This window comes from Osmerus mordax, chromosome 12, assembly GCF_038355195.1.
Source record: "Osmerus mordax isolate fOsmMor3 chromosome 12, fOsmMor3.pri, whole genome shotgun sequence".
Lineage (NCBI taxonomy): Eukaryota > Metazoa > Chordata > Actinopteri > Osmeriformes > Osmeridae > Osmerus > Osmerus mordax.
Window position 1 is genome coordinate 8,414,725 of NC_090061.1, and position 69,065 is coordinate 8,483,789.

The window sequence follows — 69,065 nt, forward strand, 5'->3', positions numbered from 1 at the left end:
ATCATTTACCTTGTGGGACTTATTTTGTAGGCATTGGCTGCCGCTGAAGACATGAATTTGTCACAAAGATAAAGCCTACTTTACAATATTGCGTTGATTTGTTCTCTGAAGTGGATATTAAGATCCCCACAAGACGTTCATCTGTAGTGTCTTGCTTAACTTTTTATCTCAGTTTCAACACTTCTTTACATTCTCTCACTTTCTCTTTTTCCATCTTTCTCTCTCTCCCACTCTCAGAAGCACCACTCAGACTCTAGAGGTTCTGACCGTGTGACTGAGACTCAAATGCAGGTGGACGACCTGAAAGGCATTATGGTCCGCAACATTGGTAAGATTCAGCCTCTCTAAAACTAACCGTCTATCGTGTATGTGTCAGTTATTCAAGTCAAATAACATTTTTACGATTGTAGCATTACTTCTTATTGGTGGGCTAAATCAAATAGGTTTGGTGAATGTTCCCCTCTCTGTGAAAACAGTGTCTTTGTTGGCCTCTGTTTGATGTTGTTACTGCAGTTTCCTAAAACTTGTCGTGACAACACCAGAGAAAAATATGCAGCATCAAGCTCTCCAACTACAATAGCTGTTTTTGGGATTATACATACCATTCCTGCTTTAAGCACACCCACAGCATCTCACAAGGGACTGAAATGACTCTCGTAGCAGCTGTTGTTTTCCCCTAATTTCCAGTGTTCAGGTTTAACTTGGTGTATGTTCTGATTTGTAGACCTTGTAGCTCAGAGGGGAGAGAAGCTGGAGTTGCTTATTGACAAGACAGAAAATCTGGTGGATTCGGTGAGTTTTTCATTTCTTAGATTTATCTTTTTAACTCTGTAACAATAGCACTACTGACTTCCTCTCTCCTCTCTACCAGTCGGTTACCTTCAAAACTACTAGTCGGAACTTGGCAAGAGCCATGTGTATGAAAAACCTCAAGCTGACTGTCATTGTAGTACTAGTGTGCCTGGTGAGTATGGCTTCAAATGCTGCTTCAATGCTCTGTGTGTGTGTGTGTGTGAGAATGTGGACGTGCCTTTGCATGCTACTGTTTTGATCTGAGCTGTGAGTCTCTGGCCCCTACAGGTGCTCCTCTACATCATAGTCTCTGCTGCCTGTGGGGGTCTCAGTTGGCCCAGCTGTGTGAAGAAATGAGAGACCAAGAGGAAGAGATAGAAAGAGGGAAATGGAAACGAGGAAGAGAGGCAGAAGCCCCCATTTGAACTCTCCAGCGCTCCCCACTCCGGCAGTGGACTCAAAGGGAAACATACCACTCTCCTCCTCTCCGCTGTCCTCTTCCAGCCTCCACACCCCAGGAACGTCCATCTTTGTCTTCCTCCTGCCTCCCCCTGTCCAATCTTTCCTGCTCCTCACCAAGGAGGCCAGTGGTTATGCCATGACTCTCTCCACCTGAGGAGGGCTCCCCACTCCCCATACCTTAAAGACTGCAGCTATCTGATCTGTGTGCAACACCCATCTTCTCTGGTACTGTTCTGGTGTTGGTCTGGTTCACCCACCTGGACCCATGATTTATTGTACACCAGATCTGATTTGTAACTTGTCTGACACATTAACCCTCAGAGACAAAATTACCATTGCTTTATAGCATAATGAGCCATTCAACTATAACAAATACTGTATGAACAATGGGATAGTCAGGCTTTTACTTTTGATTAGAGGGCAGGTTCTGTCAGACTGTAGAGGCTGGGGTACATGTCACGCTTTAGAAACGTGTGAGTATCTACGATAGACATAATGCTGTAGATACGACAGTGATGTGGTGTCATTTCCGGTCCATGTGAAGGTCAAGGCCTTGCAGTCTGACAGTTACAATAGCGTGTTCTCCTAATTTAACCACTTTAGATGGCCTATGTAGTATCTACCTACTACAGTAGGTTTCCCTTCAGCTGCATGGCTCTGCCACTAACCCTACTGGTCAGTGCGTTTAATGTCAAATGTTTCTAATGGAATTGCAACCAGATATCTCCCCAGTTTTTCCTGAAACAGCTTCTGTGATGTCCTGTCTGTTTTGTCATGGTCAAGGCACAGTTACAGATGTCTATATCTCTCTATCATTATAATATGAAAAAGGTTTATTGCACAAAAGAATAAGATGACAGTTACTAACTTAAAAAATTTAAATAGACTGAGTGGTTCTAATCTCAGTAAGCCAAACCTTAGCTTCTCTCCTGCACTCGAATTGGGTGCTCAACATGTCCATCTGTCTTTTTTCAACAATGCACTTTTGACATTGTATTTTTGCTTCCTGCCATCATATGGTTTATTATCATGTAATTATTAAATTATTGTACATCCAGATTTGAAATAATAAAATATTAGAGTATCTATGTCTGAATTGTCATATTCAAAAAATGTTATAATGAATGCTAAAGAACCTCTGGTTATAAAATGGACTGTCATATTGTCCTCATGCATAGATATTGATTGGCAATTGTTCAATTGTACTTAACTGACGAAGTTTGTACCTCTGTCTGGTCATGGTAGACAACGACCCATCAGGGTAAAGTTCATGTAAACAGGAGAAATGCAATCTGGCCAATATCGAGAGAACAGATTTAGATGTAGCCAATGCAAGACCTGCCTTTGTATATCATTTTAGTTTTAGCTGCTAGAGGGCAAGACAAGCTCTAATCATGAAGAGTATGACATCACTTTTCGTCCAGGTGGTTTAATCAGGTGAAGAAACACTTGGCTTTGACACAACTGAATTTCAAGCAGCCTACAGCGAATGGCACATGATTAACTCCAATGCAAGGAAATAGGGTGAGTCAGCTAGCCTACTATAGTTGTCATGGCAGTCAAACATTTAATAATGCTCGTTTTTGTTAGGAATGTAAATTGAACGTTGTTCCTCGGGGTTGGAATTCGATAACTGTTAGTTGACTTCTCTTTTTGTTTTTACTTTCGTGAACTTACGCTAGTGTTTGTTTAATGCGTTATCATTTTGAGTAAGGCCTAATAAGATTGTCAATGGGGATTCGTTTTTAAGTTTATGGTTTATCCGGTGCTGTAGCTAGTAAGTATGCCACCCAGTGGCTTACTCTAAAATTAAACTCGTTGCATTGTTTGCGGAATGAAGGTTGAGATGTAAAATCTCATAGAAGCATTATATGATCTAATGTAATACAATTGTATGTACTGATTATTCTTTACAATACTTACATTGAACTTCATGGAATTTTTGTAAATTCTGTGCTGAAAAAACTGATAACAGATGTCTACTGCATGTAGAAGAAGACCGACCTTTTTCTTAGTTTTTTCTTTACTACATGTTTATCACCCTAGTCTATTAATAGTCTTCATGGCGAGAAGAGGTCCCCAGCAACAAGTGATATGTAGCCATCAGGTGTGAGGAGGGGCCGGGTATGACCTCATGAGTAAGGGGATCTGTCTTATCCAGAGAGGAATGAGTTACTAGAAATACACCCAGCCAGGGTCCATTCATGCTATTTTCTCTGTCTTCTATAATACCCTCCATTCCTCTGACTGTAAGCAGCTTGACTGAGGACTACTGTGCTGCCCTCATAAGCTGATATGAGTTTCTAACTGGGTTAAAGTTCAGCTTTAGAATATCAACACTTTTTTTGAGGTGAATTCTAAACCTGAGGTTGTCACAGTACTGAAATGCTAGAGTCAATTCATGTTGTGTTCCTAATCTTATGGAGGTTCTCAGTGCACTCACAAACCTTGCAATCCAAATAACCAATGAAGCAGCTTCTAATTTAATTAAGGTAAAGGAGAGTGAAAGACTTAAAGTTGGTTGCTGACAGTGGCATTGCTTTTATTCGTTTTTTTCACATCATAACCAATTTTTATTGAGCATATTAAGCTAGTGCACAGTAAAGCCAAGTAATACATTGTCTACCAGGCTCACTAGTGTGTTTTTGTCCTGTCTTGTACAGTATTCTCCAGAGAAGGGTCATGTCACTCTGGCATGTAGGGTGGAATCCCCAGACTTGACCTGATGCCCTGCTGTCCTCTGGGGCTCTGGACCAGCACAGGCACTGAGCTATGGGCGGGTGTCTCTCCTCATAACCCATCTGCAGATAACACTGCCTGGCATCCCCAGTCACACATGCAGGCAGGGGACACACAGGACTGGGCCAGGACGAGGGCAGGGCATAGCAGGCTTTGTAGGGTGCCTGGGGGCTTAGGAAGTAGAGCAGCAATGTTACATTTATCTCAATCGTCCATATCTAATGTGAGGATGTTCTGAGGAGTATTATGGATACCGGAGCCATGAGGTATGTTGAGCTTAAGTATTTGTAGTGATGGAATACCAGACAGTGTTTTTATGACTAATGGAACAACATTAGGATTCATTTCTGTTTATCAGAAAAAACTCACTGACTGGTTAAACACACTGTTCCTTCAGCTGCATGTTTACCTTGAGAGCTGTAAGGCTGCAGTATGGTAAAGCTCAGATGGATGATTATCAGAATTGAGGGTAATCTTCCTAAATTTAACAGGAATTCAAAAATGGGGGCAAAAACGATTGTTTTTGTGTTCATATTGCTGGGGATTTTTGAGATAACAGCTCTTTTTCCTTAACATGCTGGTTGTCATTCCCCGCCGTTTGAAATAGTAGTGATTATCTTGTAAATGTTCCATGGGGAGTCGTTTTTGGTTCAGCACAATCATTACCACAGGATTCTGGGAACCAAAGGTGAGCTGTAATCCTATCCTATTCCCTCCTCACATAACAACAAACTGCTGGGCTCAGGTAGATGCATTCTGGCAACTACATGTAATTTATCCATATTTAGTTAAAAACCTGTATCCAACAGTCAAGTGTTGTTGCAGTACAACATTCAAACAGGTTAGGCCATTTGGTCAATTGTTTAAAAAAATGGATTGTAAAACCACTGGCCCTGGTCAGGTTTTCTTCTCTTTTCTGGCCAATTAAGTGTGTAAGGTCCTTATATGGATTAGGCAGAAATAGCCCTGGTCCGAGCCTAAGAGAGGTTTACATAGTCACCTATGTGATAATGTCAGGGTCAGGCTCTGGGACTGCTTGTTGTACAATAGCAGGCACACCCTTTGTCTGGCTGATTGATATCTCTAGAGAGTAGGTGTGAAAATACAACCTTAACTAATGACTTTGCTTAACTTCACAAATGACTATTGCAAATAAACCATTTCCAAATAATTGCTGTGTTTTGGGGCTTTCTAGCAGTAAGGTTGTGTCACAAGCAGAGTAGTTAACAGTGCGTGAACCCTTGTCCCATATTGAGGCCCCTTCTTATTTCACTCCCCTTCTCACATTTTTCTTGCCAGAAAGCTGTCTGATCTATTCCTTCATAAAAGAGACTTTGGCTGCTTAGCAACAGTGAATGGCAATTCGGCATGGCGAGCCTTGGCCACTCCCCCGCCGTCCACAGTGGGCCTCGGCAGGGATAAGGTAACCAGTTGTGCTGCCTCTTTCTAGCTTCCCTCCCTCACATGCTCCCTCTCCCTGCTGAAAAGTTAGTAGTGGTGAGCAGTGAGCACAGTCCTGAGCTGGACCTTGAGATGCCAGCAGTAACAGCCGTTTAGCGAGTGCAGTCTTGTCACGGGCAGTGTTGTACTGCAGTACTGCTGGGTTGGGCTGGACCGAACCACATTCCTGCAGGAAGGGGGAGAAGGGGGGGGGGGCGGTGGCAGTAAGAGAATATTCTCTCTGCACATAGAAAAATCAACGGGTGCCCTCCGTTTGGCTGTTGCTGATGCATGAGTGGCCTGGAGAGGGAAGGAGCGAGGAAAGGGAGGAGAGTGAGTGAGGGAGAGTGAGTGAGGGTGAGTGAGCGAGTGGGAGGGAGGGAGAGTAAGGGAGGGAGGAGTAGAGAGTGTCTGTCTAGCATTCATCACACCCCAGTGGCTGTGCGAGACCACACAGAGTGGGGCCGGTTTGTTGTCTATTTAGCTGGCTGTGCCTCCTAGTGCTGTGGGAAGCACTAACGGGGATTGGCAGAGAGAGGTTAAACTAAGACAGATCAACCTGGGAAGATCCCGAGTGACACACACAGCCACCATAGGTAAGGCTTCTTTTTCTTTCTCCCTCGCTCTCTATTTCTCTCTTTTTTTCCCCCTACCTCTGTCTCTTTCTCTCTCTGCAGATCAATGAGCAACTTGGCTAAAGTGTGTTAGGTGATTGAGAGTTGTCAGTGTGTCAAAGTTAGTAGAGCATCGGCAGTTTAAGATACTGAAGCTAGCACTGTGTGTGTTTAGCTTTGAGTCTGTATCTTTCAGCGTTGTGTTCTCTCCAGAAGCTGGCCAGGTGACATGTCTTAGATCCAGCTACGGTGGCTTAAGTGTTCCATAACATTAGTTCTACCATGGTTTTCTTCAGGTTGGTTTGCGTCAACGTTTACATAATAGCTTAATAACTATTCAGCCTTCGGTCGCCTAAAGCCTCAGAAGTGAATGAACGTTCAGGGTAAAGACTAAACACAAGCCCTGGAACTGGCAGGACTTGCTTAAGTGCAGGTCCAAGGTGCGGCACGTTTTATATCCTTAAGCAAGAGACATTCAAATGGGGATGCCAGTCTTGTTGTAGTACATAGCTGTTTCTGGCTGGAGAAGTGTAGAGGTGACTAAGCATTCTGTCTGTTCCCAAGGAAACCTTTCATTCTGCCAAGAGGCTGAGAGAGAGCGAGGGTTGTGTCGCTGCTCTCCCTTTTAGGCAAACATTATGTCACTCTGATCTGGACTATTGGACTAATATCCTGGAATGTTGATAAGTACTTCTAATGGTTGGTAAAAGATTCAAGCTAAAGGGTACAAAGAAAAATGGACACAGTTTTGTGATGGTTATCCTCAGGGTATTCAGGCAGTACAGTGGCACCAGTGAAGCATGTCATTCAGTTGAGTTTCAAAGGAATGCGTTACCTGTGCTCAGCCACTTATCTCCCCTAGTATTAGAACTCAACTGATTGACAATTAAGGATGCACCTTCACATCCGCACGATTACCTGTTTTAACTTTTGCCATATTTCATGTTCAGATCTGTCTGAATTATCTCTCTCGCTCTGTTTATCTTTCGTTCTCACACACTCTTGTTTGAGTAAATTAGTAAGTAGGAAATTGATAGAAATTCCCCTTCTAGTCCCTGATATCGCGTGACACCATCTCTTCAAAGGCAATGTTTTATCTGGAAGAAATTCCAAACAGTCATTGCTGAATCATCATTAACTTAATTAATCATCATCTCTGAGGGTGTAGCCCATACAACCCAGTATTCAAACTCCCCAGTGGTTGGTTGTAGCACAAGCTATGTGATCAGAGCTTCAATCTCCATGAAAAAAACCCCACCGTGTGTAACTGAAGTCAGGCCAGATGATTTAGTTACTGCTCGAAACGGAGCATCCCAGCCCTGCAGCTACTGTCTCCAGTTATCTGACATCTACTGCAGGTGTCTGTCCCCTCTACAGCATCACTGCAGGTGGGGGGATCGCTGCAGCTACTCTGGGTGTCACTGGCACTTGATGGTGACAAACGAGATGCCTTCCTGGTTCTATTCATGAACCAGTGGGAGATGATCAGAATAGACCACATTTGATACCCAGACTATCCCAAAAGTAGAGCATGTGCTGTTTTGGCGGTAATCAGAAGAAGAGTGACACACCAAAGCTCTCTGTGCCTCCAGGAAACTTCACTGGTGCCAATGCAAACTGTAGCCTGGCTCACTTCAGTGGGTCTATGATTTCTGTGTGGCTAGAATGTCTTGTGACTGATTCTCCAGGAAACCATTGACGGTCAAAGGCAACTTAGCTGACAGTGCATGTTACAGAACACACATTCAAGCAATTTGCTGCTTATTTTCAATCGGCTAGGCTATAAAATGTTCCTAGTTGATGTAGTGTTGGCCGTGTGAAAGTGAGATGGCCTTGCCGGCCCTCTTCATCCCTCCTTTCCCACTGGTCCCCTCCCTCTCTTGTTATTGAACTTGACAGGGGGTGCAGCCGAGCATGCACAAGTTTGCCTCCAACAATCCAGATTTATGTTGAACTGCATTCCAACCAAGGAGGTCACTGTTACAGTAACCAGGGCAGACACAATTATAAGCTACTGCACCAAGCACCTCCCATTTTCACTCAAAAGCCTGTCACAATACTTTCAAGGTGTAGTATTTTAGTCTTAAAAATTGGTCACTAACTTAGGCCCAGGATTCAACAAGATATCATATTCCTCCAAGTTGGCTCATATTCTTCCCGTCGGGTAATTGATATCTTGCTGCCTGTCAGTGGCCACACTGATGGCTTTGTTTGGGCTGCTTCTGGACAGCTTAGCAGTCCGGCAGTCAGTGCAGTGAGCTTAAACAAATACAACAGTACACAGCCAGGCTGTTTAGACTGGCGGCTCTGGGAGGGGGCAGGGAAGTTCATCAGGGCTACTACTTTCCCAACAGCTACATGGCTCCACATTAGAACTGGGACTGCTCATGTGCGTGCCTCATTAAGTCAGGCCACTGGCCAGCAGGCCCTCGTGTGCTTCAAAGATGGAGGGAGAGTAAGAGGACTGAATTATAGCATTTTGTATTCATAAATCTGTGTAATTACTATTTTTGTTCATCCTTCACTGTTAATATTTTCATAGATATTTCTCAGGACTGTTGATAAATCATAGAGGTTAAAAAGGTTTAGTGGACTGAGCCCTAGTCATACCCTTCAGCTTGAACATTGGAAGTTTCAGACAGCACTATTACTCCAGCACAAATTCCTCTGACAACTGATCTTTGGTGACTCTGAATATTTAATGAGGCCTATTCTTCTTATTAAAATTGTAAGGCGAGTGTCAGAGTACCAGTTGTCTGTTAGTCGTCTAGTGTTACCCCAATGTCAATGGGCTGACATGACACACAGTACTGTACAAGTTCAAGAAGACTAGTGTGAAGAGAATCAAGTATTTACCTGCCTTACTTCTTGCGAGCCTTAACAACACCCTCTTTGTTTGTTGGTGTTTTTCCGATACAATTGTCCCAGAAAGCACATCACAAATCATTGTCTCTGTTTTTTCCCTACAGATGTTCATAGTTGGCCTGAAGTCGATTTTCAGCGGCAATTGGATAGGTTACTAATTGTGACAGAGAGTGGTTCTCCATTCATCCCAAGTCTATGGAAGTGAATGACTTAAGAAAATCTCACGCACTATACATTGGAGATTATCTGCAGCATATAGTGTCTAAACACACTGCTCGTATGTCAAGTGAGCAGAACCACGGGAGAACCAGGGCTAAGGCTTCTGCCCCCCACAGCGTCCTGCAGCTGGCTCTCTCATCTGGGGAAAGAAACGCTAACTCTGGCCCCTGTCCCCGAGCCTCCTCCCCGGACTCCCAGAGGAGCCTGAGTGACAGAAGCACCAGCAGCCCTTCTGACATAGACATGCTGGAGGTGTGCCTCAGCCAGGGCTCCCCGGACGACCACCCCTCAAACATGGACGCCATTACCAACTCCACCTTCGTTCTCCCACCGCCACAAGTCACAGTGCCCGGGGAGGTGAAGGTGGATGCAAGCCAGACCTCCGTATTCAGCTGCATGAGCAACACCAGTGTGGACAACTGGAATGGTAACATTAGTCTGGTGATCAGTAACCTAGGGACCAGCCCCAGCGCCACCAGGGGGAACGAGGAGGTCAGGGGTCACAGAAGCGCGGCACCGTCCCCCAACTCGGCGGAGGGTGAGAGCTTGCGAGGTTCCGTGGTAGTGTTGCGGCGAGCCTCCAGCGAGAACGGCTGCTCGCTCAGCTCGGAGGAGATGGTGATGCGGAGCAACAGCTTCTGCCTGCAGGAGGACCAGGCTCTGGCCATCTCTCTTCTGGAGGAGCCCTCCGGCTGCCCCGCCCTGGGACCCTGCTCCCCCGCCCTGCCCACCGAACTCAGCCTCATGTCAGCCACTCTCCCTGATGTCTGCGAGGGCCTCCTGGAGGGACAGAAGAACATGCCCGCTCAGCATTGCTGGGGAATGACCTTCATCCTGCCAGAGGACCACCAACTCCCCCCTGAAGATGATCCCTTGGTGCAGTCCGCCTCTCCAGGAGAGGTACCATGTGAAAGGAATGGGGGTCATCTAAGGACCTTCCTCTGTGACGCTAACCCTGCCTCCACAGCTTATGACGGTGTCTCCCTGGCCACTGTACCGTGCAGTAAGACTGTCTCTGATGCAGAGCTGTGGCCCTACTTTACTGGAGGCTCCACCCCAGGGGAGGGCCAGACCGTCCTCCTCCAAGCCAATGAGGATCCTGACTCCAGTGACCATGTCCAGACCTCCACCCCGGTGCAGAATGTTGGGAACCAAACCATCAGCTTCCCCATACTCAATGAGTCTCCCTTCACAACCAGCCCTGCCCCACACTCTGGCCCCAGGACTGCTGTCACCCCAAAACGGCGTCTGGTCGCCAGGCTGCCCCCTTCGACTGGCAGAATCAGTAAGGCAGAGATCAAGAGTTTCCGCAAGCCCGATTTTAGCCGCATCAAACCAAAGATCATGACCAGACCGGCCAGTCAGACATCGATGGCTAGCCCTGTTCTTGCTAAGGCTACATCCCGCGACTCGGGTCAGGTGACCCTCCCCAGCAACCTGTCTCAAGGCAACAAGAGCACACCAACCACGAGTCCGCCTGTAGGGGTCGGGAATAACATTCATCCTAAATCTGATGGTGACAGCCAGTTGAGCAAACCCCTAGCTGCAATAGGAGAGTCCGCCGGAGCTCCTTATTTTGGCATGACCTTCATCCAATCCGAGGACCAGGATCTGTCTCCGGCTACTGAGGATGGAGAGCGTAGAGGCTCCGTGTGTGACAGCGTGCCGTCAGTGTGTGAGCATGTTCCAGCAGCCCGCCCAGCTGGTCCAGTGGCGGGGCATGTAGCCTCCAGGTCAGGCCAACCTTCCTCAGGCCCCTGCCCTGGCAACCAGACCTTCTGCTTCCCCTCCCCAGAATCCAGCGCCAGCAAGGATCAGGACAAGCCCACATCAGCCCGAGCCAATGAGGGGAAGGAAGAAGTGCTGAACCACAACAGGAAGAGGACAATTGTGACGTCCAATCAGGAGAAGCCTCCCACGCCCGCGCTGCGCTCTCGTTGCTTTTCCGAGAGTTCCTCCGTATCTCGAGTGATTAGGGAGATCAGAGGCTCCACCAGCTCCTCTTCCAGCTTCACCACCTCCAGGACCTACAACCTCCAGAGCCAAGCAAAACCAGACCTCCAGAACAGGCATCACAGACAGCTGGAGGCCAGCAAGGCCACACCAGACAGACCCAGCCCTGGGTTCAGGAAGGTCGGCTTGGCGGTGAGTCCATGCCTCTAGCCTCAGTTTACATGGTTCTGTATAGAAGTACTGTAGCTGCATTCATAATGTGTACTGCATGTGTGGAAATGTACACTGACCACACACTTAACGGGGTGGATTTAAAAAATGTGATTAAACATCCAGTGGGATTGTTGATACACATAATGTTTGTATTTCCAAGCCAATGTTTTCCAAACGTCCAGAAATCTGGGACAGATTGGAGTAACACACGGTCTACTCTAGCTCCTTGGTTCTTAAGAAGGCAATCTGACATAAAAAGGTCTAGTGCTTTAAATCTCTGTTTAATGATCCCTGGGAGAGCAGGGCAAGCTGAGCATAGTGCTGCCCCAGCTTCTCTGTGAACACGCCTCCTGTGCTCTGACACTGAGGGTTTAGTGGACAGGGGCAAGAGGGAAGAGTTGGCTAGAGCTGGCTGCATAGTCCCGAGAGGGAATGCCGCACAATGGCAGCTTGGTTCTGTGAGGGTGTGTGTGAGGGTGAGGGTGTGTGTCAGTCTTTCCAGTAAGCTGTGTTCTCTGGTTATGGCCCATGATGGACTTTGCGAGCAGGGCTGTGCTCCGGGGGCCTCCCGCGTTGGGCTCTGAGTTTGATGCTCCGCTATCGTTGCAGACGGCGCCCTCCAAGACGTCCGTGACGGCAGGAGGAGCGGCCTGCGAGGGGAGTAAGAGCCGACTGGGAGTGAGGCCATCCCCCTTCAGAATCGGGGGAGCACCACTGGCCAGCCCCTGCCCCAGACCTGCACCTCTAGCCCCCAGGCAGAGGCAGGGAGCCTGGGGCAGAGATGGCTCCAGCAACCCTGGAGGCATGGGCACACTGAGGACACAACGCACCTTCTCCTCCTCTGCAGGTAAGATCTCTCTCCACTCCAAGGTTGAAGACTAGAAACGCCCTCAGGGTAACAATAACCTAGATTCAACTGATAAGAAGCGATAAGAACACAGAGTGGGTGGACCAGATATGAGCTTGGGCAGGCCTCTGATCTGGCTCACCGACAAATCCCATTCAGGAGACCGAGTAAACACAGGCAGGGGTACAGGGTTCACCCTCGCACGCTGGCTGCCTCTCCTGGAAGCACGGGGCCAGGCTAATCATTTCCCAGGCATCCCGTCTGTGGCGGCAACACTGAGCTGTCACCTGACAAGTCTGGGCAGTTCTGTTTGGGTCTGTCTAGCTGCGTGGAGTCGCACCGTGTGTGAGATGCAAGCATTCCAGCTGCAGTAGAGGACTTATTAGTAGTTCAGAGTACTTGTTTTGGGATATACAGCAAGATGAATGCTGATTGGCACCTAGAGGTAACTGATACTGCACTGTGTTCTGCTCATCAGTCACAGAAGACTTCAATCCCATTCTTATGAGGGACCTCCCTTTTCTTGTCTTTTCATTGTGGTGGGGCAAAAAATTCAATTTTCCTCTGCTCTAGAATTTTCAGAATGGGTCTTGTTGGTAGTTGTATTTTCTCATGCCTCTCTGTGCATTTAATGTGCATGTGTTTTAGTCATTAGTGCAGTACCTAGTCTCCCCATTGGAGGGCAGCCCAGAGGGGTTCTTCTACACAGCATGGTTTTTTCCTCTTCCTGATGACCCCCCCCCCCCCACCAAAATAATAGTAAGGGACGCAGATGTCACCTTTCTACTCTCCAGGACAGGACCTTAAAATACACCCCCCCCACACCCTCCCATTTTGCTCTACCTCTTATCTGAGGAATAGGGGGGACATGAGAGTAGGACAAGGGGGTGGACTTCCTCTTAGAAGAGGCCAGCTGTGCTGATGGGAAAAGCAGGGGAAGGAAAGGGAGGTTTGGAGGAGAGTTGCAGAGCTGCTGTAAAAACTCACACGAAGCACAATGTGTGGAACAAGCTCCCCGAAAGGAGCAGGGTGACTGCTGCGCTTCTCACAGGCTCTGCTCAGTCACACAGACGTTCTGTAATGACACGCACTGATACGTTGGCCGAAGTCAACAAAATGGGTGAGTTGGTTTTTGTGTCATTGATTACATTTGTATAGATAAGAACAAGAGGCAATTACACAAATATATAAAAGCCTGTAACCTTAAAACATACTTTTCTCACTCGCATCAAGCTGTCATGGCCTTATTTACCCTCTTATGGTGATTTACAGTCTGTGCTTGTTGCACTTGTTTGACACCAGCCAGTCACATAACACTAGGGTGACCAGCCCTCCTTACATAACCTCTGCACCAGAAGGATGCTGGCTGTAACAGGCCCGGCGTGGAGCCAAGTCGGTCCGCTGCTGTAGTAGCCAAACCTCTCTGGGCAGTTCATGTTTTTCCACTGTTCTCTTTGATCTGGCAGGGACAAAGCAAGTCAAACAAAGCCCCCACCCAACCCCCCCCCCCCCCCCCCCCCCCCCCCCGACCATTCGAGGTCACTTCCAGTTGTGCCAGCGCCACAGATCTCATATTCCTCTGCTGTGTTTGTTTACTTGTCCTATGTCACACAGGTAGTCAGATGGCCCGCACGACCGAAGGGCCGTCTGTGGGGGCCCCTTCTGTGGGAGCTACCTCAACCAAGGGTGGAACCAGGCCCCCCGTGAGCAGATCCCGGCTCCTCCAGACCCCTGGCCGTGGCTCCACCCCAGTCCACCCCTCCACCCCAGCCTCCAGACTTCCCCACAAGCCCCAGGCTCAGGGACCTCCCAGGAGCCACCCGTCCAAGACCAGCGAGCACAGCTTCAGCACAGGAAGCACACAGGGTGAGACTTCTGGCAAAGGCTCCCACACTGCAGGGGCTCAGTTGGCTTGGTTATAGCAGTCCTACTGGGTACATGGATTTAATGAGATGGATCTGCAGAGGCATATTGTGGGGCTGCATGTCTGCCTGTGGTCGTCCCAAGGACACATCTGGCTGTGGGGGGATGAGCAGGACTCTACACCATGACCCACATTGGCAGACTATAAGGCTGCTGTACACGTAACCCCCTCCATCCCCCAAGGCAATCTTCTTGGGTGAAAGCTGTGTGGAGATTGAGACATGGCTTTCATATTTTTCAATTTTATTTATTTTTGTTCTGTTTCATACTCACGACAGAGTGATCATGGCTACTGTCATTGCTTTCTACTTAGAAGATGTCAGGTGAGCCCAGTGTTTGTAGTCTACCCTATATCAGGGCTTCTCTTCCTTCAGACAGTAATCCAGATGGCTCTAAACCTCTTTAAGACAGCTGTGAAATGTTCAAAGATCCAGCTTTATGAGATGAATGAACTTTCTTCTGCAGAGAGAGAATACATTGTTAGAAATATCCCCCCACTTGTGCTGGTTTGACTGTGTATGGTGCATAATGAGAACTTTGTGTCTTGGAATTTCTCTGACTGGTGAGTAGTGTAGTGTAGTGGAGAGTGAGGGGAGGGAAGCCCCAGTACACAATGGGCCTTTTCCCCCCCCTTCAGCTTCCTCGAATACTCACTGCTCCTGATTGGCTGTGGAGTTATTCCTCTGACTGGGGTCCCCCCACACACTGTTGTCAAGGAGACGAGGGTCTGTTCCACTCTACTTCACTGAAAGCGATGCCTAGAGGGGTGAGGGAGCTCACAAATACCACTGCCGTCTGGACCAGTTTGTTTTCCGTGGTTTTTCTATATATATCTTTTTTGTCCTCCATCGCTTTTTTATTTTACCAACATGTCTGCTTCCGGGGGTCTCCGGAGCTGTACTTGGACTGAGTACTCGGCTTCCATTTTCACCAACTCCTCCCTGACGCCGCTGGGCAGCGCGGGGGACCACTGTGACCTCACTCTGGTGACATGCCTGCTCATCGGTTCCTACCGCTTCTGTGTCGGCCCTTTGTTGGCCTTTACCAGGGAGGCCAGAGCCCAGCTGTGGTGCAGTAAGTCAGACGGGAGCGCGACTGAAACGCGTCCATCTCCGTTTTCATCACCCAGAACGCCAGCACGGCTGTGATGGATGGGGACAGCGAGGGGGGGGTCAATCTCTGGCCGCTATACAAGGACGAGTCAATGAGCTGTGTGACTGTACTTGTCATATTCCTTTCATGAAGTAATAGATCTGACTTGCTCTAGCAGTGCAAATGACCTTTTGTTTAAGTGTGTCTGGTCTTTCTGAGTCAGAACCATGTTGCTCCATGCTGATCCAGGGTCTCTCTGTCTCCTAGCTTCTGGGGGTCTTGGCCAGAGTTCTGCTGGAAGACCCAGCTCTTCCACAACCCCAGTGTTGAGAGCCAGGCTCCTCACACAACCAGTGAGGAGCACAGGATCCGGTAAGCAGATGACACACTTTACTAAACAATGTATTTTTTTCAGTATGTTGGGTTTATTTTTTCAACTACAGTTGTTTTTTCTCTTAATCTAAAACTGTAAGCAGATTAGAGTGGTCTATTTGGTGTTTCTCCCTAAATCTCACAGGCATAAGACTGAGTTTTAGCAGATTAAAATCTGCTGACAAGCCTACCCTTTTTGTGAGTGAATGCAACAGCATGGAAAACATGAGTGAAATGCATGAGACGTGATAAAACAGCAGATACTCTTCCTTTACGACAGTGTTCCCCAGCTCTGTCATTAGTAATGAACCCCCATGTGCTCACACAAATCAGGTCACCTACATTACACACCTGATAAGGTAAAGCTGATTGAATTAAACTGCTCATTCACCCATGACCCAAAGAGGTTGTGTACACCTCAGTGATCAAGTACCCTTCAAAATGAGCTTCCTGGAAAACATAGCTTCTCCCTGGTGCATATGATAAGGTTGTTGAGGTCTGATTAAATGTGTGTGATTTACCAGACTTGGTGTTTATGCAACACGTATTCCAGGAATCTCTCTTTTTGTCTCTGGCCATGCCACTATGGGTGTGTGTGTGCGTGTGTGCGTGCGTGCGTGTGTGCGTGCGTGCGCAAGCCGAGAGATTTACAATATCTTTCTCTTTCTCCACAGCCTCAGTAGCAGTATGCAAGACCACGGCGTTGGCCAGTCCTCTGAAGAGAACCGCCTCCTCCAGGCTGGTCCATCCCACAGCCTCTCTACCAGGTGACCATGAACACTGCATCCTAGGAACCTATAGAAATGTTTCCACACTCAGTACCATCTCAGATACAGTACATTCCACCCGGTAACGTGGTTATTTTGCACATAGTTATTAAAGGGAGTTATCACCCGCATGATGTGATCAAATGTATAAATGTGCTTTTAATTTATAGGAGCACATTCATTTGAAATCAATTTCATGCGTTACCGCTGGAATGTGAGGATGATTAGATTTGGTAAAACTGGATTGTAGATGCGTACTGAGCTGGGTTAGGGCTGGGGAGGGCTGTGGACCCTTGCTCCTGACCCAGACCGTCTGTTCTTTCCACTCTAGTCTGCTCCTCTGCACATATGTTTCCTCTAAACATAATTACACTAAAGACGTGATTAGGTCTCTCAGTTGTATAGCCCTTTGTTAGTCTCCCCAGCCCTCTCCTCTCTGGGTACAGAATACACTACGCTTCCCTAAACCAATCTCAAAACAATAATATTCCTGGATCTTTTGTATTCTCAAAGGCGTCTTAGGAATCTTATTCAGTGTAGGCACTCTGCAATATCTGCATCATTTTAGAATAACCAACAGAGGAGCATTCAGAAGTCTTTGGGCGATAATGGAAGTCAAATGCTTGGCTTCTGTGGGCGGAGACTGGAGGGTGATTCATCCTCCTGTCATGGCAGCTACTGTAAATCAGAACATCTACTAATTGCATCCCTTATGGTGGAAATTCATTCCACAGATTTCCATAGATCCCATTCTGAGCCCATTCATGGCACAGCACATTGTCTGAAGAATTCCCATCAGATCAGTTTGACAGTACAGGCTGGGTTTGTTTATAGCCGGGCAGACTCATCCTTGCTACCAGCTACAGTACATCCATCACCTCCCGCCATTTCTCTTTCACTATGCTTGCAAGGAGGAGAGACGGAGCGCGGAGCAAACGGAAGAGCGTGTGTGTACTAGGAGGACAGCTTGAGCTGCCATTCGCTGTGGGCTCTACCGCTCGCTCGCTCCTCCCTCACCCCACCCCCCTCTCCTCCAGCTCCCAGCATCCAGGCACAGCCATACTGGATCAGCTCCATAGCCAGGGCTGGGGAGATGCTGCTAGGCTAGTTGGGAGCTTTGTCTGCTGCTGTGGCTGGTGCTGAGTGGAACCGCTGAACGGCCACAACAAGAGGATTAGGGCTTTCTCTGCCCGCCTCCTCCACATCTGCCGAGGGGCTACTGAAAGCATCACCCAGTCTTTCTAAACCCAACCCCCCCTCCCTGCCCTCACCCTCACTCCACGAGCCCCCTCCCCCCTCCCTCCGCTCTCCTCCCCCAGGCTGGGTATGTGCTGTTGATCCTCTTTGCATGAGGAGGGAAACGAGCGCTGCCACGCTCAACTGACGAGGGTTCGTCTTCCTGCTCCTCTTTATTTGCCTTCCTGTCTTTCTCACCGTGGCACCGGATCCTCCACTGGAGCTGCTGCCGTGCGTCTCTCTCTCTCTCTCCACCTCGGTGTTTCAGCATCACCCGAGTTCCCGCCGTGCCCAGGCTCTCTGGCATGCGCTGCTCCGCAGCCTGCTTCTCCTGCTCTGCTTTGGGATTTCTGTTTTGGATTCTTACAAGAAGCAGTAGTTGGGACGTCTTGACTTCCCGTGCCTGCTCTCTGCTGGAGACATGCTTTGGTCTCCCAAGCTCTCGCTGTCCAACATCCACGTGCGTCTGACAGCCAAGGGTCTCCTTCGGAACCTTCAGCTGCTGTCAGGATGCAGGAAGAACACGATGGTGTTCCACGCAGGTCTGTATCCACTCACAGCATCATCCAGGCAGGACACGGATGCCTCTGGCTGCCGTTACTGCTGTCATCCCTGTGCTTTACACTACAGTCACCGCTGTTGTGGTTGTAGCTGCCTCTAACACCAAGCGCATTAGCAATTAGCTGTTTGCCAAGCTATATTTATCCTAGTGAGTAGAGGTTCTTTTTACATTTTACCTCGCGGCGTATATCATTTTACACTGGATCACCACTTGCAGAATTTAAAGTGGGTTTACAAATGAATTAATTTACTAAATAGTAAAATTCTGAAGGCAGTTAATTCATTTATAAAAACAACAAAAACATATTTCATACTGGTGTACTGTCTTTTGGTCACGTGTGTGTGTTGTATTTGCTTGAGTGTACTCGTGGTCATGCATGCACCGAGACCCACTGCTCCAGTTTCACCCTGAGATGTGGGCTATTTTGGGAGCAAGTCACTAGGGTCGAGCTGTGGGAACCTTGTTGTTGTGATGAGGATTCTCTCATCAGAGAATATTTTCCAAAAAATACATTCCTCTTCCCTCCCACCCCCGAAGTTGTCATTTGTGTAGACATGGCCTCTAATAAGGATCAGGGTAAGGGCCGGACCTATACATAAACCTGCCCCAACATTCCATCAAGTACCACTTGCTTTTATTCTGACATGAGTATTTTTGTGGTGTCTCATAAAATAGGAGTATGTTAGAGTGGGTGAGGTGTTTTTACTGACATGGTTTCTGTGTAAGGTTTACAGTACTAGATGACGAACTAGCCCACACTGAGGGAAGGGAGAAAAACAATGACTCCTGTCCAGAATGTTATCCAGCATTGTACATGTAATCTGGGTCACTGGGCCTTTCCAGTCCAGGAGATGATACAGACGAGTTCATTTGCCTTGTTTGTGCACCCTTTAAAATGGAAACTGCAATAACAGGAAATAATAATCGAAGTCAGTTCATTTCTGTAACCCAGACACTCATCCAAAATCAACATGGCCAGCTTGATCCTAATGTTGGTCTGATGTGCAGTGACAGAGTACAGCATGTTCCCTCACCTGCAGTTCAACAGGGCATATGTCCTAGAATGTACCAGTCATTGACTTGGTGTCCATTTTAAAGAAGAACTGGATATCAACATTGCAAATAGTTAGTGCTGGCAAGCGATAGGTTGAAGTGTTAGTTTTAGAATCCAAGCAGCGCCACACTTCTAGTACTGGGGTGTTGTTCACGTCACACTGGAGCCGCGACAAGGGTTTTATTGTGATCTGTCTCCCATGATGCACTGTGCTGTGGCAAGATATCCCCGAGGGACACCAGACACCCTGAGCCTCTCACCAGGGCTACACCAGCAGGCTCAGCAAGGACTGCTCGCTAGATTCATAAACTAGGGTGACCACGGCTATGTTCAGAGCACCGAGACTGTTGTGCTCATAGAGCAGCGTTCTGTCTTCATCTCTGTAGGCGCCTGGAATCAAAATAACCACAGGTCTACTGTTGCCATGGTAGACACCAGTTATATGTACAGTAGCAGTTAACTGAGATCACAGCCCAGAGAGAGGGAGAGAGAGAGGGAGGGAGAGCGGGAGAGGAAAGAAGCCTCTTAAAACCACTTTAAATAATTCAGGGCAAAAAAAATTAATTATTTAACATGCTCTGCGATGATCTTTTTATGTGCTTTTCAACCCAGGTGTCAAGTCCCCTATGGAACTTAAATTGAGGAAAGTTCTTTTATAAATCAATATACACAATAACCCTCCCAAGTCTAATAAACACTTGTTATTTAAAAGGGAAGAACTGTCAGGCAGTAAGAACTACTTGATCGATTCCTGTACATATTCATACATGATTCTAATGTGGTCATGTAGCTGACTTCTCCCGCTCCATATGAGGGCAGCCACACTGCGGTAGTTCTGTCTGCTGTGGTGGGATGGGCAGGGCTTGTGTGCAGCTCATCAGTCAGGCCTGCCCCTGGCTGCAGTATGGCCTGAGGAAGTGTTACTGAAGGGCTCCAGGGAGGGAGGATCTAGTCTGGCCACCAGGGTGCATCAGAGAACCTCCTGGTGGCTCACTAAACTCTATCAGCACACTGCTGGTTAAGCCAAGGGGCTTTGCAGAGCTGCTAAAATGGCTTTGCTTAAAGTTTATGAGCAGTCCGTTTTTATAATTACTAGCTGATCTGCAGTGTGTGTTAATTGATCTATATAACACTACTGTAGAATAACACCACCTTAACTGTGTCTTCACATCAAAACGTTTTGCACAGAGAAAGATGCTTTCTCTAAAATGTTTCTTGTAAGCAAGACAGCCCATGATGTATTTAATCTAATGAAATTCTACACCATGGCAAGTGGAATATTCTTCCAGCCAATGCACTGGCCCCAGATACAGGATTATTAAACTGGGTCATTTAATCAACCTTTAAACCACTATACAACCAGCACATATCAACATTACTGCCACACATTGCTCTAGTTGACTAAACCCGTGTCCTAGAAAACCGATGGCTGCAAAAACTGTCTATAAACTACACTTTGGAATGTCCTTCTAGATTCCACAACCACGTAAGTCAGTGGTTCTACTCTTCACCTACAGATGGAATCTTTCTGTTTATCTAGTGGGTGGAGCCTATGAGTACAGCTGTTTAATTTGGCTTAGTCCTAATGCTGTTGTCAATGGAAACGGTCCTCGAGGCGAACTGTATGTGCACAAGCACACTTGCGCACACAGTATGCACACAGGCATACGTGAATTGAATATCAAGTAAAATATCATGTCTTGAACATGTATACTTCAATGGTTTACTTTGTAGCAGTTTTTTTTAGTGTCCTAGGTTTTTCTTGCAGGCTGTGGTGTGTGGAGCTAACACAGACATCTCTGCCAGGCCACTGCTGGAATGCTGTTTTCTCCATGGCTGCATTGTGCTGCCCTCTCTGCCCAGGCCCAAGTTCAGCACTTCTATCTTAATGGCTGAGCTCCTCTCATTCATCCCTCTTCATTGCACACGGCCAGGTTGTGGATCAGTTCTGTGCTTCGGTCAATAGCCACGCAATACTTCAGTCTCTTACATGATGATTTAGAATTGGTGTCAGCTTTACAGTATGTTTCTGTAAATGTGAAGATGTAGCTAAAACTCCCGACACTGTGGACAGAGGCATATGACATGGAGACTGAGTCTAACTTGAGCGTGGAGGTGGTAAAGGATCCTTTTACAAAGTAACCTTGTGTTGTGATGAGGCAGGGTGATCCCGGTCACTCCACTCTGACTAACCTGTATTTGGACCCAGTGTCTTAAACCAGGGGCTCATGGTGTGCACATCACACTGCATGCCTGCAGCAATGAACACATCAACAAGTTTGTTGTTGTTTTCCAACTGGATGTAACACAGCTATTTGTGTTCACCCCGACCATTGCCAAGGTGGGTTACCGCCATGTGTTGGTCTGTCAGTCACTGTAATTAGGGGGGCCAGAGGGGGCGGGGGGGGGGTAGTAATCGTAAATCCTCCATATCTCAGTGGAGCGTGTGTGGCTTTGTCCCCTGAGGGCATGCCCCCCCCCCCCTTCATTATAGCTGGTATTCCCACTATGTCTGAGCCTGTCCTCACTGTCCTATTACATAATACCCCCCCCAATACACACACGCCAGTACAACTCACAACACGCTCGCTGCCAGGTGTCCAATATCCATGCTCAATCCTCATAAACATCACTTTCTCTCCTCCTCCTTTTCTTCATCCTCCTCCTCCTCCCCCTGCAGGAGGTTTCTCCAGTAATGAGCATATATCTGTATTGGTGTCTCCCCTCCCTTCCTTCTCCTGTCATCAGAGGCTGGGGTGGAGGCAGCAAGCCCCTCAGCTGATTATTGGGGCCAGGATCCGCTAGCTTATGGAGGGGTGTTGTATTTATATAGTTGATGTAAATCAAAACCACTGTGACACTGGCCTGCTAAAATAAGCGGCCCAGCGTCCGGACGGCAGAAGATTGAATCAGGAGATGGGGATGTAATCTCATTCGGAGGCTCCATTTTGTGGTCGGCTGGTGGACGATCATCTCTCTCCCTCCATCTCTCTGTGTCCCTCTCTCATTCTCGTTCTATCTTTGTCTCTCCTTGATGGACTTGTGATCGCTGTTGTCCTTGTACTGGGCTCTGTGGGCTGGACCACTCTGCTTCCGGACTTGTAACCCAAGCAGACGTCCTGGGCCAGGGCTGGAGCTGGGCTGGTGTGGAGGGCTCTCTGACTGTGGATGGGGGCACGGTAGCAGCAGCAGCAGTAGCAGCAGCAGCAGGCTCCTGTATCTACAGTAGTGCTTCTCAATGGGGACCAGCATGGAGGGGGGGATGGTGATGCTCAATGCTGTGACGACGCTAAACGGATGTTCTCTTGCAGTGGACAAGAACCGGCCCAAGGCAAACCCACGGAACCAGCCTCCAGCGCAGCCGAAGCCAACGCCCGCGCCTCCAGCCCCCAGCCATGGGCACCCGGACCTGGTGCTGATGGCGGGTAGGACGAGGGGCCCTGCGGAGAGCTACCAGGCCCAGTGGGAGAAGCACAAGCAGCTCCGAGGCCTCCTGGCCAGCAGTGACTGCAGGTTCGAGGCCGTGGTCGTGGTTCTGCAGCAGGCCCTGGCACAGGTAGGCACCCTGCACCTGACTCACGGTTCAGCCACTCGGACGTGTGTTTTAATGCCTTGACTAAATGCCTTAGTCATAGACCAGGAGTACTGTGTGAGGAATTTCATACCAGTATAATTTAAGGACTTTAGTAATCATGTTTCACCGTTACAAGTAGAACAGTGATCACTGACTTGCATGTTCATTCAGGCATTATGTGCATGTGTGTGTTTGCACACAGGCTTATGTGTGAATGTGTGTGTTTGCACATGAGATGGGTGTGTATGCACGTGTGTGTGTGCCCCATGTGAAAGTGTTCTCCCTCCTATGTTTGTTTTGGATCAGTTTTCACGGCTGCAAGATATGATAGGCTTCCAGGAACTAGTTCCCAGAGGAATCCCTTTTCCCACATTACATTGCAGAGGGAATGGTCCCATCAGCAGCTCCCCTCTCCCCACGCTCACTGTGCCATGGTGTCCTATCTTTCTAATGCTATTTCAAGCTGAGATCATTGCTTTGTCCATAGAATTTAACACCCCCCTAGTTTACGTGGTTTCAAATGGTTTGACCCAACAGTCAGTTTCCAACTCATGACATAGACCATACCATGTTCCTTGTGTTGTTGTTGAGCACTGTTAAATGTAATGACTTGAAAGCAGCTTCCTACATGAGTAATATTCCAGGCATGTTTTAATTACTCTGCCCCCCCCCCCTGGTCTCCATAAACAGTGTTCCACCAGCCTGTATGTCTGACCCTGCAGGAGTCACACAGCTATTCCTGTCACTGACTAGCCGCTAACAACTCCTTCACTACAGTATCACAGCACGTAGGCATGTTGTTTTAACTTGGCGTTTGTTGTTGTTGTTGTCCACATACTTCAGGAAGCCAAGTAGACAATTGAAATACATGTGATCATATCGGATTAGGAATACCTCAACATTTCATTAAGGTTAAGGACGACCGTAATATCTATCTACCAGCAATTAGTGGCACATATTTCAAACACAGTTTAGACAGATTGAGCAATAGAAGTGTATAAATATACACTCCAACCTGTAGTCTTATTCCCGAGCACAGTACGGCTGTAGCTGTCGTTTGACCTTACCGTTTATACTCCTCTGTATATCATCATGTCATCTGGCCTTTCATCTGCCATATGTGTACTTCAGCTTGATATAAAAAGCATGACAATTTGCACAGCCCTTGGAGGGTCTGTACAGTATCCTAATAGCAGCATCAGGAATACCAACCTAACCTAATGCCAGAGGATGTCTCCTCCAGGTGGTAGGGTTGTGGCCCCGACCAGTGAACACGCCTGTGTTTCCTAACCCTCCAGCAGAGCGGGGTTCCCCTGCCTCCCTCATTATCCCGGCTGGGTAAGCCTTTAAACGCTGGGTGGGGGCTGTTTTTATCTCCCAGTGACAGTGACAGTAAAATAGCCCCCTCTGTCTGTCTGTCTGCGGTGCTTCAAAGAGCGCTCCTAAAGAGAGAAACCACCACAGCCCCTCCACATTAATAACAAGTGCTGCCGGAGCCTGCAGGCTGTTCTGGCCGTGAGAACGTGAAGCAAACGCCTCCTGGAACTAGAATCACAATCATCATTACTGTCTCCTGAGACATCCTCCTCGAGGATTTGTGTTTTTGTTTGGATAAACTCTGGATTCTCGTAAAGGGACCATTGTACATACTATATCAGTTGCTGTATCCGTTATCTGGACAAGCAAGGAGCGGCCCTGTCCTATGTGAGTCTGGGCCTGATAGTGGAGAGATAGTGGAGGTCATATATGCCCAGCCTCTTTCCTCCAGAGGACCCTGGGAAGCTAACCATCATCCCTCTAATAGGCTGCCTCTGGACCTTATCTGACATCACTGCCTGTCTGTCACTCCAGGCTTAGATCCTGACACACACCAGACTGTGCTCCCTCCTGTATAGGCTCTGCTTTCTATAGAACGTGATGCACCCATGAATATAGATTGATGTACACATCGCTCTGCTAGGGGGATGACTGCTGGTATGATAGGTTGCTGTCGTCTTCCTGTCCATAATTCTCTGAGCAATGGAACTTCTGGTTAGGTACAGTCCATATACAGGCAGCAGCTCAGTGAGGCAGGCAGTTCTAACCATCAATGTGGGTAATAATGTGTCTGTAATGACTTTGAATCCAGAAAGAGGGACGCATTTTACAGGCAGTTGATTTTTGATCAATCTGGACGAGGCTTGAACTTGTGAAATCATTTCTATTTAGGAGACGAAACATCTGTGGGATCATCTCAAACCCTCTGAGGGACAAACACATGTTGAAACTTGGTTGCACATTCCAGCGTTCAGACACGAGAAACAACATTTCAACTCGTTTTGGAGGGGCTATAGAGAGAGCTAACAGACAGATCATCACTGGTGTTGTCACAACAGGGAGCCGAGACACGCCGGCTTAAGTGTTCCTTGCAAGTCATGCCAGTGAAACAGGGGCTCCTGCTTTTTAAAGGGTTCTTCATTCAAAACACACACTGTGATCTCCTCTCCCTGGCGTTGGACTCACATCCTTCCGTCGGGGCGGATGGTTTGTGAAAGTGATTATCTAGACATACAAAACAGAGATGGTTTCTCTATATTCCTCTGATAGTATTGTAGCAGCTGCCTCAGACGGCGCCCTCTCTCCAAACCGACCTATCCTCCATCCTCTCCAATGGAAACCAACAAACCCCATAGAGAACCATTGTCAGCGACCATATGTTATATCGCGTATAATTTGGGGTACAAGGACTCTTGTGTATAGTTTGATCTCTTGGACTAGTATGAATAAACCCATAGCATATGGTGTGTTGTTGGCCTCCGGTGGGGGGGAAGGGGGGTGGGGGTTTATCTGGTAGTGAACACAGTGTACAGTATTGGAATCTGATGGCCACTCACAGACCAAGAATAGGGGGCCAGGCCTCGCCATGCTTGTGTGAGAATGTCCCAGCTGTTGACTTGATATGGTTACAAACCGCAGCCAAACACTGGATAAGGTAGGTGTGTGTGTGCGTGCGTGCACTGTTTCTTATCACCTGTTTAGATTATTCCTGTCAGCAGCAGTGGGCATAGATTACCGTAATTCCTCTAGAAGAGGAGAAAGTCATAAAACATCCTTTTTCAAAAATGATTCACCCTTTTTATACAATCATGATCCATAAACAGTGTATATATACACATAGCAGTTCCATCCCCCTGTTCTCCACACATCCTTTTGTTTTTTTTCTTTCCTTGAACATTACCAGAAGATGGAAACCTAATCCAGATTGATCTCATGGTATTGATCCCCTCCTCCTACGGAGGGGGGTCCTATACATGATGCGTGCACATAGCTTTGTACCACCATCAGAATGTCATTTAGATTTGATTAACTGAATTAAGTCGTACACCCCAAAAAGATCGAGCGACTAGATGGCCAGCCAACCAGGTGAGAAAGGCTTTGTGCTCTCTTCCTGGAGGTGATAAAGACGCCCCACCCAGTGTGTCGTCTCTCTGCCTCATCTTGCCAGAGAGCGATGCTGCGTTGCATTTCAGATCACCATCCATTTATCTGGGACGCTAAGCTCTGGTCTGGATTTACATTGATAGAATCTGAGAGCGAATTAGCCAGCCAGTCAGACCCCATCTCCTCCACACCACATCCCATTCTCCCGGGCTGGGCCTGAGCACTCCTCCACACTCACCGCTCCTCTCTCTGCACCATGCAAACGGATCATTTGTCTGTAGGATGATACTGTGTTTGTGGCTGGCTGCGGCTCTGTGTCCGCAACAGGGGGATACAGAGATCTAAATGTTCTGAAGGAATTGATGTAATCCAGTTGGGGGGTGGTAGAGTTAGGGAGGGTTGGTTGGTCATATTAATGAAGCCCCTCCCTTCTCCCCTGGGAAGGTCACAGGAGAGTCTAAGTACCTCTCCATCAGACGAATGTCAAAGCTCTCCCCTCTGTGGGGCTGTCTGTTTGCTCTGGCTGTGGCCACTGCTGGCTGGCTAGCTCTTAAAGGGCCAGCGGCACAACAGGGAGGGGGCGGGCCCCCAGCCCACTGCAGCCTGCCCCTCTCTTAGGGAGAATACGGCAGGACAGGCTGCTCTCACTCACCGGGGGCCAATGATAGTGGCCGCTGCACTCCAGCTTCAGATGGAGAGGCAGCAGCCTTAGAGAAGGTGGCGTGTGTGTGTGTGTGGAGGTATCCTGTGTGGAGGTGTCCACCTGGGCTGCTGCTGCTGCTGTGTCCTGGCGTACAGGACTTCCAGAGCCTGCCTGGAGGTCTGGGCGGGAGGGGGGGGGGAGTCTCCCGGAGGCTGAGCCCCAGGCAGAGGCTTCATCATGGGCTGCTCGGGGAGCAGAGAGTGCCTTAGCGCTTCATGTGCTGGAAGAGACGGGGTACAGTAACCGGCTTCTCTTTTGTTCTGTTTATGCATTAGTGAATGGTAGGCTGTTAACATGACAGGCTATTTGTACTGCCAAATAAGATCTCCTACTAATGGATTTTTTGAAAGCAATAACGATTAGACCTACTTAAGTGATGACTTTGCCCCTTAGCCTCTGTGATTCAAAGATCTCTAAGGCTTATGTTGGCTTGCTGATTGAGGATCATGTGACTGTGTTAAGTGTTTCTCTGGTGTGTTTTCTATGACCGAACCATGTGTGTTTTGCGTGAGCATATTGAGGAGAGAAACAGGTATAGAGAAGAGGAATGTTTTTGGTTTCTCTCTGCGTCAGTTTGGGAGACTGCAGATCACCCCCCTCACTACTGCAAAACACAGCAGAGAGGGAGCGAAATGGGAGAGAGACTGAAAAGGAAGGAAAGATGTTACCAGAGAGTAGGGAACTCGTGTTTTTTGTTTTTTTACTTCCCTCTTCATTCCTTTTCTCTTGTTGCATTTCCTGGTGTAATACGTATGTCTGGGCACCATCCATGTAATAGATAGAGATGTTGGCATTCAATAAGAGAAATGATTGGATTCTGAGGTTCAATATCTGCCTGAAGGAATTGTTTTTTTGGGCGGTGATGGGGAGGGATGGTGATAGAACTGTCACCAGCTGATGATTTTATGATCTGCCATAAGGTATGTCAGTAAATACAGTCCCACCCTTAAAGTACTCATAGTAGTGGGGGGGTGGGGCTGCTGCATCGCTGGGTGTTTACATTGTTACAAAACTACAGTTTAAGATTGTATACTGGTTTGTGAAAAAAAAAAACTGCTTTTAAATATTGTACTGATTTAAATGATCAAAAAGTGAGTATTGGTGTGTGTAACAATGCAGTATGTGAACATCCATGAGTGCTTGGAGTGTGTAACCGCTTTTGCTCTGCCCTCCCCAGCGTGACGAGGCCATGAAGCGACGCAAGGAGCTGTCCCAGGAGATGATCGCCCTGAAGGGAGAGCTGGGTAAGGAAGGGCATCTCGGGACCCTCACCCTCTACGTCTACCTGCCACGTTAGCCTCACTTTCTCCCTCACAACACCTCATGTCCTCTGCCACCACTCCTCACCCACATCCTCCTCAGCCTAACCATGTTTACTCTAAGGTAGAACCACATATGTCCTCGCCGGGGTTGACGGCACCTGCTCTTAAAGCCAGCAGCCGATGTGTGTGTGGTGCAGCCCAGCTGTTGCAGAGCACTGAACAATCTCTCCAGACCTTATCTGTCACAGAGCTGTAGGATGCAGTGGCCTGCTAGGACTCTCCAAGCGCTCTCTTGATGTCAAATGTGTCTTTCCTTTCTCAGCTAAAGAGAGAACTACATGGAAGCTATGTCTGTGGCCCTGCTGTAAGCAGCTCGGCCTGGGTCGGACAGGAGCAAGCCATAGCAGCTTATGTGTGTCACAAGCCTGGACAATCAATGGTGTATAAACAGTGAGCGTGCTGTTTGTCTGGTCCCTGGACACTGCTGCTGGCTTCCTCTCTCCGTGTCTGCCCACGCCTAATTAGATTCTCCTCCCCCTCCTCCTCATCCTCCTCCCCCTCCTCTTCCCCTCATGCTTTATCTGACAAAAAGGCCGCCCAGACATGGCGGAGCGTGGTGTGTGTGTGTATTTTATTGTAAGTCTGTTCCCTGGTGGGGGAGGGGTTAGTTGAGTCGACCCCTGACCCCCACAAAGGCTATTGCTGCCGGTCAGACATCCTGAGGGGGGGAGGGTAGGCCCTCGGTGATGGAATTCCTAACCACCTGAGGCCTTTGGGAGGATTGTGGAGACAAGGACAAATCCCGTACTGTGCACACTCGCACACTAATGCATGCGTTGGCGGCCTTGGGACACACCCCTGGTAGCCATGTGCTGTGTTCAGCATCCATCTCTTTCATGTAGCTCCTCCCCTCCAACCCCCCAGACCCATGTTTGTGGTCAGACAGGCAGCCTTGGGACCTGCACATGACTCCTCTTTACCCCTGGGCTCAGTCTTTACCCCTGGGCTCAGTCTATCAGCCTCTTAGCACATTCCTGCTACTGGTGTGATTTTTTAAGACCCCCAAGGACCCCCTGAAAGACTCTTCTTGTGTTTTGTTACTAGAACGGGGGCAAAGCCCAGAATGCATTTCTCCCCAGGGTCCTGCTTATGCAGCCGCTCACCGTTGTACTCGCCCCTCCCCAGACAGTATCGCTCTTAGCTAGTGTGAGCTTGCTCCCCCGATGATGTCACCCCCCCCCCCCTGCCCATGGCAGCTCGCTCCAGTAATTATAGTCTGACTGCATTGTCTGTTTGGGCCACGGCCAAATTTGTGATATACGACCCTCCCTGTGTTATTACCCCTCCTAACTAGATTAATTCAAAGCACATGTCGGAGCTCTCGCCTGTATTGACTAGGGGTCCGGGTGCATCCCCAGCCCTCTTTCCCACTTCCTTGGCAGTGGGCCACCGGACAGATAGTGTTTTAGTAATGGGGCTCCTAATACGAACTCACTACCTCCTGAACCATTGTGGTGTTCGGCGAGGGTGCATCAAGGCCGGAGAGTCTCGTATGACCAGACCACCCGCCCCTCCCACTCTCTTACACACGCCTGAGGAATGCCAGGCTCTGCCTGTGTGGCTGTGCAGCATGCCACAACCTGATAGGCTGTGTAGGTCTGTCTGTCTCCGTCTTCCTTTCTGTCTTCTGTCTCCCTGCGTCTCTCTCTGATAGGTGTACTGTATGCAGGTTCCCCCGGGCCCTCCTCCAAGCCTCAGAACATCACTGTTCATCAGAGTCATGGAGATGCCGTCCTCATGTCCCCTCCCTGGTCCAGACCACAGTATTGACTTACTTCCTTGTGTGTCTCTGCTCATCTTTCCTCCATCAGAGCCGGCTTATTGAGCGGCTCTCAGCAGCATGTTTCGGCCCCCTGTTATAGAGTTACACCACAGGTTTATGTAATCCCTCTCTCCGAGGTCCGACCTCCCAGGGGATTCTACATCTCTGGTCCGACCCCACAGCTGAGGCCCCCACTGGCTCTTCCTCACTGGCTCTTCCTCACTGGCTCTTCCTCACTGGCTCTTCCTCACTGGCTCTTCCTCACTGGCTCTTCCTCACTGGCTCTTCCTCACTGGCTCTTCCTCACTGGCTCTTCCTCACTGGCTCTTCATCCTGCCCTGACAGTGATGCGTCAGCCAGTAAGGCCTCCCTCACTTCCTGTCCCCTACCCGGGAGGGTTCGTACCAGGGTGTGTAAGCGTCTCTTCTTGATCTCCTAGTAAAGTAGACGCTGCTGACCCACAAGATAGTGTGAGAAGGAATTCAGCATGGCGTGATCGTGTATAGGCTGACGCATGTAGACAGGACCAAGTGCCTGACATGCACATCGACAGTTACCACAGCGTTGGTTCCTAAAACTATGTTACAGGAATAATGAGAACACTTAATCTTGTTTGTGTGGGAGGGTGGACATTCTGAGCAGGTTGCGTAAGGATATTGATTCCCACTCAGTGACGCTTTCAGCTCCACCAACAGCTGTAGGTGATCCAGCCCAGCCCGTGCAGAACCAGTTCCTTCAGAATAGTTGGAGCCTGTCTTTAATGGAAACCACCTGTCACCCACGGCGACAGTACGACTACCCCGTCACCCACAGCTGCCCCCCTCGTGTCATCACCACCGTCGCTTCGTGCCGGGAGAGATGCTCTTGGGCCGGCGAGGTGTTGTTTTGTTGGGTATGGAGCTGGCACGGTGCCAGACGCTGGGTATCTGACGTCTAGTCTGACCCAGGCATGTGGCATGGCAGAGGCCACACCGAGATAAGGTGTGGCCTGTGACCAACAGGACTGTTGCTGACACAGACAGGATCCACATGAACAGTTGGGAATAGTGACCACTCTTATTGCTAGCCAGTTCAAACTGGGAGGGTGACCTAGCTTCCCCCGCAAGGACACGCCAGTCAGTATTGAGACACAGTACTGAGACAAGGATCGAAGACGCGTCACTGATTTGAAGGGAATTGTGAAATCATTTGATTTTGACACATTGTTATGTCTGTTTTGCCACCCCTTGGGCAATAAGCTCCACGTGCTCTGTCAGACAACCCACAAGGAAATTACACATGTTTTATCGGTTTTCAAAATTGAGCAATGCATGTCACAACGTGATCTCTGATATTGATCTGACTGAAGAAACTGGTTGCCAGAATCCTTGTTTAATCCCCTGCTTAAGAAATCTTTCATTTCACTTACTCTGCTCTTACGGAATGGAGAGCATATTTCTGCATTCCATTGTGACAGGTTGCATGCAGACTTTTAATTACCCACAGTAAATCACTATGGTAGGACTATTCTAACCCAATGGAATTCACAGCTTATTTTTTCTATATTGTTGTTAGATGTTATTCTTTGCTCTTCATAAGGTGTGCAATATGTACTGTTTTCTAGTTTCCATTCGTGGACACAATCCAAGCTCCCAGACTAACTCTTCTCCTCTCCTCCTGTGTGGGTCTTCCCCAGTGAGCTCTTCCCACACCTGCGACCGTCTGAAGCAGGAGAAGGAGGAGGCTCTGTCCACCATGGAGGAGGTGCTGCTGAAGGTGCAGGAGCAGCATGGCAGCCAGCTGGCCCAGCTGGAGGACAGGCTGCAGACCTTCTACCAGGCAGAGTGGGACAAGGTCCACCTCACCTACCAGCAGGAGGCTGACAAGTACAAGGCCTTGATGGAGCAGCAGGTCAGGAAGACACACACACACACACACACACACACACACACGAGGGGCACACATCATGATGGACTAGGTACACCTCGGCAACCAAGATGTCCTTGAGTCAGTCAAGGCTTGGTTTCAAATTTGCTCCAAGGTCCTAGTGCTATACCTCAGTAATCTCCAACAGTAGCTTGAAAACTAGTTTCAGCTTGCCTTCTGTTGTTCCAGGTCATTTAGCATTTCCACCGGTCCACCAAAAGACTGTATAACTACCATGACCTGTTATGTGACTCAAACCTGTCTACTAAGTACTCTGTCCTCATGGTCTGTTCAGCTGAGGTGTTTTAAGTCTCTGCATATCCATTAGTCTGTGTCGTCTACTGCCGTTGTGTTGAGTCATACACTGAGCTAACTGGCCAGATTCTCTTGAGTGTATTCTCTTTGAATAGTCAAATGAGTTCAGCGGTAACAGTAAAGTGGTGTGCGTAAGAACCTTCGGGGCATCTCGTCAATATGCCGTCACTGTGGGGCTTGTTTCATCCCCAATGTTCGAAGGGTATATAGCCTGTACAATAATGCTGACTCACTCATGAATCTGTCCACTTCAGAAAATGGAGCCTCTTTCTAATGGGGTTTACTGTGCAAGAATGAATAACCAAATTGATTTATAAAACATTTCACGTCCACGGTTCATAGTTTGTTTGTTACATTTGCTAAAGCCTGCTACTGTCTGTCTATCAGATGGGGGAGCTGAGGGCCACTCATGATGACCTGAGACAGATGCTGGAAAACAGACACTCAGAACAACTCCAGAGTGTCCAAAAGCAGCATGAAGACTCGCTGGAGGGTGAGTTTATCACCACTTTTTGAGTTTAAGTTATTAGGTTATTGACTTTTGGGGTGTAGTGTGTGTGCTGCAATGAAACCTGTTTGCCTCTCTCTATGCCTCCAGAGATGAGGACGACTCACAAGCAAGAGCTGCAGACTTTAGAGAGAACACTGAAGGAGGCTGAGGCCACTCTGTCTGTAAGTGTCCACTCAGAACATCTACTGTCTCTGGAGCCTGTGCACCTACTGGCAGGAGGTCCTAGTGTTCTGCTGCTGTGTCCCCAGGGCCAGATCCAGGAGCTGACAGCCGAAAACGGCACTCTCAGCCAGAGGCTGAAGGCGGAGGAGGACAGGAGGAGGGAGCTGGCTGACAAGAACCAGGTACACCAGTGTGTAGTAGGGGGCTGCTGCCAAGAACACACACCTCACACCTCACACAATCTCCACCCCTACCCCTGCTATCTTCTACTTATCCCATGCTCTGGCTCCAATAACGTCTCTTAAGATAGCATTGTTATTGTCGCTAAGCAACGGCAACTACCAGTGCCCTCCCATAAAATTGTTAGCTTTTTTTAAACCAAAGATGTGGTGTTAAGGGAGGGCTGTCAGTCACAGTCAGTGTTGAGTGCGTGCCCCCATGCTTTTAAACGATGCACATGAGGGTTTTTTAGATAACATGCTGCTATCACCCAGCCTCTCCTTAGCAGCTATAAATAAGGAGGCAAACCCACTGTCCTACAGCCACACAACATCAGCATATACTGTGGTTTCAAACGAGTACAGTGTTACCTTAGGAAATGCCCTACAATGCATTGTAGCATGTTTTGGAATTATTTTATGGAAAGGGTAGACTGAAAAAGACCTAGAGGGAAAGTTAGGTTACATGTACCATATGGCATTAAGACAGAAACTTAAACATAAAACATGACATCATTTACAGTAGAGCATCATTGTGCTTGGATGTGCTAATGCAGCCAAACTACTGGAACATTCTCACTGGCCCTGCCTGTGTGTGCTCAGTTCTGACTTTTGTCCCCTACACATGGCGCCACCTGTTGATAGATGTTATGGTTGCCCTGGAATGTGTGTCATTTTCCACGGAGAGTTGAATCCACCTCCCGCCTGTCCTCCCTCTTCTAGAAGGACTCCCACACCCTGTACCTGGAGCAGGAGCTGGAGAGCCTCAAGGTGGTGCTGGACATCAAGATCAAGCAGCTGCACCAGCAGGAGAAGAAGCTCATGCAGATGGACAAGCTGGTGAGACCCTGATCCTGCACCACACAGAACCACAACCACCCAAACCCTGTTCAACCACCCCTATAGAGCCCTGTCCGAGCACTGCTGGAACACCGGTCCTCCTGAAGCCATGCTGGGGTTGGTCAGCTCATGGTCATGATGCTACTTGAACTCTCTTTCATAGATGGAGAAGAGTGTGAAGCTGGACGAGTGCCTTCAGAAGGTCCAGCAGGAGAATGAGGACCTGAGAGCCCGCATGGACAAACACAGTGCCCTGTCAAGGTAAGGAACATTGACGTCTCACCATCTCTGTGCTTGGTTCTCAGAAGACTGAGGCAGTGAGAGAAGTCCTGCTCTCCCAGATAAGGAATAAAGACTTGTAGTATGGAATAGAAATCTAGGCTTGTGCTGTGAAGGTGAGAATTCAGCCAGGACACAAAGTCTGACGGGGTTCTTTCTCCTTCCAGACAGCTGTCTACGGAGCAGGCTGTTCTCCAGGAGTCGCTCCAGAAGGAGTCCAAGGTCAACAAGCGTCTTTCCATGGAGAACGAGGAGCTCCTGTGGAAGCTCCACAACGGCGACCTGAGCAGCCCCCGCAAGATGTCCCCCACCTCGCCTGCCCTCAGCATCCAGTCGCCCCGCAGCTCGGCCATCTTCTCCAGCCCCCCCGTCTCACCCAGATAACGACGGCCCTCCGCTTCCTGGAAGCAGCCTCCCCCCCTACCCTCCTCCTATCCACTCTCCAATCGGAATGAGCCATCCCTCCATACTTAGAAGCTACATTAGCTTAGCACCCTGTTGCCGTGGAGACTCCTGCTCCAGAAGGGGTCCTATTGACACTCTGTACAGGTGACTGACCCAGCTCAGAGGACTGACTGTTGCACAGAACACTTACCGAGGGAGGATGCCCTTGTTCTATGCCTTTCTCGTCTGATACCATAGGTGGAAAATAAGGAACTCTCAGGATGTGTATATATTGAGACACTATTTTTGTTACTTATTGATTGGCCGCTAATGCTTGTTTTCCTGCTTTGAAGCTTCAAGCGGTCAAGCTTGTTCGCACGCACCCACACAATCACAAACACACACACTCATCAGTGCTCTTGATAAGTGTTTGTTCAGACTCTGATGACCAAAGGCAGACCTGTATGTTGAGGAGAACAGTTATATAAGCATGGCTATGAATCCCTCCATGAGATTATGTAAAACTCCTAATGTGAATGTCCATTCAGGAATGATCTTTTGGCCCTTTTTTTGTGTCAGCTGTCATTCTACCCATTTTATCCTGTAATCTATTCCAATTTGACAAATCACTGTAGATTAGAAATCCTCTTCAACAATATTTGCATCAATATTGCATTGCTGATATAGTGTAGTGACGCACATGTAAAGTGCATCTATGCCTAGCAGCAGTCACCATGGAGATTGAATCTAGACAGACCATGAACACCAAGCTGCATCTTTTTTCATTGCTTGTATTCCCCAACACGTTTTAAAGATCCATCGATGATCCATCCAATCGAAGATCTATCAATGTTCCAACCGTAAAAATGTTTTGCCACAGGTTTTAAGGGAGTTTTAAAGTCAACCTCTCCACCAAAAGAACCAGTTAACAGTTTACTCCATAAAACTACTCAGTAATCAGGATCAACAACTAAAATATTTTTTTCTCCAATTGCCCATGGGACCAATCTTGATGACTGCATGTTTGACTGACTCCATCCCCCCATACTCCTCTCTGAGTCCATACTGCAGCTTTAAGCTTGGGGGTTCAGGGTCTCTAAAACAAGACGCCGCCATGACGACTGAAGGGAAGACTCAGATGGATTGGGTTTGGGTAATGGCGTCCTGAATACACGTCACGGAAGGACTAGGGTGAATATGGAAATAATTGGTGTGTTGAACTTGTTTGAGATATGCAATTATTAATAAAGTCGTATATACAATGTAAAGCTGGGTCATGGTGATTTGGTGTCCTGAAAAGGACATCCTATATGCACCACAAACCTTTTCCAATTTCCACTTCTTACTGTAAAAGATCATTTTAACAAAGCATTTAGTTACTTCATCACTGACTAAAACTACAACTAAGAGCAGAGGTTTAGTGACTACAGTTGAGTTGAGTAGAGGTGGAAAAATTCTGTGTCAGGCTGGACCAAAATAAGATCTGGGCCCAGGATTCACATTCCACATACGGAGTCCATTAGGACTGGCACACAACCTTCTCTCTCCCCCTCTCTTCCTCTCTGCTCAGCTGTCCAGCAGACTCTCTCGCACCACTCAGGACCAGATCCCTGCTGATCAATGCCCTCCTTTCTGGACCTGCTGTTCATGTCCACCCAGAGAAGCCAAGTTATCAGCATGTTTAATGACTGAACAGTCTGTCCTGAGGAGTGCAGTTCTGTGCAACATGTGGACGTTCATCAATGCAAATTTCAAGGTTTTTAAGTGTTCGTATGCATGAATGCTTTGTCATAATATAACAAGACTGTAACAAACTGTATTAAGTCTTTAATGTGTTACCAAATATAAACATTGAGCATTTAAATGACCATCTACAGTATACAAGCCAGATACATTCAGATTCATTGCAGTGTGATTTATATTTACATTGGATGTGCAGATATACCCCAACAACAAGCAATATTATGTATATTCACAACATAGGTTGTGTTCTCACTTTGCAAATTACCTTCTATGTTCCACAAATAGGAAAATTCACATTCCTTGTGACTAAACAGCCAACATTTACCATTGTCTGAAGTGAAAGGCTTGTACCTTCCAGGGTAACTTCATAGCAAGCACCAGGTTTCTACAGCCCCTTCAGGCTCCAGGCTAGGTGGAACTGATCCTGGTGGACACAGCCGTCTCCCCGTGCGGGTTCTTGGCCCGGCAGATGTACCTGCCCAGGTCACTGGTCTCCAGATCGTGGATGGTGATGACGCTGTGTGAGATACGGGTGGTGTGTCCCATCCCTTGGTTTATCAGCCTCCTGGAGGTCTGGATGTCCACAGGCCGGCGCTCCTGAACAGCACAGAGCAGAACCAGGTTTGTTTTTTGATTGTGATGAATGTAACTAGACCGAGTTTGAGAAGTTGGCTTGGGTGATGTAATGTTGATAATTAATGAGGATTTAGACTTTTCCTTGTCCCACTGTCACCTGTCCAGGGTGGGTCCAGGTGAAGCTCACATCCACCTCTGGCTCCCCCAGGACGGTACAGGTAATGTTGATGGTGTCACCCTCCCTAGCCGAGGTAGAGGAGGGCTCCAGGGTGACAAAGGGTGGGCCACTGGGAACTGCCAACACAGCATGACGCAACAGCATCATATGTCGTTGTACATAGTAGTTACATTTGTCACCGACTGGTTTAATCTGGGATGCATCTTCAATTGATCTTAACCACTGACCTAGAATTCTGATGGGAGATGCTACAGATGAAAACCCTCACAAACATAGATCAGTGTTATCACCCAGATCTCCACCGTGTCTTATACTCTACATATGCCTGTCAGACACAACTGCCGGGAGAGATGAATCTTACCTGAATCATCTACAGCACACACATACACGCGCATACACACACACACACACAGTTTCCATTTTCTAAATCCCCCCCTCATGCAGCTCACAATAAGCAGCCGTAGCTCTGAGACCATATTTCCACCTCAGTGGGCTCGCTTCCATTCAAATACAGAGCACCTCTGTCATCCAGGTTTATGATAACTGCGTGAAATACACTCTGTTCCTGGAAGCTGCTGACACAGAGCTGAGCTCGCCAGCAGACCTGATTCATGACTGTGTAGAAGGTTCTCCCATCATTTAGAGGTAGCTGGAAGCCGCTAATCAAGATAATGAGGGTGGCTGTCATTCACTGTCTCAACTGAATCTTACTACATTGTTCCTGTAAATGCACTTGACAGCATGATGGTGTGTTATGTGAATTGTGAAAAAGTGAGGGTCGAGTATGCTCAGTCAGCACTTTCTCTGTGTAGAGGGTGCACAAAGACAGGGTAGGTACCCTCCACGTAGAGTAGCTGGTACTTAGTGGAGACTTGGGGGGTGGCCTTGGTCACAGCCTTGCAGTAGAACACCCCCTGGTGCTCTGGGCCGATGTTCTGCAGGATGAAGCCCCGGGTGGGGTCATAGGTCACCAAGGTTCCGTTTATCTCCTCTGGAGGCACCTCCAGATGCAGCGACACCTTGGCCAGGGGACTGGTCACTCGGCAGGGCACGATGGCCGGCTTGTCGGGGCGCAGGTAGACAATCTCAAAGTGGATGGCCGAGGGGACAAAGAGGTTGTCCATGTCTGGCGGAAGGGGAGGTAGGAGAGCCCACAAACGATTAGGTGAGAAATTGCATAGGACACACTAAGGATCTTCTTTGAATATAATGTTTTGTATTCATTTTGCAGACTCTCATCCAGCCACATATTGGTGTGACACATATTGGTGTGATGTGACTTTTTATCTGTGGTCAAATCCTCTACTACTGACACATACTACCGACACATACCCCCTCATTTAAAACACATTTCCTCTTTGTTTTTTTTCTCATTGGTTACCATTAAGAATCATATTTACTGATGAAGAAAGGGGACATATTCACCAGTAAAATAGATATACGAGGTGGAAATGCGGTCAGGGTCTTGGTGACATTCGCTCCCGTCACACAGAATGACCCAGCAGCTGTAGGTCCCTGTGTCAGCAGCAGAGGGCGACGTCAGGATCAACTGGCTGTACTTGTCACTCTGCTTAATACTGGGTTGAGGAGGATGGTCAAAGAACATCATAGATTACTGTTTGATTAATCATAGATTACAGTTTTAGAGGAGTGAAGGGTTGGGCATTGAAGAAACCAACAACACAATTTACACAATCACATGAATGATAGTGATGTTGATTAATGTTGATACTGTTGAATTGTAATATATTTTTATCGTCCACCCAAAAGTATAATTTATATCTGGTCTACTAACATACAATGTTATAAAGTTATTTAAGTGGGTGAAAACAGCAGTTATTGATGTTTTGGGTACCTGAGACGAGAGTCGTTGAAAGTGTCCAGGTAGGAGGGGTAGCCCCAGCCAATGTTGCTGCCTTTACAGCGCAGCTCCAGGGTCTTCCCTGGGCTCAGGCTCACGCTGTCTCCCAGCCGGAGGAAACGGCCCTTATCCAGTACCTGGGTGAGGAGGGACTGGCCCTTCCCTCCAGCATCCTTGTCCTTCAGTTTGGGGTAGCGCACCTTGACGCGCTTGCCCCCCGGACGGATGCGGTTCTCTCCGGCCTCCTTCCTACGCTTGGCTAGCTGGCCGGCGCCTGGAGAGCACAGAGGATGGGGGATGGGAGAAGAAGGGGGATACAGATGGAGGGAGAGAGATAAAGAGAAAGAGAGAGGACATTGTCACCCTCGGATTGAGTAAGACCTTCACAGGAGGACAGTGAGGGGGTTCAGAGAATAGGGGACCATGTGCAGAATGCCCATCTGGAGAGCTGTACCATAGTTCACACACAGCTGTATCAACAGTGGTGCAGGAAACACGAGGCGGGAGGGGGTGGGGTCATTACTGGCGCGGTGTCCAGCCTAAAATCACTCCAGCCCATCTGTCTGCTGTCAATTATATTCTGGTGAGCAGGGTGGTGTGTTCCATTATGAGTGATGGACATGTGATATTTGTTTTTTAAGGGGGAGAAACGTTAACCTAGATCGATCATTGATCAAAACAAGTGTTTTCACTCAGTGATGGACTTTTGATGAGTGCAAATGTTATTTTATACAAGTCTGTCGATTGTTCTTTATTGGTAATGTCCAAAACATATGTTTTCTCGTTTAACTGTGAACCGAATGCTGATAGAAAACACCTGTTTCATGCTTCAGGTACTACTGTTTAGTCTTTCTCTGCAAAGCTCAGCTGCAATAGAAAATCTATAGGACTCACTGTTTTTCTTTTTTATTTACTGTTTTATAATAAAATATAATGATATTATAAATACTTTGAAAGGAAAGAAAATAAGATTAATTCTACACCATGGCGTGATTTATAAATCACGGTTGTCAACCATTACGTAAATATATTCACATTACTTGGCTGTCTGGCTACACCTCCCAGCCTCTCACTCCCCTACCTTTATGGTTACGTCAGACAAACTCTAAAACTCAGATTAACAAATCCCTGCCCAGAGATTAGATACAAATCTATGATGGCATTTTAAGAATCAGCACTTCACTGTCTTTGCAGACAAACACTAAGAAGTTATGAGATGGTTATGGAAAGGATATCTACTCACCATCTTGGAGCTCTAACCAAAGTACGGCCAGTGTTAGGAAAAGCCACAGTTTCATGGCGAGTGGACGGGAGTGAGTGCGAGAAGAGAGGCGATGGAGGTCTTTAGGGGGTCTCAGGAGAACCAAGGGGCCAGAGAAGGAGAGAGAGACCCAGCAGGGGACAAGGTCAGACCTGGCTGCTGAGCTGGACGTCGGCAGGCTCCTACAAGCCTGTTTAGATGAACAGCTTCTCTATTCTTGACAGGGTGGAAAAATACAAAGACAGAGAGGAAAAGAGGAAATAACTCCAGTTCCTCCTGCTCACTCCCTCTCTCTCTCCGCAGAGATTCAAGAAGGCTGACTCTACTGCCCTCTGGTGGACTGTCATAACTACTACTGGACTTGTAAGAAGTTGAAACCACTTTCCTTGATGAACGGATTATTCACACCAAGAAATGTATGTTTGTTGAAAAATACTTTTATTCACTCTAGTTAGTAGAAACAGCTGTAATGTCATTTCATCATGGATACATTTGCAGAGGGTCAAAAAAAAGAAAAACAAACATTTCCCATGTCTGCAACCCATATCTTGGTCCTGATGAGAAAATGACCTCTTGTTCCTTATTTACTTAGCCTAGCCAGGTTTATTGATCAAGAATGACAGACAGGCAAAGCAGGCAGGCAGATAGACAGGCGTACACCCTTACAGGCCCCCTGAGCTCCAGGGGGGAGAACATAAGCAGTACCAACCCTCCCCAACGCCCCCAGATAGTGATTTTATGAAACAAAGGTAGAGTTACTAAGTAGACAGAATCCTTCAATCCTTGAAACTAGGACACCGAGGGAATTCTTCACAAGCCCAGGCCTGGGTCATATTAATCATATGAAATGCACATTTAGGACAGTACAAAATTAGCCTAAGGAGGTTCCCTTGAAAATCTACACTGATTGAAGGCACACGGCCAATACTACTTATCTATATGTCTCCAAAAAAATTTGAAACCCAACATATAGTGTACGCTGATAGACTGGTGTTACACAGAAAATAGTACAAAAAACTTTAAATCATTTCTGTAAATGTAACAATTGTTAGAAAAAAGTCATAAAAAACACTGTACGGAATGTGTACGGAAAAACACTAAACAAATAATTCTTCCATTGATTCACTGTTTAGATTTCATACAAACTTCACATAACATTAAATTGTAACACTTGACTTGGTAGCAGCCCATCCTAGTGAAAATACCTTTAAACACCTTTAAAGACAAGATGAACATGACCTGGAAAGAACCACTAGCAAAAAAAAGCTTTAAAACTACAGCAATAATAGAACATACAGGTTACAGAAGAAACATGACTATCCTTATAAGGTGAAAAACTGTTTTAGAGATAGTGTTTCAGTTGCTTTGCTATGATTTAAAGTAACACATGACACATTTGTTAACATACTGAGGGTTTGGTAAATACCAATACCCACATTCAGAATGTGCTCAAGTTCATCAAAATTGTCTAAACATGATTGACTGTATGTCATACTAACCCTGGATATAGAGTATATACCTGTGTTTTTAGGTCTATGGTAGCAAGTTTCTGTCAGAGAAATGTATTGATCAGTGCTTCTCCAACAAACTACAAAAGTCTTAATAATACTAGCAGTCCTTTCAATTCAGTGACATACTATGCCCTCACAAACTACTGACAATTGTTTTCATAAGCAAAATGTAAAAGTATGTGCTTTAAAACCTTCCTGTGTATGTTGGTTTACGGAAATAGTATATATAAAGCAGAACAATAATAAGGCTAGGAAAACATCGCAGATACGAAGCCTTTTCCCACAGTTGTCCTGGCAACCAGGACTAGAACTATGATAGGAACATCCTACCCAACACCATGCATTTCCAGTGTGTAACCTGTCCGCTTGTACTTAACACTGCCTCCAACCAATCAGCAGCCACCTACCACCTGTAAACGGTCACATGATGGAGGCATCTATCATGTGCCCATCCCACAGCTTTAAGTCACATGATCACAGATATTAATTTCCTAAAGCTGCAAAGGAAGAGTGCGCGTCCATGCGACTGAGGCACAGACGGCTTGGCTGTGTACGCGATTATTAACTTTATGTCTGAGAATAGCTTCTATGAGTGTGTGCATTAGTCCAGGTGGACTTGTAGCGTCTCTGCATGGGCCCTTAGTAAGCCCGTCTCTCTAAAAATGACTGGTCTTTTCTGGGCAGAGGAAGTGGCCCTGGTCAGGGATCAAGGCGCTCTGCTTCTCCCCGATCACAGGCTTCTTGTTGTGGGGACTGCTGCTGCTGAGAGGCCCCTGCAGCTTGAGCTGGAGCAGCCGCTGACGCTCCACACTGTGCCACATCCCATAGCCAAAGTAGATGAGGAAACCTGGGGAGAGAAGAAGGTACAGAAGCGAGGTTGGCTTGAGAAAATGAAAAAGATGACGTTCATAATGACTCATGTCGTGTGTGGTTCTAATCCAGGTGAATACAAAAGGATGCTTCGAATCTCAGGAGGGCTTTTGAGGGACACTCACCCACAGCCATCCACACAGAGAAGCGTATCCAGGTGTCTACACTCAGCTGGACCATGAGGTAAACATTGACAAAGATACTCAGTATGGGTAGAAAGGGAAGGAGAGGGACCTGGGGAATCAGAGAACACAAAGATGAGCTCACAAAGCCTTTCAAGACACCAGTAATACACGGTTAACTTCTGCTGAATCATGATGGGTAACCATACACTGTGGGGTGTCATCTGTACACCTTACCATGAACGAGACCTTCCTGGTGGTTTGGGGCTGTCTGTAAATGATGACGACACAGCCGATGAAGATGAGGAGGGACACGGACAGGCAAGCCAGGATCCAGGCCTCCACAGCAATGAGGGAGTTGCCGTGGTATGTGGTGAGATAGCTGACCACACACACCACCACGACTGTCGACAGAACACACACTCACAATTAATTACTCTTAATTACTGTAGTCTCAACCAAAAGAGGGCCATAATTCATTTTAACAGTGCCCAACACTTATGGTTTTGCCTTACGAGCTGACCTACCCAGTAAACTGACAGCCATGTTGACCACGGAGGAAGATTGCTCTGTGGGGGCCAGCGGAGGGTGGAGGGCGGTCTGCAGCGTGGAGCCCCTGCCCTTCAGCATGTTGAGGTGGGACTCTGACTCTGTCAGCTCCGACTCGCCCTCCTCTGAAGACAGGCAGTCTTTCTCACCGTTTGACGGTGACTTTATGTAGACCCCGTCAGGTTGGTACCTGGAGGGGGCATTAGACCAAGGTTACTCTACCTGCTAAGGAGATTATTTCTATACTTCCTGACTGTTGTTTCTGTTGTTCCAATCACCAATAACAAGTCGTGGGGCAGACTGTGTCTAACACTGCTCCAAAAGCCAGGTGAAGCTAGGTCATGTTGGAGACAACGATAACGCCAGGGTGGCTTTATGGTTCGCTTTGGCAGAGGAATCCGTTTCATAACCACACCTGCTACTTTCACCTTCTTCAACTCTCACACCACCCTGAGTTAGTCTCCTCTCCTACATGGCCAAAAATGACATTTGAGCAAGTAATTGATCTAATTAGATAATTTGATGTCACCTGGCACTGAATGTCTATATTTTCAAAGAATGTTGGATCTAAATCATCATAAATGTTGTGGTACTCTTGAATATAAATGTATGTTGAAAGCTTATAAGATTTCAAAAAAAAGTTATATTTAATGTATACTCTAACACTACTTGGATTGAGAAATGTAAATCCAATTACAAACTGTTTAACACTGAGAGGCATATTCTGCTGTCAAATATCAACAGCGAAAACTAAGCAAAGCTCACGTATAGTTAATGTTTACTCAGTCTCTCATTGCATATGAGATCTTCTTGATATTAAAGAAGTGAATCATGTTATTTCAGAACGCTGAAAAACTCATCGGTCAGCAACACATGCCGTTCTGTTTTGTAAGATCCTCACCAGCAACATGCTTGAAATGCCTCTGACCATTCAACAGAATAGGACAGTGTATATGTGTTTTTAGAATCTTGTAGGCAAAAAAAAGTTGAGCAAACATCACTGTGAACTCAAGGAGTCACTTGAGACCTTCACAATGGGAGCATTCATAGCAACTGCTTCACAGGCCTGATTCAATGACATGAGCTGCCTATTACTGTAATAAAGATATTTGCGGTATTTTGCCCTTGTAAACCTGCACTTCTCCTGTGTCAATTACATCAGTTACACTACAGCTCATGCTTGGTAATAATGCGTTTAGGAACCACTTGGATCCTGAGATCCTGTCAGTTATCACTCAGGCCACAGGTGCCATACCCGTCTTTCCTTTTTTGAAAGTAAACACACTGTGGTGAGGCACGCTCAAACAAGTCTGCTTAACAACTCACAAGAGCCAATTAGATTACGAAATGAGTCCATTGGAGACTTGTGTGTACTGTACTTTACTGTATATACCTGAGGATGAGGACACAGGCAGCCACCAGAGAATAGGCCAGGAGAGTGCCGATGGACATCATGTCTACCAGGGCCTTCAGGTCAAACAGGAAAGCCATGATTGCTGGGTGAGAGGGGGGGGGATATCAGCACAAGCAATAAATATCAAATCAATAATACTTTCCAATTGGCTATGACAAAACAGCTAATTGATGACACGGATCACATTATTGAATGGAAATTTTGAAGTACACCCACATATGAAATTACACAAAATAACACTGGAAACAACACACACGTCACAGAGATTTGTGCAGCATGAAGAAAGCACATTTGAAGTGACATTTTAACGTGTATGCAATGTAATTAGGGAACTTTATGTCTTGATACAATGATTGTGATAACATGTAAACAGGAACAGGTAAGGTGTATACGGGAAGTCCATCACCTCCAGAGCCATATCTTCTGATGTACAGTGACACAGATTGGACCCATTTTGTATATCCATTGTCTCAACTCTATGTGAACATAAGTTGGTAGTACAGTATGGTCCAGCACACTACAGCTATATCCATCTTCCAGATACAGCTTCAAGAAGGCCTCTGTCTGGCGTTACATCAATCTGCCAGGTTCCTTGCCTTCTGCCCTGCTATCACCAACCGCTACATGCTGCTACATGGTGCTCATTCAAGTTTGGTTTGAACTCAGCTCAAGCACCCACCTAGGGTCCCTCTCTTTTGACATCTGCTGGCTTCAAAGCCCTGCGGTTCAGTATTACACAAGGCCTTGTTCACAGTCAGACCAGAGCAAATCAGCATACCCGTGGAGCACTGGATGTTGAACATGGAGGATCTTTCATCTCAAACATTGTTTAATTTCTTTACCACAGGGGCACATAGCTCTGGTCTTTGAGGCCTGTAATGTGCTTTGTGCTATTTTTTTCAGTGCCCTGTAATCCGTGGTACTGTAGGCGGTCTATTAATATTCTGCCACTCAGGCATTCAGATGGTATACTTGTTTAGTCATACGACTGAAGATCTTGATTGCCAGAGAAATACTTAAATCACTAGGTTTGTAGCAGTTCAGATTGGGGAGTTGTTCCAACAACTTCACTGAAAATGTTTAAGATGTGTTGTGTTCTTTCAAGCAAGTATGGGAAATGTATTTCTTCTCATGCTTGTATCCATGAAACACAAACAAGCTTTCATCACCACTTAAATTTGCATGCAGTCACCACCACCAGTGCAGAACCAAATATGCTGACATGTAACCACACCCAGCGAGGTACCAGGTCTGGCCCTCTGCCCAGTCAGACGCTTACCGGCTGTGGTTCCTGCCGCCAAGGTGGCAGCCACTGGTGACTTGCGCTTACTCACTTTGGAAAGAAATTTGAACATTAAGCCATCTCGTGCCATGGCAAAGAGAATGCGGGGCAGAGGGAACATGGAGCCCAACAGGCTACGGAGAGAAAGGTCATGGTTGGAACAGGAGCACACTTAGACAAACAACACATTGGACACCCGGTCAACTGTGAAATAAGAAAGCAAGCATTTGGACTCAAATTCACCTGATCAAAGCTAAGAATTGCTATTGGCCTGATTTGGGGGGGTTTATGACTTGAAAATGAACAATGGAGAGGAAGTCCATCAGAAATTTCTACTTTCACAGTCGATTGGTGGATGCAGTTCAGCAGCAACAATCTCATTAGACATTCCCTGAGATCTTACCTGCTACTACTCCGGAACTCATAGTGGCAATTAGCGGGGTCTTCGTTTTAGGATTGATTCGGGCTAAGGCTTTAAAAAGCACCCCGTCCTCTGCCATAGCATAGATTACACGTGGCATAGGAAAGATGGAGCCCAACAGACTGCATGAGACAGCAGAAACACGCACAAGACCAACACGTTAGAACACCCACACACATGCATGTACTGTCAACTCACTCCCACAAAAACACACACACACACACACAGAAGGTTACTTCACCAAAGCTTAAAAGCTTGAGAGCAGTTGTCTTTCTTTGCCGTGGGCATCCTTCCCTGGAGATTCCCTTGTTCTGCTCAAACTATTTGAGCAATGAACCACTACTCAGATGGACAGATGGAATTGAATTGAAGCTGGGGAAGTGGTGTGGTTGACATTTGGGAGTTACAGGTATTGGGAAAACTTAGGGCAGGAGCCTCGACAGAGAAGAAAGACTTAAAAAGCATATGATACAGTGTTTTGTTTTGAAAGAGGGCCATGTCAAAATCAGTCTGGATCAGCATAGGTGAGGATGGACTGTAGACTAGAGACTGGCACTTCTTTAAAAACAGATGATATCACAGTAGCATTGCACCCACACGATTTAGCATTGAGAATCAATCCAATATCCGACAGCAAATTACTTTTATAAAGTTACTCTACCAATATATTAGTTATCCAAATAAGCAATTATCATCTCTTAAATCATGTAATTCATCAACACATATTAATTCACCACACAATTTCTATATAGTAAGTGCACTGTAATAAGACCTTAAAGAACACTGGCTAGCTATTAAGATGATTGTCTATTACCTTGTTGACAGGGCACACAGAGAACCCACAGCCACCACATATTTGGCCGGGCCCCAGCCCACATACTCGAAGGCCATTGGTAACGGGCTCTTCTCATCCAGCAGGTAGTAGGGCATCATGAGGGTGAGGGCAGCGGACACCCCAAAGTATGCCAGGAAACACACTGCCAGAGACACCACGATGCCAATGGGTATGGCCTTCTGGGGATTCTTCACCTCCTCACCTGACACACACACACAGCTTTGTATCACTATATCTGTGAGGACTATTGCCTGTTAAGTCTTTTGGATTTGGAAGTATAGTACTTGTATATTTACGTATCCCCAGTTGTCCTCTGTAGTTCTCACCTGTGGTTGCAATGCAGTCAAATCCAACAAAGGCATAGAAGCAAGTTGCAGCTCCAGCCAGAGTCCCACTGAAGCCATAGGGCATGAACCCTCCGGCTCCATAATCACTGGTCACATTAGCAGTCACAGACAGGTTCCTGGAAACACATACATCAGCACAGGGTTATACCCCAAACAGCACTATCACTACTGTTTTAACATTATATCTAGCAAATCAATTTTTATATTTAGTAAAATGTGCCTTTTTTCAGTCGCAAGAAGGGCTACTCATCACACTGTGTTGTTCCAAATAACTTTGCTAGATAAACTCTAGGTTGGGAAATGTTTCCCTCCCGTCCTCACCGTGTGACTATTGTGACATTTACAAGAGATTCCTCAGAGATCTTCCAGTTACGAGGATCTCCTTTGACGAAGCCTGAGATTATGACAAACATCAGTACTAGCACGTTGACAGCAGTGAAGACTTTGTTGACCCAGGCTGACTCTTTCACTCCAAACGACAGGAGTCCTGTGAACACAAAGGTAAACATAATCTGCATTCTTAAAAAGACCTGCCAGAATCTAAACAGAAGTGTCCTTCTAGACATATTATATTTAAGATTTATTTTGTTCTCTTGGAAGGAACCTGAATGTGTAAAACTGGAATATTTGTATGTCACAAATGGCTGTATCACTGTGCACCACTGTGAACTACAGTTAGAGACCTAAATATATCCCTTTCTGTGTAAGAACTTTACAACACCAAACATTACAACAGAAGCATTCTTTCCAGGACATTGGGCTAATCGGATAATGCAGGTTAGAGCTTTTGGCTCACAAGGAGCTAAGACACATGACAACATTGTTCCCTTCCTGGTTGTTTTGTCAAAGTATAAGGCCTTGTTTGCCATCAACAAAGTATCCCAAAAAAAGTGTGAACTTTGTGGGCTGTATCTGGGGTCCTACTCGTCCCTGGTCAAAGCTCTAAAGACTAGGTTTAGTGGAAGTGTGACTGACCCTGGCTCATGGCTGGTAAAGAGGACCTCTGTACCCTGTGCTCTCGCTCGTTCACCACTCATTACTGAATGTCCTGACATCACTTGATTAGATTCAAATTCAGCCAAATATCAATCAGGCGCTGGTTGTTGATAGGAAGATAAAAACATAACCAAAGCCAGTTTCTCATTATCTACGTTTCCGAACACCATGGTACTAATTTATGTTAATGGAGGGATGTAAAGACGGCTTTGTCAAATAGGAATTTTGTTTGTGACCATGGCACACCTGACAGGAGGAGGATGAGGCAGACAGCAAAGAAGTCGGGGTACTTGGCCAAACCAGGGGCGTCCATGCTGAAGTAGGTTTTACAGAAGTGCTCAATGTGTTCCCCTATCAACTCATCAAAGGTCCCACTCCAAGCCCTGGCCACGCTGGACGTCCCTGGAAAGGAGAAAGAAAGAAAGAAAGAAAGAGTGGGATGATAAAATCATGTAAAAGACCAGACAAATTTAACCTCAAGCGTATTGTGTAATACCCCAACTTAATACCCCAACTTGATCTAATGACCTCCACAACCAGCTCACCTATCACATAGGAAAGGATGAGGTTCCAGCCAGTGATAAAGGCCCAGATTTCCCCTACGGTCACGTAGCTGTACAGGTAGGCTGAACCAGTCTTGGGAACACGTGCACCAAACTCAGCGTAGCACAGACCGGCCATGACGGAGGCCAGGGCAGCGATGAGGAAGGACACCACGATGCTGGGGCCAGAGTTGCCCTTGGCCACCTCTCCAGCCAGCACGTAGACGCCGGCACCGAGCGTGCTGCCCACGCCCAGGGCGATGAGGTCCAAGGTGCCCAGGCAGCGGCACAGCTTGGAGTCCTCCAAACTGTTCATGTCCACCACTTTCCTCCGCACCAGGGAGCGGGTAAATGATAACACCTGACCCAGCATACTGCCACCTAGGGGCCGGAAGGGAGGACACATGGTGAAGATGCAGGTTTAGACAGTGTGTGCATGTGTGTGTGAGAAACAAGAGCCACAAGAGAGAAAATTATTTGACACCATGGTTACTCTTGTAGATCCTGGGTTCAAAGCAATATTTGGACAGAGGCTTCTTTTCACTTTTCCCTTGAGAATTTGGATTGTGTAACCTTAAGTCTTTCCCCATAGTTTATTTTGGCACCTGGTTTCCTCTGTGTTTGAACACCTTTTTTCTAGAATGCTAAAAACGCCTAGAGCTACATTATATAACGGGGGGGGGGGGGGGGGGGAGGTAACGGCAGGTTTTGACAGTTGAGAGCTGTTAGGAGTGCACCACTTATTAATTATGAAATATTTGTGTCAAGCATATTGCCCAACATACGTAGCCTACTTGTATGTACCGTACTGAAACTCATTAAAACCAAATAATAACCTTTTGTCTGGTGTTTCAACATAGACCTAAAGACTGAATGGCATACAGTACTGTAGTGAATGCATTCAAAGGACACAATAAACGTTCTTTCCTCACTAATTGCAGAATGTCTACCATGTCCACAGCTTCAAACATTTGCTTTCACTGTCTCTTGCATGCAAAAGTGTCAATTTGTTTTACTTTGATCCATTGGGAGCCCTCCATATATTGTCTGGGGGAAAATGTCTCAGAACTGTCTGAAGAAAGTTTTTCTTGCATTCTTTTGAAAGTTAAATCTCCTTTCACCCTAAACGTCTCAACTTCTGAATTTAAAACCAACTCTGACTACCATCCAAATGGTCTTTGAGGGCCATTAAAGTGTGGATTTTGGCACCCAGAGACATGCTAATGTTAGGATATTAGCATAACAATGTGGCTCTATTATGGCTCAGTGGAGTACAGTTCAGCTGGTATGGTTGGCCAATTTGCAGATTCACATACTTTTAAGAGCTCATTGATAATCAAAGTCTTCATAAGGTGCTAGGTTTAAATCACAAATCAACTATATACAGTCTAAACATACACTTTTAACACAGATTGCTGTTGCTAGTCATTGCACCTTTAATACTACTTGTATGAGGATAGTGAAAATAAATATAGTTAAACAGACACAATATAATCAGACAGAACCCAAGCTAAACTACACACATGACTGACTTAAGCACCACCAACCTGTTGAGTTGACACAGATGAATATGAGGCAGCAAGTTTCTCCTCTTAAATATGGAATCTCCAAAATGACAAAAGCACTCTCAGTTTCCTATCATACAGTAGTGTATGCCTGAGTGCAGGGAACCCCAGTCTAGCAGCACATGGACTGAGATAGAATTCACTCTCCCTACAAAGATCCTCAGCTCACAGTACTGTACTTTTGTCACTCTGCACAGCACAGCTCAAATTCACTCCTGGCATATAAAGCAGGAATCCTGCTATTTTTACCCGTCTTCTTCTCTCTCTTACACTCTTTACTCAGTCAGTCTGTGCTCTGTGTGCCTTCATAAGTCCTGGCCCTGACATGCCCTAGGTCCAAACACAGTGGCACGCCCCCCAAGTGGGAGGAGGAGGGAGAGAGTAGAGGAGGGAAGGGGGAGGAGGGGAAAGAGGGAGAGGTGCAGAGGAGGATAAGGGGTTATCTGGTCCATGATCGTAGTCAGAGGGAGGCAATATTACACCACATCCCCAGGTCAATGGCCCACACACGGTGAGAAGGGGAGGGGTTCGGGGGGGGGGGGGGGGTGATCGGGTGCAGAGTGCATCCTTCTTCTCCTCCCCATTTTTCTTTAAAAAATGTGATTTGTAATGCACACACAAGGCCAAACAGATCCCAGCTGCCAAGGTACTTACTGACCACTGATAAATGGTTAGGCAACTGACGTTGACAAACATTGAAACAGACACTCTTGTTTGCCCAGTCCACCCTACAGGAGTGCTGCTAAAAGCATGGGGGCTGATTGGTCAATGAAGGGTGGCGGAGGAGCTACAGGAGCAGAACCGACGCCTTTTAATGGAAGACAGGACTTTACACAATGTACCTCTCACTACGAGAACTACAGCCATCAAAGCTTTAAATCAATATAAAGATATATTTCCCATTCTAGCACCGTCTAACACCAAAGGCCTGACGAGTCTATTTAAGTATAAAGATCCAGCTAAACCAGTTGTCTCGTGTCAAGGGTTACGTGTGAATTTCCAATAAGGCTGAGAGGTCGAGTCTGGATGGTGCTGTGCTTTTCAGCCAGGACCAGCCCAAACCAGCTGAAGACCTCAGTGGGAAGGCCACAGCTGGCCCAATGAAGCTGCACAGCCCACAGCTTTGAGAACAGAGCCACTGTCATTCCTCATTGCTTGCCTGTCAATCCGTGCACCCGCTACCCCTACTGCTCCAGCCAATAACGTCCTGAAGCTTTGGCTGCTACAGCCCACCATCCGTCACCACATGCTGATAGGCAAGAAAAAGTCAACCGTAATCAATTACAGTGTTCACACACACGCACACATACAGACAGCATACTGTATATGTTCACTGCACTGTTGAGGGTACAGATGGTGCCTCTCCATGAGTTTGCTTGCCCCAAGTTGATTCACAGTATTTCTACGTCAGATTTATTGTCATATTGCATGACACCCTCTCAGTGACTGTCAAGTCACAATGTGTAGTAAAGATCTGAGGATAATTAATGTCAGGATAGATGGAAAGCTTTAAAAAGTATATAGTGGGTCAACCTGTTACAGTGTTGACACAAGCTAATTGTGTGAAACCAATTGAATATGTTTGCCTGTCGATACAGTGTAGCTGATTGACCTAGATACACCACATACCCAGGTCAACAAGGAGAGCTCTGTCTGTCCTGAAGGTACTGAACAACTCGACCCACTTAACAGTTTTGCCAATAGGAAATGCTGTAGTGAATGATTATAGATAAGAAAAAGATAACCACACCAAGCAGGAGGATTGAGCTAGATCAATAACACCAAAGTCTACAACATTGACAAATGGTGCAAGGCCTGCACTGACGTGCACTATAATCTAATTTTGTTAACTAAATTGATTGAGGATGAGGAAGCAAGACAACATTTGATGGGGGACAAGATTACTCGAGTCAATATCAACTATATACAGTATATAAGTGTTGTGCTATCAAAACAGATGGAAGGTAAGGTCGGGTCATAGTCAATAATCTTCCTAAATATACCAAAAGTAACACATCATCAACAACAGAAGTTGAATGTCACACCCTAATACTAAAGCAGGTTTTTTTGGAAATGGCATTGCCAGATTACATGTCTAGACTTGTATCAGCTCTTTCAGTGCTTGTCAAAATGGACCATCCAGACAGATTAGTTCCGAGACCTCAGGCAGCCTCACAAAAGGGACCCTGCATCATCAAAGGACACCCTTAAATCACCTGAAAATATGTACTTATATTTGCATACAATATAATTAAAGAAAGGGTATATTCACAAATTACTATCAACGTGTTAGGTCACACAAGGTCCTTTATGTCTTTTGCTTCACACAATAGTGCATTTCTCCAGGACACAGTAACAGCACAAATCCTCTTTAAATTGCATTCTGAGAACTGACTAGAACCTAAGCTCCTGATGCCATCCTCTGGAAGCTTCTCTGCTTCCACTTATATTATTACAGGCTTACAGGTAACCAGATTCTGCCTTGTTGTTGTATGTATTTTAATGACTTGTTTGCAGGTAATACTGATAGTATTGTTTACATACCAAGATAAAATTATGTAAAACCCTTTCTTGAGTAGAACATGATAATTGAAATGAATTAAAATGATGATGATTTCATATCTTTAGATATGAAAATACATAAAAATTATATAAGTTCTGTGTTTAAGGAACAGTCAAGTTGAAGGTTTTGTGCATAATCTGTATATTGAATAAAACAGATAAATAACCTTCAATTGACCATGAATCTATGAAAGGTCCGCACACAACACTGGACTTTTTAGAGTTTCCAGTGAGGCTACTTGTGGCATGCCTGTTGAAGAAAGAGCAATACCCAGTCAGTCAGCTAAAATGAGCAAACAAAATGTGTTATTAAGTCACCTCATCAAACAGAATCAGGCCACTTTGTGATGGAGGCCTGGATTGGAGGAGGCTTTTATCAGGGCAGAAAAACATCTCTGTGAAGTGTTGTGGAACAAAACAAGTACCATATGCACAACCACACTCATTTCAGTATCAAATAACACAGTGAAAGAAGCAGAACGTATTCACATGACTTGTGGGACCTCATATTTGCTCCAGAAGGATCCCATGGGGTGAATGGCTTCCAAAAATGAATTCCAAAGTTGCAAAGTGATAGAGCTTAAAGATCAGTGCAATGTTCACTGACCTCTTAGTTGACCCACAGAAAACTTGGTCAATCACAAATAAATAAAGATGGTGTAGTGTGAAATCTGTAATATGTACTGTAAAGATATGTTTGACAACAATTCAGCATATTGGATAACAGACCGGGAGAAGCCTGCAAAAAGATTCCAAAGGTTTTAAGTAAGAATGTATTTTTGAGTATCTCTTTTTTTTTAAGCATTAGTAATGGACTACATCTCATCCAGACCACGAAAAGATATATAAAGTGGGTCATGTTTGTTCTACCAAGAGGTATAGTAAAATACTCTCTCACTTGAGAATCTGTAAAGACTGTAAAATAATTTCACAGAAATCCATTTTACTACTGTTGCATTTACAATCCCATCAAGCACTAATGACAGACAGTAAAAAAAATAGTAATTCCTGCTGCCTTAATGGACACGCTTAGTTTTTTCTATCAGAATGAACAAAATTACTGTATCATATTACACTCAACAAGATCTGTGTCCACACTACTGTACTCTAATGTGCTACAGCATTATGTGATAGTGATAGTAAACCGATTCCCTAAAAACTAGTCTTGCTCCACACAAAACATATACTGAAGCCTTCTTTTCTAAGAGTAATTTCCAAGAAACGTATGCCACATGTATGCCTACTATTTGTTCCCGTATTTCAGTGTCACGGTGAGAAGTGTGTTTGTAGTAGTACAATCAAGCTGTTTGGTTCCTGAATGTATGAACTTAAGCACAGTGGGAGAGAGCCTAAATGCCTGCCAAGCATCAGTAAGTCAATCACTTCTGCTTAGTTTAACTGAACAGATCTTTTGTCTCTTTGGCTTGTGCTGTGCAGTAACAAATGGCCTTTCATCTCTATGGAACGGAATTTGAAATAAGGACAACACATTAATTAGAAGGCTTTTTGTTCTCTGAGATGTATCTCATATCTCGGAGAGACCAAAAACCTTTAGCCACAGAACACAAGCAATGTCATCCAATGCTGGCTAAACTGATTGCAGGTTTGTTAAGTGTGTGGCTGCACTAACAGCTACTGCAGGTTAGGATATACAGTATATTAATTCAACTAAAAAGCTTAAACTTGAGGTATGCAGGTAATTGTACAGATCTTTACATGCACCAAATGTAGCCAAAACAAATGTACCCAACTGGTTCTGCTTATATTTAAAGGTATTTTATTTAAAAAAAGGTGGGGGGGGGGAGAATGATTAACACTTTTATTTTACAGAGTGTATTCTGAACTAGATTTAGTAGGTCTATATCAAAGGCCACATTGTTAGAGCAAAATATATATATACATTGGACACTTTCGCACACGTAGTCTACATTCGTTCAGGTTCAAGTAAGAGTGCAAGTTTGTATTCTGTGAAGACAGTCTGAAGAATATCCCAAAGTAAAGAAATGACAACTCACTAAATAATTCCTTCACTTAACTTATCAAGTTTTGGCAGTAAAATAATATTCAACGTCAATATGTGGCACCACCAAATATAACAATACCTCCAGAAAATTGAAAAACTGTAAGAGCAATGCTGACATCAACTTACTTTTCGCAGTTCCAGCCTGGACAGAAATGTCAACTGGGGACAGTAGTTTATATTTGCGAACGTACACACCCCCACCACGTGTGACGCTGCTGTGCAAACCAGTAATGGAAAAAATATTAGCATGTTGGTAGGGCGGGGAAAGTGGAGTCAGCGTATAGCCCACTTCAGCGAGGTGGGAAGGTATGGAATGTTACCCAAAGAAAGCACAGCACAGGTGAACAATTAACCTTGTTAAGCTTGACAGGTAAACTCAGATCAAAGCATCTTGGCATTGTGATACGGCCTATTCGACAAAGTAATTTAAACAATTGTCAAAAGTTAACATTACACTTCCGTTGCGTGCACTGTTGCGAATGGTATGGGGGGGGAGTATAGAACTAGCTGGCTTTAGGACCATGGGACAACCCTCCGTTTAATGTGCTGTAGCCGCTTGGGAAAACAATATCAGTCTTTTTACCTGAGATGCGGCATTAAATGTGACTAAATATTTTAATTAAGGTTCATAGTGATGCAGTAATAGTCTTATTTGGCTATCACCTTGGATGGTGAATTCTCAGAGATGGAGCACATCAGACTGCCAAAGGTAAACCCGCAGATTCCGCGTTGATGAAATTTACTGTTTTCTCACCGGCCTCTTTGCTTGGACTCTGATGCTTACGTAATAAAGAAGCTATAAGAACATGACTAGTTTCAGGACTAAAATAAAATTGTAATTCGGGTTTGACCGCTGGGCCTCACAAGACCGGAGGCTGCAAATGTAGTCTATTCAGCCACGTAGCCAACATCTAATTTTCCAGCACTCTCAAAGGACGGGAGTCATTGTAAACACCCAGTCAGCAAAAATAGCGTATAGCGTCTGTTGTCACGTAGTGTTACAAAAAATATGCATCATGTCACTACCATAAATGTATTAAATCGTTTGAACCCGGACACATGCACCTGTCACTCCTCTCCAATCCTTTATGCACTATAGGTTGAGAATGTCCGACTCATTGACAGAATCTCGCCCCGAAGAGCCACTTTGGGCACAATGTACCTGACAGCAACCCACACCATCTTTGTGGAGAACGAGACTGAGATCCGCACAGAGACATGGGTAGGTTTCGAATTCTAAACTGTCAGCTATTGCGGATGCTAGGGCAACGAATCAGATCGTGCTGAAGGGACATCCTTGGGTGAAATAATATAGATAATACATAAAAGGTGAAACAGTTTGTCAGAGTGGTTCATGCTCTGTTTACGTCACACCAGGTACTCCACAGTTTAGTATACAGCGTGGAAAAGCTAAGCACAACAGCTACAGGATGTCCTCTGTTGATTCACTGCAAGAACTTCCAAGTCCTCCATTTCATCATTCCCCAGGAGAGGGACTGCCATGATGTCCACATGTCGCTCCTTCGTCTCTCTCATCCAGGTGAACACCAGACTCTCACATACTGTGCAGTTGGGAACCATAAAGACATGACAGGTTTGACAAAGTACTTAATGGATGATACTGTACATAGGAGCAGTAATGCTGGACGTGTCCAGTCTTTTTGGTATTCACTTAGAAGATATACAGTATACCACAACAGTTGTCACTGTTGAGTCATCTCATATTGAGTCTTTGGTTCCAGAGTGTTATGAGGAGCTATACTGCTTCTCCTACAACCCCAACAGTGCCAAGGAGGAGAGGCAGCAGGGCTGGGCCTTTGTAGACCTCAAGGCTGAGTACAGCAGAATGGGGCTTCCAAACTCCATGTGGAAAGTCACCCCAGTCAACTGTGACTACAAGGTGGATACGCTGGAGGAGATGGCATTGGTGTTCTCCATCAATCCCGTCATTGGTTGAACTGATACTGTTGTTTTATTTTACCAGCAGTACTAGTTGTTGAGTCAATTCATGAGATGCAAGTGACTAGAATGTTACAATATGGAGGCCTGAGTGTGTTTTGTGTGACCTCTTCGCAGGTGAGTGACACATACCCTGCTGATCTGTACGTGCCAAAGTCAGCCACACCCCCAGTCATTGTTGGGAGCTCCAAATTCCGAAGCCGGGGCCGATTCCCCACGCTGGCCTACTACTGCAGAGAAAACCATGTGAGTCTCTCTCTCTTCCCTCCCCTTCTCTCATCATGGGGACCAGTGAAGGTTATCTGTAGCCATGCTGATCACAGGGCTCAACTATGCCTTGTCCTGTTCTCAGGATTATTATGATATATGGAAGTGATTGAGTCCAGGTCAGAGTCCTAGCTGTATCCAGTTCACTTAGGGCTTGGTTTTCCTGGCACTGGCCTCACTTCCCTAGGAAACTAAGGACTCCCCTCTGATTAGTTAATATTTTCTTTTCAATGCACTGATATGTGCAGCGTGGCAGCAGTACAGTATAAAGATCAGGTGTGTGACCAGTTCTGTATACTCTACCAAACTGTAGACATGGCAGAGTGAACTTTGACCTACGATAAGCGCATTGTCAGGTCTTCTCACTTTTATGCATAGGGTTTTCCTGAGGGAAAAATCAAAGTTTTAGTCCAACTGAATGAAACCATCCTGAATGAAACCCACTACTGACCCATTCACACCACAGGTGATAAAAGGTATTAGAGGAGATTTGCCTCATGCAAAGTTCTCTTATCTTCCACACACACATCTGTATAAGCGTGTGTTCATTTGGCAGTGATGACGTGTGCACGTGTAGAATAATGTGTGTGCTGTCTATCGGTGACGGGTCTCTAAGAACGACTGGTCCATGTTTATGCTGTTTGACCAGTTGGAGTGTTTATGTGTATGAGGTCAGCTTCCCAGGGTTGGGGGCGCCGAGGCCAGTGTGTGTAAAGCTTCGTGATGTTCAGACGAGTTCTGCTTTCTGTTTATGAGCTGATGGGAGCTGGGAACCACATCAGAATCAGGTTTATTCGCCATGTATGTTATACAAACACGGAATTTACTGTGGCAGGGAGGTGCAAAACACTAAACATATACAGATCTTAAATTAACCCTCGTGCTGCCTTCGTCACATGACCCAAAGGTTCATAACGAACCATCGTTGTGTTTACCCAATTTTACCCAATACAAAAACATATTTTTTTTTTCTTTTAACCATTCCAATGTGGGGGGTCTGAGACAGCCCGACAGTTAAAAGAAAATGCTTCACTTTGTTTTTGTATGAGGTAAATTTTTCGCAATACGAAGGTGGGTCACAATGACTGATGGGTCAGAATGACCCGAAGATAACACAAGAGTTAAGTAAAAGTACAAAAGTTTAACTATTTCTAAGAACTAAACAATCTAAGAATAGAGGTCTCTAGAGGTAGAGGTCATAGAGGTCTCTACCCTGCTCTCCCCCAAGCCTCTGGGTTTTAAAAGATGAGGTAGCCCACTAGATGATCTACCAAGATCATCTACCAGGGGAGTCAGGTGGCTGAGCTGTGAGGGAGAATGGGACATTCCCCTCGGGGGAATGTCCCACTGTACTTAGTGTAAGTCGCTCTGGATAAGAGCGTCTGCTAAATGACTAAATGTAAATGTAATGTAAGACACCAATAAGAGATGACAAAAGTATTTATAGTTAAGTGTGTGTTAAAGTCAAATTGTACTTTTCCAATCGTAAATATTTCTTGGTGTCGTTGGACCTCTTACACTTTGGTTCCTTTACTGTAACCATAGTGGATTGTGTACACAACAGTAAATTCTCTTGCACAGTTCCTCATGTCTCTTCCCCTTCCGCCCCCTCTCCCAGGCTGCCATCTGTCGTAGCAGCCAGCCCCTCTCTGGCTTCAGCGCGCGCTGCGTGGAGGACGAGCAGATGCTGGAGGCCATTGTGAGGTCCAACCCCCGCAGTGACTTCATGTATGTGGTGGACACCAGGCCCAAGGTGAGCCTGTCCGGCATTTAGGCAGCTGTCAACAAGCCTGGTTTTAATATACTGTATGTGTACAGATGTACTTGTTTAGACGCCATTTGACAGTTCCCAGGACTCAAGTCCTCACATATCCTGGCTTCATACTGATGAAAAGCATGCTAGACAAGAACACATATCCAGGGTTGAGGTCATTCTATAGTGAATGCTTGAGAATGTCATCCTTTGGTGCTGAGTTTGTCTCTGATTATATCTCTGTAGCTGAACGCAATGGCAAACCGGGCTGCAGGGAAAGGCTATGAAAATGAAGATAACTACTCCAACATCAAGTTCCAGTTCCTCGGCATTGAGAACATCCATGTGATGAGGAACAGCCTACAGAAGATACTGGAAGGTAATTGAAAAAGCATAGTCAGTTAAACCTCCTGTAGTTTTTACAGGTATTGTCTTTAGTAGAACCATGTAGACCACTCTGTGTCTCATGACGCATGTACATTACATGGAGACCAAGGAGAACCAATGTGAAGTGAAGCCCATCACTGAACCTGGAAGAACCAAAAGAAAATCAGCAATTTCCAATTTCTCTCTCGCTCGCTCGCTCTCTTTCTCTCGCTCTCTCTTTCTCTTCTCCCTCAACTTCATTAAACCTCCGAGCAAGAGAGATTTGTATTTATCCTCCTGAGTCATCCCACTTTTCTCTGGTGAAGCGGAGCGGGGCTAGCGAGAACCCCGTAGCCTACCACCCCTGTGGCTTTGCTCTGCTGCCATGCAGGCTACTCTGCAACCAGGCATCAGACGGGCCCCATAGGAGTGTTTCTCGGTAATGCACAGGGGTGCTCCAAGGCAATGCGTAGACTTTGAATCCATCTGGATTGCATTGCCGGACTATTTTGGTTTCCTGGAGCGGATGATTGGGGACCGTATTCCCCTCAGAGAGTCGGAGGGCGTGAGAATGATGGGACTTAGCGTTTGAAAAGTAATAGCTGGCCTTAGCTGTGATACCCCCTGGACCCTGGTCCCTGCTGGCTGGTTTGGCAGAAAGAGCCATGCTCCTGCAGAGATGACATGGTAGTGCCTCTCATTCTCATATCCACTGGATCTGTCCGAATGCCAGTTTTGTTTTTGTCTCTCCAAGAGTCTTCCAAGAATAATAAAGTTTCTCAGAAGAAGTTAGTCCGTGCTAAATGTTAAAGAACCCAGGTTGACTGAACTCGGTGACCTGCTCTCTCGAGCCCCTGGCCGCACTCTCCCTCGTCAGGTGGGCTTGTACAGTTCAGTGCACTAACGTGATGCTGTAAAACACACATCTATTGTACACACACCCACATTGGTCAGCTCAGTTTATGTAGTTCTGCCAGCACCATAATGAGCAAAGAGAGATTTGTGAATTTGGATGGAATTACAGATATAAAAACATTCCTGATTTACGAACTTTTATTTGACTACATGTCAACACGTCAGAACCTCATTTGTCCCTTTGCAACTGAAAGGACCCTTTAAATGTTTATCTGAAAATCTGATAAGGAAAATGTCATGCCATGGCGTCTATGTTTTTATAGAAAACAAACAAGGGAATCTATTAAGCTGCAAATAGATCTGTAATTAGTTATCTATTTTTCTGTCACACTGTTTTAAAGCCAGGCCCACTGACATTGTCTAAAATAACCTAACAAAAAAAGTCAATATTGACTCAGGAAAGGATTTTTTTGTTGTTGTATTGCCTAAAATGACTTCCTGTCTTCCAAAACATTTATAATTAAAATGTCAATCATATAAATTAAATACATAAACACGTCTATGCTTCATCTTAGAATGTCTATTGAAATGACATGTAACAAGTGATAGAATATGGTTGACGTTTGCCCCCACTGAGACAGCTGTGTGTTGCTGCAGTGAGTGAACTGCGGTCCCCCTCCATGTCTGACTTCCTGGAGGGTGTGGGGAGCTCAGGCTGGCTGAAGCACATCAAAGCGGTCCTAGACACAGGCATCTTCATTGCTAAGGTTGGTCTGTAGGGCTAACCCCCCACTGTCTGGCTCAATAATTGTTAAACTGTGTGTGTGTTTCTATACATATGTTTACAGTACACTCATGCAAATGTGTGTGTCTGCAGGCCATTTCAGAAGAAGGTGTCAGTGTGCTGGTCCACTGCTCTGATGGTTGGGACAGGACTGCTCAGGTTTGCTCTGTGGCCTGTGTCCTGCTGGACCCCTTCTACAGGACTCTGAAAGGACTCATGGTATGGCCTTCTAACCTACTACTAGATCTTTTACATATGCATTTAATCCCAACTGCTGTAACTCCTCCATTAGTTAGTTCAGTTACAAGCCTACCCGTTCTGTCTCATGAAACGTCACGGACGCCGTTTAATCTTGCCGTCAGGTCTGAAGAGCTGTCGATAGACATGGAGCTGAGGTTTATGTTTGTAACATTTCTTTCAACCTTTTTTTGCCATTGTTCACATTTTCGATACTGTAACTGACACGGAAGCACATCGAGCTCGACACCTTGTTTAATTAGCGGGTAATTGGAGTTGACGAGAGCCTTTTGGGAGGTAACATAAGCAGATCCGTGCTGTGCTTAAAGTGCCTATTCCTTTGATCATACGGATTTGCTTTGTCTGGCTGGTTCATTGCCAGAAAAGGCCCCTCCTGGATTGAACTGAATGCCATGGATGCCCTACTTTTTGGAATCTCCTAAGACTTAGAGGAAAAGTGCCCCATGCAGGGGGTGAGGAAGTTCACCCTGTCTGTTAACGCAAACTGTGTCCCCTACGTTTCCCTCTCTGTCCCGCTGTACAAATAAAAGATGGAATGCAAGCTATAAGCTTAATAAAAATATGCTCCTCCATGTCCTCGTGACTTTCAAGCATTATTCATGTATATTTGTTGTCCTCAGGTTCTCATCGAGAGAGATTGGGTCTCGTTCGGACACAAGTTCTCCCACAGGTCTTTGGTCCTTGTTTTATATTATACGGTGTACTGTACCTTTACATTGTTAAATATGTCAATATGGTTGATTCCTTTCAAGATTACAGTACCTGACACAGTATGCCTTTCAACATTTTGTGACTAATGTTAACCCCAACCCCCTAACCTCAACTCAACCCCCGAACCTCAACTCAACCCCCCACACCTCCTCCCCCGCCCCAAGATACAACCACCTGGACGGGGATCCTAAAGAAGTGTCTCCTGTCCTGGACCAGTTACTGGAGTGTGTGTGGCAGCTGATGGAGCAGTTTCCTTGTGCCTTTGAGTTCAACGAAAGGTTCCTAATGGCCATACACAGCAACATCTACAGCTGCCAATATGGCAACTTTATAGGAAACAGCCAGAGGGAGCGCTTAGAGCTGGGGTGAGCCACTAGAACGTCCCAGAACATGATTGTTCCTTGTTTTGTCATGGCCCTTGCAGGAGGAGGGTGTTTTGACTAGTACTCTTCTTCACAGTACATGTGTCTATGAGATTTCAATTAACTGAAGCATGTGACAAACCATGTGGCGTTTTTTTTGTGTTGACAGGCTTTGTGAGAAGACGCACTCTCTGTGGTTCCACCTGTGGAAGAACAGGAGTGACTACATGAACCCTCTCTACCGGCCTGACCACAGCCAAACTCAGGGGGTTCTGAGGCCAGATACTGCCCCCTACTGTTTCAAGTAAGCATGCACTTGATTGTCTATTCTCCAAGCTTGGTATGTCTTAATATTAGAATGTGTTTCCAGGGGATTTTCATGTGACTGAACATACAGGAGAGAGCTTCAGAGTTTATTATTAGCTAATCCGTGAGATTTATTGTGTGTGTGTAGGTTCTGGAAGGCCTTGTACAACCGGTTTGACAGAGGCATGCATCCTCGCCAGTCTGTTCTGGACTACCTGATGGCCATCAGAGAAGAGACCCAGCAGCTGGAGGAACAGCTGGCCTCACATGAGGAGGTAAAACAAAAGTTGTGACCATACATGTGTTTTTGTGTGTGTATACGTAAATACATTGTACTTGTATCACTGAGATACCTCGACAGTGATGAAGAGTATGTTTGATGATTATGAGTTGTTGTTCATGTTTGAAAAAAAATTTTTGTAAGAAAAAAACGTCACATTTGTTACTAACAGAGAATAGAAGAGCTGGAGAAGCAGCCAGGAAAGAGCCTCCAGATGCAGCCTGACACGCTGGATCAGAGCCACGCAGTCTGGGCTCTTCACCCCCCAGACAGTGGCCTGGCCCTGGCCAACACCCCCCAGGACTACACCGGGGGCTTTCTCTGCAGCAGCCCCTGCCAGCTGAGGGCGCCAGAGAGCGCATTGCTCATCCTGAACAAAACCGACCTCTCGACCAACAGTGACCAGGAGTCAGGCATAGCAGACATCAGCTTCTGCTCTCCACCCAGCGAGGACAGCGTCAAGGACCCTGACTCTGATGAGGCTGCCTACTCTGCTGCCTGAGCAGAATGCATATTAGCGTAGCATTGCTGTTAGCAAAGGGGGGGGGACGACCTGTTGCTTCAGCAACACTCCAATGGGCAATTGTGCAATTACAATTATACACTGTCTTTATAATGCAATGAGCCATTTAAAATAAGAACATTTGATCCATTTTTTTTCTTTACATTTCACTTTGCTAACTTTTTAGCTTTATAAAGGGAAATTATATTATATATAGTGTGCAATATGTTGATATTTCTAAATTATATTGTGAACAAAACATCTTTGAATGAGACAAAAAGGTCACTGGAAAGCAGTTGCTCTGTACACTCAAACTCAATGCATTATAAGCCAAATTGGTCTCTGACTTTTCCTTGTGGTAATCTATCCAAGTGTTTCGTTACCAATCCATTTGGTCTGCTGGCCTCATTCTGCACATTGTAAATCACAAGGCTACTGCGGCCAGCCGGCCCCACAATGTGGAGATACTGGCACGCTGTCATTGCATGCCGGTTGAGTCTCAATACTAATTTGTTACACTCCTCTCTTAACATACTGTGTGTTACCAAACTTGAAAATGATTCTGTCATTCTGTCTAGGTCACATTGCCTGTGTCTGAACTGTCCTTCTACCTGTAATCTGTGACCTTGGTAAAAGAAGGAAAGGAAGAGTTTTTGAGATACAGCCAGGACATAAAATGGGAGGGAAAGAACATTGTCTGTGGCCATTGGTGACAGCTGCACATGGACAAATGATCATGATATGGAGTAATAAAGCTTTCACTTAGATCAAAAGCAAGGAAGTGTTCCTATGTTACTTAAAAATTATATATGTGTTCTTGTTGCATGTAAATGTAGGATGCAGTGTTTACAATCTAATACGAAGACTTTTATGGACCAGTACTGTAAACTATAATGAAAAGAAGTTGCTTTAAATTGCCAAAAATAATTCAAAATAATTCTGCTCTGGAACAATAAACTTGACGACACGGAATGTCGCACAATTATTTTCTCCCGTATATAAACCCATGGAAGTAGGTCTACTATAAAATCCTTCTTTAGTAATGTATTCCCTTTTCTTTTTTTTCATCAATAATTTTCAAGAATGCACGGTCAGGAATGGTTTTCAAACAAGTCTGTTAGCCCACATAACCAGTCCTTGGAATCCACGCCTACTTCCTCAACGTAATTACTTTACGTGATGACGTTTTATGGAAGCTTAGAAATGACAGCTGTGTTGATGTCGGTATTTGGATTATACAACTATTTAAAAGTTAGTTTTAGGGCCCCAACCTTTCACTAAAAGAATAATTTTGTAGATTTGAAAAAATACATTATTAAACTGTAACCGCCTTGTTTGGCTAACGGTAAGTCAAGGTTTAAATTAGAAGCCATAGCAAGCATGCTGGGAGACGAATTTCTTTAGCAAGCTGCATGCTAACTGCACAGGCAGGTGTGCCCAGTGTAAACAGAGGTTCATGAAATTGCTATGAGCAAATTGAAAACATTCTTTTTGTTATTATCAACTCAAATATATTATCTAGACGACAACCTCCCTGAAAAAGACATTCTTCCTTTTAAGGGGGTGGGACGGTCTGGGACCTCTTCCCTAGCTTGCTAAGCAGAGGTACATGCAGTGCATGGTGCCTGCATTGTGTTAGCCAGACAGCTAGCTGCCCAAGACTGTGTCATGCAAGCAGTTAGCTTGTTAGCTGTTGCTTACAGTCAGTAGCAAGCTCATACACTGGCCAGGAGCTAATGATGTATTCATGGACATCATTGTCATCATTGGATTTGGATTGCAGTTTACACATGCAGGTTGCTGTTAGAGGAATGTAGGTCTGCAGGGGGAAGTCTGTAGGCAGTTCTGTAGTCTGGCCTTGATGTGTACTGCAGCTATCAGCCATTCAGTCATATGGGAAAGTGTTGGCCACTAACTACTTTTCCTGTTTCCTCAATGATCTGACAATTTGTCCTAATTGTTTAACTCATAACTATCCAGGTATCTGAGGTATCATTCTTTTAGGAGAGCTTTTTGTGTGTGTGTGTGTGTGTTGTTTGATGCCTTGTATGTAGAGGTGGCACTATGCCCGCCGCTACTCTGGATCATAGCCAGAGAATCTGTGAGGTGTGGGCCAACAACCTGGATGAGGAGCTGAAGAGGATCCGGCAGGTCATACGCAAGTACAACTACATTGCCATGGTGAGTAGCCACAGCTGGAGGAAGCACATGAAGAGATAGCCAAATAATGTCTGATTAGGTTGTACCTTTGGCACTGTAGTAGATGCTGTGGCAAGTGGATTATACTTTTCTATCTGCGTTGTGTTTTGTTCTGTTTACAGGACACAGAGTTTCCAGGTGTGGTTGCAAGGCCAATCGGAGAGTTCCGAAGCAATGCTGACTACCAGTACCAGTTACTGCGCTGTAATGTGGACTTGCTGAAGATCATCCAGCTTGGCCTTACCTTTATGAATGAACAGGGTGAATACCCACCGGGAACCTCAACGTGGCAGTTCAATTTTAAGTTTAACCTCACGTAAGCAGAACTCCCCTTTCATGATGTCTGACGAATGCCTCAGTGTTGTCTAGTTTTGCATCGAGAGCTGTCTTTCCATTGTACAGTCATGAATAGAATCTTATTTCAGGACTTATGGTCACTGAAATTGTACAGGACTGGTGTAATTCTGAACTTTTACATGAGATAAAATAAATGTGTATTATTAAATTTTTCTTGCAGGCACTAAGACAAAGGGAATAGCTTTTAAGAATCAAACATTTTTAACATGTACTTTTATGTAATTATTTGTAGTTTCTTATGGCATTTCTGTATTAAAGTTATAATTGAAAAGGTGTGTTTATTTTGATGTAGTATGTCTGCTATCAGGATGTGGTACCTGAGAACTGGTAACAAAGAGGGTGTTTATGGTTCATATAAATTCACACTGGGGTCCTCTAAAGTGAAGTAAACATTGTAGTTTGTCAGCAGCACAGGTCTATGTAGGCAGCTACTGTGACTGTACATGTCACTTGCTTTTTGTCTTGCGCTGTTAATGACATTTCCTCTGTTTACTTTGTTGCTTAATCTCTTTGCTGTCAAGCAATACAGCGTGTACTGTCTTGTATTTTCTAATCTGTTGTTTGTCTTGGTGCTGCACTTGAGGACCATTGGAGTAACATTGGCTTTGTGAGAATATTTTGTCGTTTTCATATGCTATCTAATCATGTTGGTGACATACAGCTAAATACATGATCACTAATGTAGGAGAGTGTGTTCACATCAAGCCACATCCGCAGTCCTGCATCATTTGATGTGAAAGCACAGAGAGGAGCTTCCAGACCGCACTCACTGATAGCAGCACAATCTCATTATATCCTCCACTACGTCCTGTTTTCATATATCGTCCAGCTATGCCATTTGTGTATCCCTTCGTAGCAAGCCTAAAGCTAACCAACACAGTGTGCCTGCTGCCCTAGAATAATGACTGTATGGATATGATGTGATATTCTGCGTCTGTCTGTTGGTCTCCTGGCAGAGAGGACATGTATGCCCAGGACTCCATCGAGCTCTTAACCACATCAGGGATTCAGTTTAAGAAGCATGAGGATGAGGGCATCGAGACGCTGTACTTTGCCGAGCTGCTAATGACCTCTGGCGTGGTTCTGTGCGAGGGGGTCAAGTGGCTCTCTTTCCACAGGTAAGCTTTCACTGAAATAAACAGTAGACAGAGCCAATGTAGGTCGGGGTCTTTAGTTTCATCAAAATTTGCAGTAAAGACAAGCGTGTCCGAATTTTACGTTGTCATAGCTTCCACTGAAGCATTGTTTTCAAAAGTCAGGAGCTTGATATTTTGCTTCAAACTAATTTTAGACTGTTCTCTTGACAGTGGCTATGACTTTGGCTATCTTATCAAAATCCTGTCCAACTCGAACCTGCCTGAAGAGGAGGTGGATTTCTTTGAGATCCTTCGTTTGTTCTTTCCCATCATATATGATGTCAAGTACCTCATGAAGAGTTGCAAAAACCTAAAGGTGCCATAAATACACTCCTTGTTTTGAAAAAGTAAATCTCAGCCTCCTACGAAAGCAGACTGTACCAAGAATAATGTTCTCGTTTGCATGTTGTCAGATGAGACCTTATTGACTAACAGGTTTTCTTGTACGAGTGGGAGTGATTGACAGGTGAGGGTTTGATTGACAGGGAGGCCTGCAGGAGGTGGCAGAGCAGCTGGAGCTAGAGAGGATCGGCCCCCAGCACCAGGCCGGCTCCGACTCTCTCCTCACTGGGATGGCCTTCTTCAAGATGAGAGAGGTAGGTTTTCAGGCTCTACGGAAAAAAGTGTGTGTGTGTGTGTGGGGTGGGTGTTTTCTATGCTGTTTACGTGTACATGCTGTGTATGGCAAAGACATCCACGAGGATAGAAAAGGAAAGGACAGATGTTTTCAAACTGTTTTACTGGATTCCTGTCCCTCCTAAATACCTCAATTTGTTTCCTCCCAGATGTTCTTTGAGGATCATATTGATGATGCAAAGTACTGTGGCCACTTGTACGGGCTGAGCTCTGGCTCTGCCTACGTCCAGAACGGAACGGGCAATGCCTACGAGGAGGAGGCCAACAAGCAGCAGTCATGACATCACTGTGATCACACCCTCGCCGCCGCTGAATGACGTCCTCAGTCAGTGCGGCATTGATGTCACTTTACGATCATGGAAGAACAAAAGTATACACATCGTTTAAAGTACTCTTTTTCATAAGCTTTATTCACTTTAGATGGTTGGTGAACGTGGTTATTCGGAAAACAAAATCCCAGCTGTCCAGACATACCGTAGGTGTGTGTGTGAGTGGAGTCTTTTTTCCTTTTTTTCCTCTTGATGGAAGCAGCTTAAAGGGACTGGTTGGTTAATTTAGATTTCACATGAAGCGCTTGGTGGAAAAATAATGGGATTTTAGTTTTTCTAAAATGTTCAGTAGGAATTTTGCACTTTAAAAGCTCTAACCAGATACCTGATTTTATACAGAAAGCTGAAAGTATTTCTGGTATACTCTTCGTTGCCTTCTATCTAAGTTCACATTTATTCACTTAACATACCCTATATCCTTACTATGAAAACTACTTTTTTATTTATCTATGTTTTTTTCACCAAGCTCAGGCTTAATAATAGCTACATTTTTTATGTTGTTTTAAAACTTTAATTTATTGTGATGTTTGTTCTTGTGTGACATTGAATAGTTGACCCATTCAACACTAATATACCGGTCAGCTACATGGAGAAATGTTATTCCCTGATAATAGGATAATGGTTTGTTGCCTTTGGAGAGGAGAGCTCTTTTTGACACAGGTAATCACAGGTACTTCATTGGCCCCGCTGGACTTGCACTAATTTTACCCAGAGTAGTTGGGTGAGCACCAATTTTACCAGAACTAAATTAAAAACTAAAGAGCTTACCTGCCTTACAAAACATGATGACGAGGCTACCATG

At 45.9% G+C, this 69,065-nt stretch overlaps 6 protein-coding genes across 10 annotated transcripts in view; 4 read left to right on the forward strand and 2 right to left on the reverse strand.

Moving 5' to 3' along the window:
* Nucleotides 1-1,302, forward strand: part of sybl1 (synaptobrevin-like 1) — a 2,866-nt gene extending 1,564 nt beyond the window's left edge. For both annotated transcript variants that reach the window (XM_067247542.1, XM_067247543.1), the window contains 4 exons: nucleotides 238-328; nucleotides 725-792; nucleotides 872-964; nucleotides 1,081-1,302. In XM_067247542.1, the coding sequence (XP_067103643.1) occupies nucleotides 238-328; nucleotides 725-792; nucleotides 872-964; nucleotides 1,081-1,149 (321 nt within the window). In that variant the 3' untranslated portion in view covers nucleotides 1,150-1,302. The remainder of the gene's footprint in view (nucleotides 1-237; nucleotides 329-724; nucleotides 793-871; nucleotides 965-1,080) is intronic.
* Nucleotides 1,303-17,705: 16,403 nt separating this feature from the next.
* Nucleotides 17,706-35,813, forward strand: mtus1a (microtubule associated tumor suppressor 1a). 2 transcript variants are annotated; one of them, XM_067248262.1, is made up of 10 exons: nucleotides 17,706-18,076; nucleotides 22,462-22,706; nucleotides 28,025-28,091; nucleotides 31,607-31,821; nucleotides 32,539-32,644; nucleotides 32,750-32,823; nucleotides 32,911-33,006; nucleotides 33,766-33,882; nucleotides 34,046-34,143; nucleotides 34,329-35,813. In XM_067248262.1, the coding sequence occupies exons 1-10, from the start codon at nucleotides 17,956-17,958 to the stop codon at nucleotides 34,543-34,545; spliced, it is 1,356 nt and encodes a 451-aa protein (XP_067104363.1). In that variant the 5' UTR covers nucleotides 17,706-17,955; the 3' UTR covers nucleotides 34,546-35,813. The 2 variants fall into 2 exon arrangements, with proteins under 2 accessions (XP_067104363.1, XP_067104364.1); XM_067248263.1 differs by lacking the exons at nucleotides 17,706-18,076; nucleotides 22,462-22,706 and adding an exon at nucleotides 26,988-27,081.
* Nucleotides 35,814-36,357: 544 nt separating this feature from the next.
* Nucleotides 36,358-40,386, reverse strand: pdgfrl (platelet-derived growth factor receptor-like). Its single transcript, XM_067247801.1, has 6 exons — nucleotides 40,147-40,386; nucleotides 38,898-39,177; nucleotides 38,468-38,619; nucleotides 37,881-38,168; nucleotides 37,022-37,158; nucleotides 36,358-36,885 (listed from the first exon to the last, which is right to left on the reverse strand). The coding sequence occupies exons 1-6, from the start codon at nucleotides 40,199-40,201 to the stop codon at nucleotides 36,697-36,699; spliced, it is 1,101 nt and encodes a 366-aa protein (XP_067103902.1). The 5' UTR covers nucleotides 40,202-40,386; the 3' UTR covers nucleotides 36,358-36,696.
* A 203-nt stretch (nucleotides 40,387-40,589) lies between these two features.
* slc7a2 (solute carrier family 7 member 2) lies at nucleotides 40,590-50,876 on the reverse strand. 2 transcript variants are annotated; one of them, XM_067247557.1, is made up of 12 exons: nucleotides 50,601-50,876; nucleotides 49,057-49,434; nucleotides 48,758-48,913; nucleotides 47,837-48,002; nucleotides 47,495-47,631; nucleotides 47,148-47,370; nucleotides 45,910-46,046; nucleotides 44,610-44,712; nucleotides 43,195-43,406; nucleotides 42,905-43,071; nucleotides 42,671-42,779; nucleotides 40,590-42,522 (listed from the first exon to the last, which is right to left on the reverse strand). In XM_067247557.1, the coding sequence occupies exons 2-12, from the start codon at nucleotides 49,424-49,426 to the stop codon at nucleotides 42,332-42,334; spliced, it is 1,971 nt and encodes a 656-aa protein (XP_067103658.1). In that variant the 5' UTR covers nucleotides 49,427-49,434; nucleotides 50,601-50,876; the 3' UTR covers nucleotides 40,590-42,331. The 2 variants fall into 2 exon arrangements, with proteins under 2 accessions (XP_067103658.1, XP_067103657.1); XM_067247556.1 differs by lacking the exon at nucleotides 45,910-46,046 and adding an exon at nucleotides 46,316-46,455.
* A 4,898-nt stretch (nucleotides 50,877-55,774) lies between these two features.
* On the forward strand, nucleotides 55,775-63,630 carry mtmr7a (myotubularin related protein 7a). Its single transcript, XM_067247464.1, has 14 exons — nucleotides 55,775-55,912; nucleotides 56,303-56,425; nucleotides 56,581-56,743; nucleotides 56,946-57,103; nucleotides 57,280-57,408; nucleotides 59,048-59,182; nucleotides 59,429-59,561; nucleotides 61,061-61,170; nucleotides 61,281-61,406; nucleotides 62,066-62,115; nucleotides 62,321-62,521; nucleotides 62,688-62,822; nucleotides 62,973-63,099; nucleotides 63,277-63,630. Exons 1-14 carry the CDS (start codon nucleotides 55,889-55,891, stop codon nucleotides 63,604-63,606), a joined length of 1,944 nt encoding a protein of 647 aa, XP_067103565.1. The 5' UTR covers nucleotides 55,775-55,888; the 3' UTR covers nucleotides 63,607-63,630.
* A 1,179-nt stretch (nucleotides 63,631-64,809) lies between these two features.
* cnot7 (CCR4-NOT transcription complex, subunit 7) overlaps nucleotides 64,810-69,065 on the forward strand; it is a 4,793-nt gene continuing 537 nt past the window's right edge. The window contains exons 1-7 of one of the 2 annotated variants that reach the window (XM_067247232.1): nucleotides 64,810-64,951; nucleotides 65,661-65,787; nucleotides 65,928-66,121; nucleotides 67,119-67,280; nucleotides 67,470-67,614; nucleotides 67,784-67,894; nucleotides 68,084-69,065. The exon at nucleotides 68,084-69,065 is cut by the window's right edge and continues 537 nt beyond it. In XM_067247232.1, coding sequence (XP_067103333.1) covers nucleotides 65,671-65,787; nucleotides 65,928-66,121; nucleotides 67,119-67,280; nucleotides 67,470-67,614; nucleotides 67,784-67,894; nucleotides 68,084-68,215 — 861 coding nt within the window. In that variant the 5' untranslated portion in view covers nucleotides 64,810-64,951; nucleotides 65,661-65,670 and the 3' untranslated portion in view covers nucleotides 68,216-69,065. Of the gene's footprint in view, nucleotides 65,788-65,927; nucleotides 66,122-67,118; nucleotides 67,281-67,469; nucleotides 67,615-67,783; nucleotides 67,895-68,083 lie in introns of both variants that reach the window. The other variant, XM_067247231.1, reaches the window with a different exon arrangement.

What these genes read in the sequence shown, in the direction of transcription:
- mtus1a (XM_067248262.1), top strand. Translation starts at nt 17,956, where the DNA reads ATGCTTTGGTCTCCCAAGCTCTCGCTGTCCAACATCCACGTGCGTCTG. An exon ending in AGGCTGAGGCCACTCTGTCT is followed by an intron (nt 32,824 to 32,910) that starts GTAAGTGTCCAC and finishes CTGTGTCCCCAG; the next exon opens with GGCCAGATCCAGGAGCTGAC. An exon ending in TCATGCAGATGGACAAGCTG is followed by an intron (nt 33,883 to 34,045) that starts GTGAGACCCTGA and finishes TCTCTTTCATAG; the next exon opens with ATGGAGAAGAGTGTGAAGCT.
- pdgfrl (XM_067247801.1), bottom strand. Translation starts at nt 40,201, where the DNA reads ATGAAACTGTGGCTTTTCCTAACACTGGCCGTACTTTGGTTAGAGCTC. An exon ending in TTGGTTAGAGCTCCAAGATG is followed by an intron (nt 39,178 to 40,146) that starts GTGAGTAGATAT and finishes TGTGCTCTCCAG; the next exon opens with GCGCCGGCCAGCTAGCCAAG. An exon ending in CCTGGACCCACCCTGGACAG is followed by an intron (nt 36,886 to 37,021) that starts GTGACAGTGGGA and finishes TGTGCTGTTCAG; the next exon opens with GAGCGCCGGCCTGTGGACAT.
- slc7a2 (XM_067247556.1), bottom strand. Translation starts at nt 49,426, where the DNA reads ATGCTGGGTCAGGTGTTATCATTTACCCGCTCCCTGGTGCGGAGGAAA. An exon ending in CCAGGAAGGTCTCGTTCATG is followed by an intron (nt 42,780 to 42,904) that starts GTAAGGTGTACA and finishes CTGATTCCCCAG; the next exon opens with GTCCCTCTCCTTCCCTTTCT. An exon ending in CTCTGTGTGGATGGCTGTGG is followed by an intron (nt 42,523 to 42,670) that starts GTGAGTGTCCCT and finishes TTCTCTCCCCAG; the next exon opens with GTTTCCTCATCTACTTTGGC.
- mtmr7a (XM_067247464.1), top strand. Translation starts at nt 55,889, where the DNA reads ATGGAGCACATCAGACTGCCAAAG. An exon ending in CCTACAGAAGATACTGGAAG is followed by an intron (nt 59,562 to 61,060) that starts GTAATTGAAAAA and finishes GTGTTGCTGCAG; the next exon opens with TGAGTGAACTGCGGTCCCCC. An exon ending in CAGGCATCTTCATTGCTAAG is followed by an intron (nt 61,171 to 61,280) that starts GTTGGTCTGTAG and finishes GTGTGTCTGCAG; the next exon opens with GCCATTTCAGAAGAAGGTGT.